This window comes from Pangasianodon hypophthalmus, chromosome 13 (assembly GCF_027358585.1).
Source record: "Pangasianodon hypophthalmus isolate fPanHyp1 chromosome 13, fPanHyp1.pri, whole genome shotgun sequence".
NCBI classification, from domain to species: domain Eukaryota; kingdom Metazoa; phylum Chordata; class Actinopteri; order Siluriformes; family Pangasiidae; genus Pangasianodon; species Pangasianodon hypophthalmus.
The window spans coordinates 13,713,906-13,774,853 of NC_069722.1; the positions used below are offsets into that span (position 1 = coordinate 13,713,906).

The 60,948-nt window shown below is 39.4% G+C and overlaps 5 protein-coding genes and 1 long non-coding RNA gene across 8 annotated transcripts in view; 2 read left to right on the plus strand and 4 right to left on the minus strand.

Annotated features, from left to right (window-relative positions):
* xpo6 (exportin 6) overlaps positions 1 to 7,432 on the minus strand; it is a 24,599-nt gene extending 17,167 nt beyond the window's left edge. Inside the window, exons 1-8 of the mRNA XM_026916672.3 lie at positions 6,948 to 7,432; positions 6,129 to 6,219; positions 4,636 to 4,748; positions 4,356 to 4,553; positions 1,066 to 1,225; positions 833 to 910; positions 185 to 653; positions 1 to 30 (exon numbers count right to left, since the gene is read on the minus strand). The exon at positions 1 to 30 is cut by the window's left edge and continues 97 nt beyond it. Of these exons, the coding sequence (XP_026772473.1) occupies positions 1 to 30; positions 185 to 653; positions 833 to 910; positions 1,066 to 1,225; positions 4,356 to 4,553; positions 4,636 to 4,748; positions 6,129 to 6,219; positions 6,948 to 6,950 (1,142 nt within the window). The 5' untranslated portion in view covers positions 6,951 to 7,432. The remainder of the gene's footprint in view (positions 31 to 184; positions 654 to 832; positions 911 to 1,065; positions 1,226 to 4,355; positions 4,554 to 4,635; positions 4,749 to 6,128; positions 6,220 to 6,947) is intronic.
* A 1,035-nt stretch (positions 7,433 to 8,467) lies between these two features.
* antkmt (adenine nucleotide translocase lysine methyltransferase) lies at positions 8,468 to 14,727 on the minus strand. 3 transcript variants are annotated; one of them, XM_034309975.2, is made up of 6 exons: positions 14,574 to 14,727; positions 11,664 to 11,827; positions 11,473 to 11,577; positions 9,819 to 9,959; positions 9,665 to 9,715; positions 8,468 to 9,563 (listed from the first exon to the last, which is right to left on the minus strand). In XM_034309975.2, exons 1-6 carry the CDS (start codon positions 14,593 to 14,595, stop codon positions 9,363 to 9,365), a joined length of 684 nt encoding a protein of 227 aa, XP_034165866.1. In that variant the 5' UTR covers positions 14,596 to 14,727; the 3' UTR covers positions 8,468 to 9,362. The 3 variants fall into 3 exon arrangements, with proteins under 3 accessions (XP_034165866.1, XP_026771914.1, XP_026771915.1); XM_026916113.3 differs by lacking the exon at positions 14,574 to 14,727 and adding an exon at positions 14,206 to 14,351; XM_026916114.3 differs by lacking the exon at positions 14,574 to 14,727 and adding an exon at positions 12,003 to 12,165.
* A 116-nt stretch (positions 14,728 to 14,843) lies between these two features.
* On the plus strand, positions 14,844 to 26,016 carry fbxw9 (F-box and WD repeat domain containing 9). Its single transcript, XM_026917215.3, has 9 exons — positions 14,844 to 15,003; positions 15,199 to 15,341; positions 16,763 to 16,898; positions 18,521 to 19,017; positions 19,489 to 19,916; positions 20,814 to 20,962; positions 22,509 to 22,712; positions 23,187 to 23,252; positions 23,879 to 26,016. Exons 2-9 carry the CDS (start codon positions 15,214 to 15,216, stop codon positions 23,951 to 23,953), a joined length of 1,683 nt encoding a protein of 560 aa, XP_026773016.2. The 5' UTR covers positions 14,844 to 15,003; positions 15,199 to 15,213; the 3' UTR covers positions 23,954 to 26,016.
* Positions 26,017 to 26,108: 92 nt separating this feature from the next.
* Positions 26,109 to 27,835, minus strand: gng14 (G protein subunit gamma 14). Its single transcript, XM_026917037.3, has 2 exons — positions 27,396 to 27,835; positions 26,109 to 26,740 (listed from the first exon to the last, which is right to left on the minus strand). The coding sequence occupies exons 1-2, from the start codon at positions 27,489 to 27,491 to the stop codon at positions 26,615 to 26,617; spliced, it is 222 nt and encodes a 73-aa protein (XP_026772838.1). The 5' UTR covers positions 27,492 to 27,835; the 3' UTR covers positions 26,109 to 26,614.
* Positions 27,836 to 33,294: 5,459 nt separating this feature from the next.
* On the plus strand, positions 33,295 to 46,000 carry dhps (deoxyhypusine synthase). Its single transcript, XM_026916945.3, has 10 exons — positions 33,295 to 33,437; positions 35,655 to 35,854; positions 36,908 to 37,060; positions 37,181 to 37,302; positions 38,673 to 38,769; positions 39,748 to 39,834; positions 40,113 to 40,218; positions 42,689 to 42,792; positions 42,894 to 43,019; positions 44,120 to 46,000. The coding sequence occupies exons 2-10, from the start codon at positions 35,660 to 35,662 to the stop codon at positions 44,213 to 44,215; spliced, it is 1,086 nt and encodes a 361-aa protein (XP_026772746.1). The 5' UTR covers positions 33,295 to 33,437; positions 35,655 to 35,659; the 3' UTR covers positions 44,216 to 46,000.
* Positions 46,001 to 51,848: 5,848 nt separating this feature from the next.
* Positions 51,849 to 59,856, minus strand: LOC113527951 (uncharacterized). The gene is made up of 2 exons (XR_003402896.3): positions 59,539 to 59,856; positions 51,849 to 52,246 (listed from the first exon to the last, which is right to left on the minus strand). It is a non-coding gene; the product is annotated as an uncharacterized LOC113527951 (long non-coding RNA).
* Positions 59,857 to 60,948: the final 1,092 nt, after the last annotated feature.

The window sequence follows — 60,948 nt, forward strand, 5'->3', positions numbered from 1 at the left end:
CGCAGAAAATCTGTGAACTTCTCCAAATAACTGAACCAGGGCAGTAGTTAAAGTGGAAGAGAAAGAAAAAGTAAGAAAATGGGGGAAGTCATCACCGGACTGTGTGTGGTCAGTTCTCGGCTCTGCAGCTTATTAGTTTGTATATGCAAGTGTGCATTTTCATTTTTTTTGCCTGTGCCCTTACCTTTCATCCAACTCCTGCAGTCTGTTTTTGACTGTGTGTATGTTGGTGTGTGAGTTTGTGAGTCTCTGTAGGAGGTAAAAAGTCTGCTGAAACATGCGGAGCAGAAACTCCTCAAAGTCCAGTGGCACGCAGTTTTTACACATCAGCTCGTTAATGCAGTTCATAGCCATGATGCCTAACTGGGCCCGCTTGGCGTGATCCACCATGTGTCCTGTCCTTCCCTGGCTCCCATTGGCTAAGAGGCTGCCGGGGGCAGAGTCTCCATTGGAAGTGGGTGGAGGCTTGGTTTTGATTGGCAGCTGGCAGCCGAAGCGAGCGAAGTGGAAGATGGAGGCCAGGAGGGCTGGTGTGATGGAGGAGGACAGAGGGATCCAGCTGAAGAGATGAGCCAAGCACTCCAGAGCCAGCAGACACAACGTGCTACTCTCTGACTCCAGCCCCAGCGGAGTGGCATCGCCCGTCAGTACACCTAATGAAGCGAGACGCGTCATAAATGACCCCCACAAAAAAACAAACTCAAATTCCCCAGATTTCGCTAGTGCATGCGTGCTGGGTAAGGGGATTTTGGTCAAATTCTTGCAAATGCTCCAGGGAATCAAATGCAGTAAAACCCAAAGCCAGAAGAAGAAAGCACAACACATGACTCACCCGTCTCTCTTGATGTAGGTGATGGCGGAGGCGTCGTTACCGATACACTGTGTTTATCCCAAACAGTTTCCAGAATACCTGAATACCAAAAATACAAAAGATCAACAATTTATCATCTCGCACACACTCAAACACACTCAAACCCAAAACCGTAAGTTCTGGCAATTTCTCTGAGCCATGTCAAAAACAAAGAGGAGTTAAACTGAACAGAGGAGTGTGTCTGTGGGTCTCACCAGTCAGTAGGTTTAATACAGTGGGTATCTGTTCCAGTAGGAGTTTTTTCAGCTCCTCTTTTCTAGCAACGCTCAAATCTTCCCTCGGACACACCAACTCTTCTGACGTCATCTTCAATAGAACCAAACCCAGGGGTGCCAGAGTAGGGGACTGCACCAACTAGCGCGCGCACGCGCACACACACACACACACACACACACACACACACACATTTAATTTACTTTAACTGATGGAAACACTGTGTTAGTGTAACCCAGCCACTGGAAGTGTACTCTCAGTGCCGGGCCCCAGGCCTGGATAAAATTGGGGAGGGTTGCATCAGGAAGGGCATTCTGCGTAAATCCTGTGCCAAAATTGAAACATGTTGAATTGAAACAATGATCTGCTGTGGCAAGCCCTAACAGAAGCAGCCGAAAGAACAACAACAAAAACCGTGTTAATGTCATGTATTTTAGCGTGTGATGCTGACTGGCATCAGTGGATGAAACTGTAATACAACACAAATCCAATCCCATCCAGTGTATTAGGACAATATCAGCCCTTGATACTGACACTCACTCTCCTCCACACGTAGTACTAGAAATGAATATAACAGCACAGGAAATACATAAGTGTAGAAAATATGTCACTTTGCTGGAAACAGTTTAAGAGAAATGACTCACAAAAGTTAAAGCTACACACAAACCATCCAGAAAAACTGTGTCTTAACAGCCAGTTCTTGAGTTGAGTCATCTGGGTCTGCAAACTTTAAGAGCAAAGCCTGTTTTGAACATTTCCATTTTGATACCGTATTTCTTTACCGGCTGATATCTACTGCCTGTAAACTTGGTTTGTTTCTCATGACTGTGAACAGACTGCTACTGTGGTGCTTATGAGCATGCACTGATCAGCTTTTTTCATGTTCTGATAAGAAATTGCAGTGGGACAAATGTATTTTAATATTGTTTAAAAAAAAAAAAACTAAAAAAAAAAAACAAGATAAGGTTTAAAAAAAAAAACAAAAAAAAAAAAACACAATATTATGTTTCTTCCCTTTTCGTGCACAATCAACACTGTTAAACTGGACCAGGGAGGAACTGAAGGTGTGTAAGCAGAAAATTGAGGGATATTCAACAACCTGCACTAAAGAAATGGTCTGAGGAAATCAGAGGAGACAATAATAATAAAAGTTACTTCTCCAGTTTGTCACTTCACCACATTTTAACTAATTCGCATACAATTTTAAATTCAATTCAGTTTTATTTGTATGATACTTTACAGAAAAACTTGATAGAAAAACAAGTCTAAACCTAGATTCCTAATTAGCAAAACAGAGGAAACAGTGACAAAGAAGAACACTATGAGAAGATATGAGGAAGAGAGCTCGAGATGAAACAGAATAAAAAAAAAAAAAAAAAAAAAAAAAAAAAAAAAAAAAGGGATCTTATCTTCTTGTGTGATTTAGATCAATACAGTCATACAATCTCTTGCTGCTGATCCCAGAATTTCCCTCTATATCATGAACATAGTAAATGAAACCTCTCTCTTCCTAGTGTGAATGCAGGGCAGGGGGGTAAACAAAAAAAAGTTAAGTGCTTTCCAACACTCTAAGGGAAGCAAACGAGTATATGAATTCCCAGGGAGTGGATGACTGTGTACTCATATTATATACCACATACCTGCATGTTCCTGATTCTGAAGACTGACTGTCATCTGTGCATGCTATTTGCTCAACCCAGTAAAAACCATTCTAAAGTTTTGATTTTACAAAAGTATTGCCACAATAGCCAGTGACATTTGCTCCGATTATACTATATCACCAGACCTGCCAACCTTTACACGTGTTGTATAGAAGCTCAGCAATTTGACATCGGGGTACAAGGTATCACTCAAAAATATGCCAAAAGAGCAGTCTTTTTCTCCCCAATAAAATGGGAGATGAGCCAACTGACATATGAATCTGGAATGATTTATGCAGGTGTTTTGAACTTGCCAATACTAACTGACACTACCAAGAAGTCAAAAGTGTTTTCGACTTATCCAATATTAGACAAGTATAGAGTAAACCTGTTATATATATATATATATATACACATATATATATATACATTATATATATATATATATATATATATATATATATATATATATATATATATATATATATACACATTATATATATATATATATATATATATATATATATATATATATATATATATATATATACATTATATATATATACACATTATATATATATATATATATATATATATATATACACACACACACACACATACCAGAAAATGGTCAAAAACAGCAATTTTGCCTTTCAGGCAAATGAGAAAAAAGGGTGAAATTTTTACCTGCAAGGATTAAAGGTCTACAGTAATTTGAAAGTGATTAAATGTGTTTTGTTTTCTCTCCTGCACCAGTCAGCACTCTGACACATTCAGACACTTTGAGCAACAGATTAACAGTGAAACATTGTTTTTTTTTTTTTTTTTGTTTAAAAAAAAAAAAAAAAAAAAAAAAAAAAATTTACTGCACATTACTGCAAAATCACCATTCAGCTGAATTTTCACAACTGCCACTGCTGGCAAGCAGTTCTTACATCTGCTAATATTATTGTGCCATCCCCTACTCTCATGAAAAGGTGGAAATACACTATACGGCCAAAAGTTTGTGGACACCTGACCATCACACCCATATGAGGGTTTTCCACTGTTGCTACAAAGTTGGAAGCACACAATTGTATAGAATGTCTTTATATGCCGTAGCATTACAACCTCCCTTCACAGGAACTAAGGGGCATAAACATGACGGCGTCTGCCAAATGCCATAAATGTAAATGTAACTCAAGTGTCCTGCACAGAGTCCTGACCTCAACCCCATTGAACACCCTTGGGATGAACTGGAACACTGAATACACCCCAGGCCTCCTCACTTGACATCAGTGCCTGACCTCACTAATGTTCTTGAGGCTGAATGAGCACAAATCCCCACAGCCACGCTCCAAAATCTAGTGGAAAACATTCCCAGAAGAGGGAACGTTACTATAACAGCAAAGGGGGACAAAATCTGGAATGAGATGTTCAAGAAGCACATGTGTGTGATGGTGAGGTGTTCACATACCTTTGGCCATATTGTGTAAAATTGTTTAACTACCTAAATATTCAGGTAGATATTTAAAAACGGAGAAAAAGGGAACTGCGATGAGACTAACTCAGAAGTAAGCTAAGAGAAATGTGATATTTCCTTCTAAATCTACAACTGCAGTTCTCCAAATACACATGCATATTTCAGGTACCTGTAAAGTATTGCTAAAGAAGTCATGGTAGAACATTGGCCAATCCTGGCGTCCGATGTCCACGATGACTTTACAGAGCTTATTTCTGATGAAGAAGGGCAACAGAGCATGCTGGGACAGCAACAACTTTGGCAAGCAGCTACGAAGCTCTGCTTTATCCTCACTGGCTACACCGACCCACATTTTGTTGACCAGGTTCTAAAAATGAATATCAGGGTTAGTATACGGTAGCTATACATCAAGTCTTACAATGTATGTCAATGTGTGTGTGTAAACTCACCTCAAATACTGTAAGACTATACATCATGACATATTCATTTCTGCTATTGGAGAGGAAGTAGAGGCAGTGTCTCCAGGAGCCCGGCTGGCCAGCAAAACTATTCAGCAGTTCCTCTACAAAGTACAGCACAAATGTTTACACCATTAAAAAACACCATTTTAATAATAGTGGCAAGTTCAATATCGAAATTATAATTTCATACGCAATCTAAGTTAAGCTGCATTTCAAGTAAGTGAAAATTTTGCACATCACAAATGCACCCCGTGACTTTTGAGAGTGCAAAAAACACATACGTATCAAAAGTTCTGACACAAAGGTTCCTCACAGGCGGTTAGTGACTTCTTGGTCAGTCATATTTGCATGAAGTGCTGTTAACAACCACATGTGGTTTTGTCAAATGCACTACACTCAAACACTGAAGAGAACTTTGTTTGAGTGGTAAATAATAAATGTCAATCACAAACAATGAAATCTAATGTATAAAGTGCACATTTACCAGTAGTATAAATGGTGTGATGTTTGGATGGTTCTCTTTTTCCTACAACTGACTTATGGCACCTGTATCACTGTCAGATACAATGCTAGGCCCTCGGATTCTGCCTTATCGGTAAGTTCCAAGTAGGAAACCTAACTATCCTATCTAAAATAGAATGCAGATCAGTAAAAGAAGCAGCTCACGATCGTCTCAATGACGAGTCCTGGTACACATCTATTTTGCCCACCACGCACAATAACACTGACAACACCTAACCATCCCTGGCCAGGAATCCGAAAGTCCTGCTCTCTGGGTGAGAGGGAGCCGACATATCCCCGGGGAAACAACTGAGGATGTTGTCTCAGGATAGACTGCCACCCAGGTGTTCCACTTCACATATGGAATAGGCTGATGTGCTCGATATATATTGTCCAAGCGGCTGGTTTTGCCACAGGGCATTAGGTATGAGGTTGGCGTTCCCCTCTCTCGTCACAGGGATCAGGAAGCTCCTCCAAGCTCTTTCAGCTGCACTCTGAGGTTGCACAAGCGGCTGCTCAAGTTGATACACTGGCTGGCTTTATTTGTCTCTGTTAGCCTTTACTAACTAGTGGATAAATTGGGTGTGAATTACCAAAGACTAAATTGAAAGACAAACTGAAACTAAATAGGGTGAAATAAATATAAACAGATAAATAAAGCGGGCTGCCCAGTGGTGCAGTCTCCTGTTTGATCCTGGAGCTTGTGTTACTATCTGGGTGGCGTTTCTCTGCACATTTTTCATGCATTCGGTGTCTTCCCTGTGTCTGCATGGGTTTCGATTGGGTACTCTGCTTTCCTCCCATCTCCCAAAAACATGCCAGCAGGCATGAACGAGCGTTTGAATGCACATGTGGATGGTGTGCCGTGATGTCCCATCCAGGATGTATTCCTTCCTTACACCCAGTGTTCCTGGGACACTACGCTGATCAGGATGACGTGATTGCTAAAGATAAAAAAAAAAAAATAAAGAAATACTCACCAATCTCTCTCTTGCGATCATTAGTAGTGCAGCTGTGGAAAAACTCAGTCATAAGACTTTCTAGTGCTTGCAACGAGGCCTCCTCTGACGCCTGTGAACACAGCAAAGATAGCCAGATATGTCAAAGGTGCAGGCAGACTGCTTTCCCTGCCTTTAGTCTACAGATTAAACACAAACTACACTTTCTGTCTTCATGTTTTTCCTCAGAAATGTGCCTCTTTTTATAGTTCACACGGTATTTGCCTGGGCCTGTTTGTAAAAGTACGAAGGAGGAAGAGAATTTGAGGAAGAGGTCGAGGAGCCATACTGAGGCTGAATTCTTTGTATGAGTCACGACACGTCGCGCGCTGCATCGTGTTCATACCGCGCACCGAGGCGGAGGCACGCGACGCTTCCAACGGACTCCAGTGGCCGTTAAGTCGCCGTTCAAATACTGACCGTTATTTAGCTGAACTAGCACAGACGCTGAATTGTAACTTTAACGGAGTATTCTGCTACACAATTAGCACACAGTTTCGAAAAACAACCCATAACTATAACCTTACCCATACCCATACCCAGAGGCAGGTAACTATCCGTCCCTCAGACTCTGTCATTTACACGGAAGCACTAAATCAGGATAGGAGACAATATTGAGGCGATACTGTAAAAACAAGGAAGCGCCATAAAAGAACGTTACTCCAAGCCTCAGATACAAACGGAAAGAGCTATATGACTTGTTTGTTTTGTGTCACCACAGTTAACACTAACTGTGAACTGTAAACTAGCTGAGGGGAGAAAAATCCCAAAGCATTTGGATGTGAAAGAATGTCGACTCACCATGTCCGGTCTCTGTTCTCTCCGGCTGCTGCGTTTCTGAGGCTACAGTCTGAATATGTGCTGGCTCATACTGCCCGACTTTCACCGGGCAAATCTCTCACCATCTATAATAAACCCCGAGACACGCCATCGCGATGATGTTTACCACAGACCCGGGGCCTGGCTCAGTCCCTGCGCTCGCTAAGGCGACACTTGTTATTGTTGATCCTGCTGCAATACGGGGGCTGTGAGGAGTGACAACCACCCGCCTCCCGGATGCAGGTCAACACGCGCGTGCAAAATCGCCAAACAGCCTTATCGTACCGCTAGATACAAAATCTGCGTTGTGATATTAAAATAGCACTCGGCCCCGTTTTTTCAGCGCGACAGAAAGTAACTGGGCCACTCCTGTAGTTTGTAGAATAGCTCTTTTTTTCGTGCAGGCCTCGTAGCTTCCTCTCTCCGCATGAGCGCCCCTCCCCACCGGAAGTGAAATCTTAATCTTGGGCCGGATGAAACCGGCCGCATCAAGACGTGTGACAAAATCAGACGCCCTGGAAGTGTACATAACATGAACACTAAAAGCACTTAGCCACTTAGAAGTTTAACCAGGGAGAGCTCGAATAAACAGCCCAAAGTTGCAGTTTATAAAGACAATGTGTACAGTAGGACTGTGACAAACTTTCCAACACTAAAATATAAATAAATAATATAAATTCTGTTTTATTAGCAATAAAACAGACTTCCCAGATAGCTAAATGACACTGGCCTCCTCATGAAGTGTGCCTTTCAGTGTTGGACCAGTGTTCACAAAGTAGATTTAAAAGTGGCTGAAAGTTTGGTGGCCCAACATGGCTGACGTTTGACGCATCAGTTACCTGGGTATTTTTCTTTTTAATCTAAGAATTTTGACCAACAATTCTACATTTACTTCAGTATCAGGAAGGCATTGTGTAAGTTTTCCCTGACCCTCTGTGTTGATCTTTACAAAAGCCTTCCCTGCTGAAAAATCCACCATAATCTGATAAAACACAGGCCGAGCAGGTCAAATTGGTAAACCATCATCGCCAGCTGGTATAAGCTAGCAGAAACTAAACAGTTACTGTTAAAACTAACTGCTACTAATGCTAGTATTTATCTATCCATTTAAACAAATAACTATCAAGCTGGCAGATGGAGTACAAGCTTGACTACGTTTATCAGCTGGTCAGACCAAGCTAGATTGGTCATTAATGTAACTGACACATTGCTGTATTACTCATTTTCTCATTCCTAAATGATTAGTAGACCTGTTGGATACAAGCCCCTACCACGGATATGTTGATCCAGTAGATTAATGGACTGATGAGGCATCTTTACACACAGGTAGTGGCACCCATATTTCATCATGCTCATGCATGCATGTCACAATGTAGATGTTCTCCTTTTACTCAGTTTCCTCTGAGATCACCATTTAACATCTAAACAACCACAAAAATGTACACATATGACGACAACTATAATGATGAAATCTATATTAAAAAAAGAACTATAAAGAGGAATCAAATACATTCATTTATTTTTTGTTAAGCATGTATGAAATGAATTAGGTCACACAGAGAAGCAGGAAGTAACCTGGGTGCTTCAAAAAGACCTCACTCACTCACCCACACACACACACACACACTCAGACACAAAGAGTCATTTGAAAAATGCAGATTTGGGGCTTCTACACATTACATAAAAGGAACACTTCCGGTAAACAAGTTTTATCACTTAATCTGCCTGAAATACCAGAGTACTTTATAATACTGTATCAGTATGAAGACACAAACATATTATATATTTATTGTCAAGTAAATACTGGAAACTACGCAAGTATACTATACACTCAGTGGCTACTTTATTAGATCTGCTTAGCTTATACATACATTCACTGTTCATTTTATCAGGCACATCGTTATATAGGTGCACATTGATTATAGCCTCTCTATAGTATCTCTCGTTAGCCCTCCTGTACACCAACTACCAGTGGTCACTGACCACCATAATACTATTGCTGGCCAGATGTAATTTGCATAAAGTAGACACTGACAGGAAGTGACATTTTAGTGTGTGGTGCTGCTAAAAGGGAAGTAGGCATTATCATAATTTAGGAGTACATAATAAACCGGCCATTGAGTGTGGCTACAGATACCACCAAGTCACATGACCAGAAGATCAACAAGTGTGTTTGGTATCCTGCATCATCCTAAACTCTAAATACAATAGTAGTACAAGCATGTGTGAACAGTATGCAATAGTGAAAGTGAAAGTTACATCAGTATACAACACATTCCTTCTGCAGCAATAAAACTGTCTAGTAAAACCATCATAAAATCACTAAAAGAGTAGGGCTGGAAAGTCCCATTTTGTTCTCTAAAATGTTTTTTTTTAAAAAGTCACATGACCCCTGGATCAGCTGGTTTGCTCGGTTGACTTGCTGTCCTTTGAAGACAGATGGTGTTTTCTGAGCGCTTGTACATGGTAGGCCCAGGCTCTGTCCACACCGTCTCCTTCTATCCTGCATGGCGTCCAATCAGGGAAGGGAAAGCGTCCAGCAACAATCATGGCATCTTCAGGGAGCTCAGCTAGTAACTTCTTCTGCAAAAGTGTGAGCTAAAGGAAGGTGATGCTTTCAGTAAAATACTTTATGCAAATATTTTTGTTTATGACCATGTGTGTATATCAGTGTCTATGAAAATCATTAAGACACTTACCACACTTGGAGCCAAGAACACTGTGATATTCTCATAGCCTGAAAGATTCACCTGTAAACACAACATGCCATAAAAAATATGATTTCTACAAATGTTCTCTAAAGCAGAAACAGAACTGAGATTCTTTTGTGCCCTGTACAATCAAACACCCCACCTTCCACAGGTCTTCCCTCTTGTAAGAGACTTTCCCATAATGGCCGGTTCTCCAAGCATGAAATCTTGCGAGTCGGAGGAGCCACGGGTTCAACTCATAGCCTACAGCAGGAGAGAAACCCAGTCGGCTTGCTTCTAAGACCTGCAGACACACACGCATAAAAATAATGCAGTAGTTAATGTGAATTTACATACATAACGCATGTGCACAGCAAATGTGGAAACACCATAAAGCATATGTTTAGTAGTAGTAAATGAAAGGCCTAAATTTGGCCTACTGATCAGAAGGTGGTGAGTTTGAATCCTAGCACTGCCAAGCTGCAACTGTTGGGCTCCAGAAATGTTAACATGCCGGTATATGTGAAGGAAAGAATTTCACTGTACTGAAATGTGTCTATAAATGCTGTCTCTCCTTTCCCTTGCTATATGAACACACGAACCCTACTGCGGCTAGTGGAATATGGACAACGTATTAAAGTTATCTGCTTTGAGGGCTGTATGGCAAATAATGTTATTGGTTGAACTTGGTTGAACTTCCGCCACATTACTTCCTGTTTCAAGTTTCAAGTAATTTTGTGGTCTGCAGTTGAGACAGAATGTCTTCTCAATACACAGAGTGAAGAAGGCATTCAAACGCAAGCAGAATCAACTGAAAGGAAACCTGTACCACTGAGCAAAAGGAAGGAGACGTATTGAAAAAACTATTACTTGATTGAATGAACATTCAGTAGAATAATAAAGAGCCATAAAGAACAATAAAACCTATTATCTCCTTGTGCTTTCTGCAAAACTGATGTGTAGAATTGTGCAGCTGTTTGGCGGTACATAAGGAATTTGTCTGTATGAAAGCAAACCTGCAATGATGAGAACCTGCTGTGATTTATAATATTGCCATGCAATGGATTTGGCAGCTTCATTCCAAGTCTCTGTTTATATTTTTCCAGCTTAGAAATGAGCCCTGTCCCTAGAACACACTTGCTTCCTTTTTCCTCATGGGCATACATATGCTGCGTTCGAAGGCGAAGTTGCAACTTATAATTCCCTGCCTACAACCGGTAAAAAACACCGAAAACGCCTCCTCAACGCGAAATTTCAATTCACCAACTAGGGGTAGTCTTCTCAACTGTGTGAACATTGTGAACAGTGTAAAGTCCCCCTTCTCTACTTTTAAACGAGTTAACAGCAGTATTGGCTTTAGATCAGGTAATATACAGACACAGTACATGGTTAAATCGATAATATTGACCATACTAATCACTGTTTTTATTAGCTTTATGTTCTCTGACAGAGCAAACAAAATCACGCTTTCGTGGAGGCGTCCAGGTTTTTTCCCCACTTTGCTCACTGAACATGCTGAAGAGGGAAATTACGTTAATACAAAATGCAAATTACAACTGATAATAGTTTCAACAGATTGAGTGTGGTCAGTCGGAGGAACAACAGAAGGATTTCATTTCACATCCTTTAACACTCAGCTGCTCATTGTACTGTATTATATTTCACTCGTAAGTCTCTTTGCATAGAAAATATAAATGCAAGTATATCCATCCTTCAGAATGTACACTAAAAGTCAAAAACATTAATACCAGGCACAGCTGCACTCGAGCAATCATTAATCAACAAGCATGATGACGAATTTAAAGATGATCACTTACAATCCTACCGTCTCCTGAGCCCAAGTCAGCAAGATTCCCAGAGCGGCCCTTCAGCAGAGTCATAACGTTACACACTTGTCGTTTACTGGCTGGTATATAAGGCACCTAAATGAACACAAATAGCCATCAAGAACATCAGTGACTTACTGTGCTGACTTTCATTGTTTGCGCTGCTGCTTTCCTAAACTAACCTGTAGTTTCAGAGGCACTCTGCGAAACCCAGGCATCAGAATCCCTGCCCACATGGCATAGACGGCCAGTCCTGTCCCCGCCGTCAGCTGTAACAGACCCCATCCCCCGAGCCGCTTTTCTTTAAATTGCCCGAGGATTTCTTCCTGTGTTTCATCCTCCATGCCTATTTAGAAACAAGAAAGAACTCTGTAAATACACATAATAAGAGTACAAGTGTCGAGTACTTTTAATAAAACAATATCACAGGAATGTTACTGGTGTAAAAGGAAAGTTTGAGACTCTGTGTCTGTCTAACTGGCTTTTTTCATGTAAATGCCTTTAGTGCAGAAATGGCCTACATTAAGCCTCCACCCAGATAGAATTACAGTCACAGGAATTGACCTCAGAAAATCTTTTTCAGTAAAGTTTGAAGATTCTGTGCCTAGAAAACTCCTAAAGTTGACTGTATACTGATATACAGCTCTATGCAATAAGACACATTCGTGCACAAGCTGCACTGAGATGATGACACTCTGGCAATGGCAAGAGACATCGCGGAGTTTCACGTTTCCTCTTCTCTTTACACACCCAATTCAGCTCGTGAAGTAATTGTCAAGCTCTCAATAAGTTAGGTTTTTGGGAAGCAGGAAAAACCTGAAACTCTTCAGGGCTGAGAATCCATGATGTAATTAAAGCAGCTAAAGAAAAAAATCCACTCACAATACTGTGCATATTAATGTTAATTATTAACATCTTCAATGGCATCCAAGTTTTATTTTGCTATGAAATTCTTACCTGATTTTTTTTAGTTTAAACCTCTACCAACAACAGGTCTATTTTCACTTTGGAAAATGAGTTCCTACATTTCCCACAATGCCACTGGACTATATATTGGTACTGGTGCCAGTGGAAAATAGCCCTTGCTTTATGTCTACCTAAAGGAAGCAATGCAGCAGCGCTTTAGTCCTTTAGTCAACCACCATCACCATCTCATACATCACTAACTTTCCAAGCCAAGTCTCTGTTGTAACTCAGCACAAGTCTGTCATATAGCCGCATTGCATTCTGGAGCTTTGAGTCCAATGTCTGTTCTCTCCACTACTTTTACATTAAAACTTCATTAAAGGTCAATGGAAGAGGGTGAGTGAGAAAAGAAGCACTAGCTCTTTTGTATCCAAGGTGCTAACAACAAAACCTGACCTGTATATTTGAGATCATATGTTTTTCTTCTATTAAATGCCATTTTAACTGCGCTAGCAATGTCACTGTGACATCAGGGAAGTAGACAACCTCTAACTTCTCAGGGAAATAAAGAAAGTACAGTGCCAACCAACACATTAGAACCAGAATTGCTAGGCACATCACAAATATTTCAATAGAAATATATTTAATGTGTGTCAGGGCAGACTTTTCCTTGAAGAACCCTAAGTGAGGGACTATCGAGAGCATCCTGAGCAGGTTTGGAAATTGTGCCGTGACCCTGCAGTGGATAGTGAGGACAGCTGAGAGGATCATGGGGGTCTCTCTCTCTTCCCTCTATCATAGACATTTACACCACACGCTGCATCTGCAAAATCACCAGCATTGTGGGTGACCCCACGCACCACTCAGAGACTGTTCTGACAACACACACACACACACAAATTCTGTATTGACCGCCTGCATTTCTGCTGCTAACTAGTATGTTCTGTTTACATTTACAGCATTTATTATTATATTGCATTATCTTTTTGCACTTTTTTCCACACTAGAACTGTGTACCATTCAGCTCTGCACTGTCCCTGACTGTGCCTATTCCTCTGTTTTAGTAATTGTTGTAATTATTGTTTAGTAACTCTTGCATTGTTTGCACAGGTGCACTTTATATATTCCTGTGTAGGTAGTTCTGTGTTGTTTTATGTAGCACCATGGTCCTGAAGGAACACTGTTTCATTTCACTGTGTACTGTACCAGCTGTATATGCTTGAAATGAAAATAAATTCACTTGACCACTTGAAATACTTAATGTGTGTGTCCCTAAGGACTGATATGGGAAACACTGACCAACACTGTTTCTGATTTTGTACAGATCTCTTCGGCTTTATTCTGTTTATATAGTGTTTGTATATTGTGGAGTTGTTATGCATGGCTTGTTTATCTGTGTGTGTTCTGAGGACTGATCAAAATCACCAAAATCTCCAAAAGCCAGCTGAGAAAATATGAGGATCATCAATCACTCTTCCAAAAATCTTATTTAAATAATACCATATGTGTTATACTGTCATGCAGTCTCACTGGGGGAAAACACAAACACACACACACACACAATCAACTTGTGTACAACATAATAAACTAATCTGTAGTTTAACAAGCTGAAGTTAACTTAATGAAGTAAGTGCTTTGTCCTTTTGGCCAAAACTGAGGACAAAGCTTATTGAGCTTAAACTATATATTAGGCTTAGGTTATTCTGTGTATATTGAACAATAGTATACATACATAAAAGACTATCAAAAAGCTCGCTGTGTACACTTTTAATTCACATAAATTTATTTAAAACGGAGGAATAGAAACATGTAACTAACCTGGAGGTCGCAACGCGAAACCAGCAACTGTGCCATATTTTCAAAATGGCCACTTAGGCTGCATTCCAAACGACTTGCTTATTCAACATAGAGTACACTAAATAAGGCGTAGAAACCATTAGTTTACACCCTACGTAGTGCACGAATATAGGAAGTAGAACGGTATTTGATATTCCGCCTTAAAATTTTTCAAAATAAAGGTACCATGTTTTGAGGAGGTAGTAAAAGATCTGTAGTAAAAGAACTGAGGGTACGAAAATCATTCGAATAATTGTAATAGGATTATAATTTTTATATATTATCTATGCATTTTATAGGATAAAATATTTAAAATTTTCATAGGTTAAAATATTTAAAGCAAGACTCACTCTTTTGGAAGATTTTTATCATAGCGAGGCATCATTTCCTGTTTTGAACACACCCATGTCGTAAATGTTGTGCGCCGGAACTAAAACAGAATTCAAACTGTTGTTAAGAAGTCAAAAGGCTGTTAAACCATGACTAAAGCCGTTAGCTAATGGAATCTATAATTTCGCTAAGCAGATCTTCATAAGTGCTAACAGATTTTACAGTCACGATAAGCTAAAAATTATTCATAAGCTAAAAAATGATGTCCGGGGCGTTATAAAGCTATAACCGAGATACACAGTGAAGGAGTAACTGACAGTTGTAATGATGCCAGGCAGTGACGTCAGCGGTCAGTTGCGAGCCAGAGAAGCTTGGTTATCGATTATATCAGACGTCATGAAGGTTTTATGGGAAAGGGAAATGAGTTAATTTTGGACTGGGAGTTGCTTGGTGAGTAACAGCTAGGCTAGCGAGCAATTATTCACTCGCACCTATTTAAAAACATACAAGAAAGGTCGCCGAGTGGTCGTTCAGAGGGCTACAGCTGTGCAGGAAGTGCAGTTACTACAGTAACACTAAGCTAGCTGATAAGAATATACACACTGGTTCTTCACATGCTCAGGAAATAAATGTGCTTGTTTTCAGCTAGTAGGGGAGTGCATGTCGATGCCGCAGGTGACAGGTAGAGAGGATGAGGAGGAGAAGGAGAGAGGAAGAGATGAAGTGTGTTTAAAAGAAGAGGAGTGTCACAACAACAGCACTGACACTCCTCACTCCACACAGCTAGGGTGAGTATCATTAACTTTACTTCAACCCTTTACTTACAGATTCTGTAATGTTGACTGAAGTTGATTATGTTCTAGCTTTTTTTTTTTTCTTTTACTGTGCCAGTGTTTACAGGTTGTTTGATGGTAGACAGTGGTAGATCCATTCACCACAGCGGATAATTGGTCCGCATATTTGATTTGGCACAGTTATAAGACTGGATGCCCTTCCTGATGCAACCCTCCTCAGCCTTATCAAGGCTTGGGACTGGCACTGGAAGTGCACTGTCTTATTGGGTTGGTTCACTGGCCACGAATCGAACCCAGGCCATGCCGGTGAAAGCGTCGTGGCTTAACCACTAGTCCTCCAGTTACGCAGTGGCATATCCATACTAAATTATCATATCACATGAAACTAGTTATCTTTCACCACTCACCATGATCCAGCTTTTATGTACACATTTTGTTTACCAGAAGATAGTTGTGCGATGCATATCAGCAATAGAGTGCATTAAAATAGTCAGTTAATTACGGAATAAAATACAATAAGGAAGTGCTGTTGTAGGAAAACAAACAGTGACGAAGCAGTTTGCCAATGATTATAATTTTATAACTGACTACAGAATGGCAAGTCACAACCACAAAACAGATGAGTTCCTGTTATCAATTGTAACAGTTATAAACAAACGTTCCCTCACCAGCCTCTCTTTTTTCTTAATAAGACAAAAAAAAATTTCACCACAAAATGCAAAGTCCTCCGTCCTGAAGACTCTCCTGCAGCAGAAAACTTAAAGAAATAGCTTTACTTTGAAACACTGACATGGACTTAATTTTTTCATAAATGTTAAATAATTGTCTCTTTACAGAAATCTTTACCTGACGGTTTGTATGTTTTTATTGGTAAATGACAACCCTTTTTATTTTTTAAAAAAGGAAAGAAAGAAATTTGCTTTATTGTTAAGCTTAAATTATGTATGTCTTTCATGCAAGTCCATGTGAATGAGTTATTAGTATTAAATTATAATATTTAATTTTATAATTAAAATATTATTATTATTATATTATAATTATATATATATATATATATATATATATATATATATATATATATATATATATATATATATATATATTATAATTTTAATTATATTATTCTTATAATATATAAGAATGAACGGATTAATTTGCCTACAGCTGACATTACTCCAGAGCCATGCAGTTTTAGAAAATTAATCAGTAAATTCTGACCAATCAGAATCAAGAATTCAACAGTGCCATGGTATAATGATGTTTATGATGCTTTATTTATAAATCTATATGTTCATGATTTGAAATCCAAGTAACTTTGGATACAGCATCCAGGCTTGGGACTGGCACTGGAAGTGCACTGTCCTGCTGTAGGTGTGTGTTCTTTTTGCTTTTATAGTTGTGAATCGTCTTCACAGGTTAAACTTGAGGCAATGTGGTAGCACCCCAGAGATGAGTCCTTCCCCTTCTGGCTTACTGTCTCTGCCATGGGAGATGGTTGCACGCATAGCCTCTCACCTGCCCGCTCAGTGTGTCATCAACGTCCTGCCTCAGGTGAGCCAGTAGTGTGAGGTTTAGTAGTAGGAATGTCATGTAAACTTTTCAGCCTGGACTTGTACCGTGTACCGTTTCTTCTTTGACTGCAATTCATGTTGGATTTAGATGATATGCCAATGCAATGCTGGACAGTGCTGCTCCTCATCACTCCTCATCACCCACTTCCTGAGAAATATCATTGGATCATTGGTCTAAATATTTGATTTGGCACAGTTTTACGCCAGATGCCCTTCCTGACGTAACCCTCCTCAATTTTATCCAGGCTTGGGACCGGGAGTTGCACCCGGGCCATGGCAGTGAGAGCACCATGGCCTAACCACTAATCCTTCAGAGACCCCGAGAAATATCATTCAGTAACTTCTGTAAATATATTAGGGCTGCACGATATTGAAGAAAAATGTGATATGTGATAACTTGTTAAACAATGTGATATGCCGTACTATAATGCTATAAGTGTGTGAAATCAATTCAAGTTTTATATTTATATATAAAAACTGGAAATGACATAACCAACATATATGTTTCATGTTCTTTTGAGGAAAAGAAAGCATTCCTGGCTATCTGCATCACCCTGAAACTTTGACGTTTCGTAACTTTTTGAAGTATTAAAATCATTCAGTTATCGCAAGACTTTGTGATATGCATATTGCGATATTTACATTTGCGATATTTCGATAGTTTCGATATATTGTGCAGCTCTAAAATGTATTTATCATATATTAAAACAATGGGAAAGATATTTATGTACAAGGAATTCTTATGAGTAGGAGAAGGTAACTGCCAGATTGAAATAAAAAAAAAAGAGTCAGATTGAAATAATAAAAAAAAAATTAAATAATAGATTCTTTATTTGCTTGGGTGGGGTTAACATGTGTACCGCAGTGGGCCACTAGAAGGCGGCAGGAACACTGGCTTTAATTTTTAACATTTCATGTTGTCCACCATACTGTACAATATAAAAACAAGTATGGTATCGTACACCTTTTGATTTTAAATCAAGTAAAATTCTCCTAAATGGCCAACACCCTGAGAGCTTCATACATGTTGTCATGCAAATGTAGTTTAGTGTAGGTGTAAATTTTTTATATTATATTGATCTTAAATTGTTAATTTCACATTTTCACTTCATTGCTCATACATTTTTTACAGTGCTATACTTTTCCGCATTTTCTCCCCAATTTGGTCATTTGCCAATTCCCCTATCATACGTCAGCTATCACCCGGGGAGAGTGAAGGGTAAAGTGCTTCTTTGAAGACGCGTAAAGCCAACCATCGCACTTCTCAAACTGCTGGTCATGCTGCGTAACACACTCGTAGGAAAGCCCTAACTGCCTTCTACATGAGCTCACAGATACCCATGATTGGCTAGTGTCACTTTGATTGACAGGGTGAGAGAGTAATGCCAACCCTCCCACCCAGAGAGCACTGCCAGTTTTGTTCTCTAGACTCCCGGCTACGAGCGGCTGTGGCATCGTCACGAATCAAATATGTGATTTCTTGGCAATACGCTGAATACTTTTCTGTTGCACCACTCGGGAGCATTCTTACTGTATGCTTTTAGAGCTCTGAGATCTCTGTCAGGTCAGTTATTGATCAGTTGATTTAAAATTACTTTTTAGGTGTGCAGGGCGTTGGGGCAGGTGGGTGAGGACATGTCAGCCTGGCAGCTCCGGGCTCAGCGACTTACAGGCCCCCAAAGTTCCTTCCCAGTTGGGCCGAGGAATCATTTCGATTGGCCCAAAGCGTGCCTTGAGATGGAACAGTTGATTGAATGCTGGGCAAGGCAAGAAGAAAAAGCTGAACCAGAGCAAGGGCTTGAGATACAAGAGGAAGTGGGTCAGGTTGAAGCTGTTGCAGGAGGAGGAGCAGGACAAGAAGGAGAAGCAGTAGCGAATGGAGAAGCAGATGAAGTGGATGCAGAGAGACAGCCAGGCCCTGCTGGGGAGGAAAACAGACCAGAAGATGAAGAGGGTCCTGAAAGACATGCAGAAGAAGAAGAAGAGCGGGAAAATAATGTAATACTCATCAGAGAAGAGGGAAGAGAGAATGCTGCCATTCAGGACGAACACAATCAAGAACGACTCCAAGATGGACACCTGGAGCAAGAAGACAGTGGGTATGTGCAATAACATTTTTTTTGTCACAGTTTCCTAAGTTAGTAGGGAAAAAACAACCTGTGGCGAACTGTGCATTTCAGGTCTTCATTCAGTGGCGCTAGGATGTGAAAGTCAACAGATCACAGTGTAAACATGAAACATTAAAGAGCTTTAACATGCAACCAAGTTCAATTAAAAAGAGACTTTTGGTTTTCAGCATTTAAATGAACATGTGCTAAAGGGCTAGTTTGCTCACATGAATCTCACGGTTTGCACTCAAGGCTTTTAAAATGCTTCAACTGCACTTATGCCACCTTCTGAATGTAACATAGAAGTATTCATAACCACAGTATCTTAACTATTACATCTTTGGTTTATTCCTGTGTAAATGAGTGAATGAATAATGAAGGAATGACTTTGGCAGAACTAGGATCTGAAGTCACAACCTTCTGATATATTTGCTGATATAAAAGAATCTCTCTCTCGTTCAGGATGAATGTAAAGACAGACCCCGCACCTGCCCTGGAGCACATCACGCTCTCCTTGGGCCACATTGCTGATGTTAACACAGTCCTGCTGGTTGGAGGTGAGGGCTCTGTGTGTGTCTCCGGCTCCAGAGACCGTAATGTGAACCTGTGGGATGTGAGAAGGGGCTCGAGCGGGGCGCTGCTGGGCACACTGGGAGCTCGCGGCCGCTACAACAGCACACACCAAGGCTGGGTGTGGTGCCTTGCAGCCAGCGGTGATCTCCTGGCTTCTGGCTCCTTCGACAGCACAGTGAAGCTCTGGGATCTGAATGCCGGAGGCGCAGAGCGGGGAAAGATCCAGAGCCGCGCGGCTGTGCTCTCTCTCTCATGCCAAGATCACATGCTGTTTGCTGGGTCACATGACCAGAAAGTGAGCATTTATGACACCAGAGGTCAGTGGTCTAAAGTTGGTTTATCTACTGGGGAAAAAATGGCCATAAAATATAAAGTGTTTATAAAGTGTTTATTTTTAATAGCGGGAAAGGCTAGAAAGTCGGTATTTAAGAGGTCGGTGGCGTGATTGGTTTTCTAAAGATGCCTATACAATGGGCCATGAGAAGTCTGCAACTGCGCATTTTTGTAACTGCAGCCCAAAAGTTCAAAGTTCAAAGTTCAAAGTGAAGTCCTCTCTTATAATTTAACAAATGGTTGATGTGAAACTCAGCCTGGATTGTCATGCAAAATGCATTTATATACTATATGGCCAAAATTATGCAGACACCTGACCATCACACCCATATGTGTTTGTTGAACATCCTATTCCATATTTAGTTCCCCTTTGCTGTTATAATAACCTCCACTCTTCAGGGAAGGCTTTCCACTAGATTTTGGAACATGGCTGTGTAAATTTGTGCTCATTCAGCTACAAGAGCATTAGTGAGATCAGGCAGTTCATCCTAAAGGTGTTCAGTGAGGTTGAGGTCAGGGCTTAGTTCCAGTGAAGGGAAATTGTAATGCTACAGCATACAAAGATATTCTATACAATTGTGTGCTTCCAGCTTTGTGGGAAGAACCACATATGGGTGTGATGGTCAGGTGTCCACATACTTTTGGCCATATAGTGTATATTTGATGATTAGATTATGGGTATGAAAATAGCTTTTGAGAATTTTAGTATATATACCCATTGTATTAGAACATGGTGTCAATCTCTTTGTACAGTAGTGCCTTTACTCTATGATTGCCATAATTAGCAGCCCTTTGTGTTTCTACATAACAGTTATTACTCATGTGGCATGCCTGTGATGGCCTGTGATGTCATGTGTAATGATGTCATTTCTCTGTCACAGCTGCAGAGCCACTGGTCAAAAGCCTTCGTCTCCACAGTGACATTGTCCTGTGTCTGGCCTCTGATGAGCAGTACATTCTGTCTGGCAGCAAAGACAACACAGTGGCTGTGTTTGACCGCAGAGCTGGAAAACCACTGAAGAAGATACATGTATATACACACAGCAACCTAGTCAATTGTTTAAAAAAACAGTGCAATAAATAATGAGTACCTAAAAATCTTGGTACTTAATATTTACTAGCAACATATGCAGTATGGCGAAAAGTACGGCCTGACCATGACCCCCACATGTGGGCCTTCCCTAATCTTTTTGACAAAGTTGGAGGTACATGATTTTCTATTATGTCTTTGTATGCTATAGAATTCTGTTGAATTATAGAACTTCCCTTCAGAGGAGCTAAGAGATCTAGCCCAAACCTGTTCCAGCATGACAATGCCCCTGTGCATTAAGCGAGCTCCATGAAGACATGGTTTGTCAAGGTTGGAGTGGAAGAACTCGAGTGTCCTGCACAGAACCCTGACCTCAACCCCACTAGGATGAACTGTAACGCCAGCTGCGCCTCAACAATATTAATGGCATGCCTTTGGAATAAGCCGCTCAAAAAGCACATTATTGTGCACATATGGGTGTCATGGTCATAGTGTATAATTAGCTAAAACTGTGCAATAAATACTTACAAATTAATAAATTAATACATAAAAGAGTGATCCACATTAAAACATACCAGCTAACACTATGTGCTATCTTAATGCTTACTAGCTAAACTATGCACTAAATACTTACTGGCTAAAACAGTGTGCTAAATTAATATTTACTAGCTAACACTGTGCTAAATTAATACCTATTAACTAAAAGAGTGATCTAAATTAATGCCAGCTAACTCTGTGTGCTATCTTAATACTTACTAGCCAACACTGTGTGCTAAATTAATACTTATCAGTTAAAACTATGTACTAAATCCTTATAGTTCATTAAATTAATATGCACTAGCTAAAAGAGTGATTAATAAAATAATGCTAGCTAGCGCTATGTGTTGTCTTAATACTTATTAGCTGAAACTATGCCCTAAATACTGATTGCTAATACAGTTCATTAAATTAATATTTACTAGTAAAGAGTGATTTAAATTAATATTTTCTAGTTAACACTAATAATAAATAATAAAACAGTACACTAAATTAATACTTATTATCTAAAACTAGACTAAATACTTACTAGCTAATATAGTTCATTAAATTAATATGTACTAGCTAAAACAGTGTGCTAAATTAATACATGCTAGCTAACACTATGTGCTAACTTAATCCTTACTAGCTACGTAAACAGTGTGCTTCATCAATGCTTACTAGCTAAAATGTAATACTTGTTTGTTTGTACTGCGCATTAATCAGTGATGAAGGGTTATATTATTTTCGTATAACAGCACATCCTGAAGTATTTTATTTGTCATATACCATAATGATTTTCTAAGTCAGTACATTAATTTCTTACCAAAACTTTATGCTAAATTAATATTTACTTGTTAAAACAACATGCTGAATGCTTACTACATAGCATAGTGCACTATGATTTCTCTGTATAAAACAATATAAGGAATAATATGACTATATTTATATAAAAACTTGTATATGTATGATATACTACTAAGAGACTAATACTATCTGTCTGTCTGTCTGTCTGTCTGACTTACTGTAGCTGAAGTCCTACTTGTTGTCCATGTCGTACTGCGGGCGAGAGGTGTGGGCCGGAGATTACCATGGACTCCTTCACACCTTCTCCATGCATGAAGGCTCCTTTAAGTCAATAGCCCAGTTTAATGTAGGCCACAGTTCACTGGTGACGGGTGTCCATCACTCGCCTGGGACTCTTTACACCTGCTCCTCTGATCGCACGATTAAGGTTAAATCTTTAATGAATTTAAATACAAACATGATTATTGATACTGCAGCATTTACATGTGTAAGTGTACTGTTAGTTATTGCACACAGAATGTTCTGTGTTTTTCCTTTTGAGGTGGTCATCAAGTCAAGTGGTTTTATTGTCATTTCAACCACATACAGCTAGTTAGTACACAGTGAAATGAAACATTCCTCCAGGACCATGCTACATAAAACAACACAGAACTACAAGAGACTACGCATTTTTACATAAAGTGCATGTGCAGACGTGTGTAAACTGCACAAGACAGTACAATAACTACTAAAACAGGACAATAGGCACAGTAAGAGACAGTGCAGCGCCGAATAGTACACAGTTCTAGTAAGAAAGTGAATCAGATATGACAGTAACAATATAATAAGTTGCTGTAAATGTAAACATAACATACTATGACATAGCATTCATGTAGTCATGTGGCTTTCTGGATTGTTTCAGGTTCACCTTCCATGTGCGCCCCCGAAGACTCTGTGCACGCTTCATAATAAAGCAGTAGTGAATGGGGTGAGTGAGAGCACATCCTTTCATTCATTAGCATTTATTGGGTCGATTCAGTGTTACTCATCTTTCCTTTCAGTACAGATTGAGCCTCATAAGCACAGGCAAAACATACTAAGTATTTTACATTTATATGTATTGAACACTGTGCTGTAAGTGCTGTAAGATTAACATTTCCAAAAGGCAAGAATCAAGTGTGAAATGATTGTAGAAAACCCCCCAGAAACACGTCGTTTCCACATAAGGCTGTTGGTTAATCAGTAATAATAAAACAAATAGAGAACTAGCAAAAGAGCAAATATAATTCACTTTCACCATTGTTACATTTCACAGTTTTTTTTTTTTTTTGTGTTGACATCAAATCACTGATTATGCCAAATTCATCTGTACCAAGATGGAAAATTAATGTTGAAAATTTCTTAGAATTATAAATGAGTCTTTTGAACATTTAATACCAGCTTTGTTATGCTATATTTTAAACTATCTACAATAGACCTACATTTAGTTTTCCACTTGGCTCGCTTGTTATTGAAGTCCAGTAGTCTTGTCTTGGATCAGGATTCTTTACACTCTCACACTATCTCTCTCTCTCTCTCTCTCTCTCTCTCTCTCTCTCTCTCTCTCTCCTGTAGCTGAGTGTGGAGGCAGGGGTGCTGGCTGTAGCCTCTGGTGATATGAATGTGGAATTGTGGAGGCCCAGACAGTGACGCTCGTAGCAGAGACAGTGTCTGGAGATAGCGTGCTCACATAATCATCCAAATGCGCTCTGCAGTTTACTTTTACATGTGCGTGCTAAGGAAACATCTGTGTTTATAGTTATCATGTGAGGAATAAAACTTGTGTGGCGTGATATTACAGGAAAATAATCAATGACAGGATAGTGTGATGCCACCATTAACACCCCAAAGTTGATTATTTTCTAGTAACAGCACATCCTGAAGTGTTTTATTAATCTTGTACCACAGCAGTTTGCCACTGCTAAGATTTTTTTATTTATTGAAGAATGACACATTGTACCTTTCATTCATTTATAGCTACATTTAATGTTGTAGAATGGCCAAGAAACAAGTTCCTGTTATCACTTATGATATAGCAGCTGTTAACAGTGGCCGAAAACATCAGCTTTACCTCTGACTGTTTCAAAGCACTGACACTGGAGATTCTTTTAATAACCAGATGCCAGATTTGCTGTTGAAGAAATTAACGCAACACTTTCTGGCGAATCAGATTTTAAAATTCAACAGCGCTGTGGTTATCAAGCTTTAGAAGTGTACATAAACTACAAGGCCAAAAGTTTGGATGCATCACTAAAGTGTCAGATTTTGGACTAAATGTCTGATTCTTAATTATATATATGCTATATGGCCAAAACCATCACACCCATATGTGCTTGTTAAACATCCCGTTCCAAATTTAGCCCCCTTTGCTGTTATAATAACCTCCACTCTTCTGGGAAGGCTTTCCACTAGATTTTGGAGCGTGGTTGTGGGGATTTGTGCTCATTCAGCTACAAGAGCATTATTGAGGTCAGGCACTGATGTCAGGTGAGGAGTGTTGCATTTCATCTCATCTCAGAGGTGTTCACAGTGGAGTTGAGGTCTGGGCTCTGTGCAGGCCACTTGAGTTCTTCCACTCCAACCTTGGCAAGCCATACCTTTACGGACTTCGCTTTGTGCACAGAGGCATTATCATTCTGGAACAGGTGTGGGCCTATTAGTTCCAGTGAAAGGAAATTGTAAAGCAACAGCATGCAAAGACATTCCAACTTTTTGCAACAGTTTGGGGAAGGCTCACATATGGATATGATGGTCTGATGTCCACAAACTTCATCATATGAAGCATCATTTAGGAGCTAATAGTCGAAAGTGCCTTGTGCAGTTTCATCAGGAACGCACTGGATATTTTACTCCATGCTTTCAAACATGGCTACGAAATGGAAACTCCCCCAAAAAGTGTACCAAGTGGTAAATAAAGCACAGTTTCTGCCAAAGCATTAGAGATTTATTAGAACCCTCATTATATACACGTCTGATTCTTACTGGTTCTTACTACTCCTGAAAGCTTGATTGACTGAATGTGTTAAATTAGAAGTCTATAAATAATTACATTCAGATCAATGTACAGGACTGTTATTGGCAAAGACAGAGCATATAGGCAAAACACATCACTGCAGATCTGATGGAATACTCTGGAAATATGTATTTGGTTAAACTAGATGTCAATAAATATGGCATGTTGTGTTCACTGCTAGCCTTGATTTAACTGTAAAATGTTTAAAGTATTGAAAATGACATCCAAGAAAATGAATCCTACACAATGCAGAGATGTTTGTTTAAAAGGGGCATTTAAAGCTGACATGTGTGAAGCTTTTCTAAAAAGTGCTCTTGGAGATTAACAGTGTGGGGGTGGGATGAAATTATATTCCTTCACAGGAATTCCAGCTTCATATCTGTATCTCTGTCATTTTCACTTTCTTCCAAAATAATTTCATTGTGGTGAAGCAGTTTACTTGGTTTAAATCTTGTAAAAACACTGCTATTCATCCTGCATTAAGGCTGAGTAGACATCTTTTCACATTCTCTGTCCAGTAATCATTACCCATTAATGATTAAAACACTAATCATTAAGATGAAATAGCTTTTTTTCTTTTACTGTAAATCTTAAATAAGTGGGTATTGCTTAGTCTCTTACTCTCTTACATGTTCCTGTGCACAGTAGTATTTTCCTCAGTTCCTGTTTGTCATCTTAAACCTTCCAATGTGTGTGTGTGTGTTTTTTTTTAATATTTAATAAAGGGACATGAGTTGAAATTTGTCAGCAGAATCAATTAACAATACATAATTGTTTGTAAAAGACAGCAAACAGTATGTTAGATGAAATAATTCAATTTGTTAGGAGTTGGTTACTCTCAGTTACTCTCAGTCTCTCAGTTATTCAGTCTCTATAGTATGCAACCTTTCATAATCTCTCTCTGTCAAAGTTTTTATTTTTAAATTACGGTCTAGGCTAGTGGTCTGAATTCGTTACACAGGACGTTTACAAGCATTAATAATTTGTAAGCGTCCGTGCAAAACACTTTTAAAATCAGAATGTAAGTGTTGATACATTTACATTTACCTTTAAATTTACAGCAACTTATCCAGAGCAACTTATAAAATTAAACTGAGGTCTCACATTTTCATGCTAGTTCAAATAGGCTATGGTCTAATAAAGCATGAGGATAAAACCCTGTTACATAGGATTCAGTGAGAGAGTTAGCACAGCAAAAAAAAAAACTGTAAAAAATTATTAGGTGACATGCAAAATACAAATATATTAATACATTGCCTTTATTCATATGTACATATAATAGACATGGTTCTGTACTCTCACAGTATTACACAAGTCTTCTTGTCCTTGAATGGGTTGGATGAGGCAGCGATGCCTGTGAGCAGTGGATCTCCACGCCGGTGCTCCTGACAGTACTGCACGAGCTGAGCAGCCGCAGCTGAGATCTGATACACACACCATCAACGCTGTTAATAAGACTAATATTCCAGAAAACAAGATATTATACACATTTTCACCAATGCATTTCTTGTCCAAAAGCAGGTGGCTGCTGAGGAAGTAAATGATTAGTATTTATACATTCATTCTTCATTTACCACTTCATTAACCTGGTTAGGGTCACCATGGATCCCAGGAACGCTGGGCGTTAGACAGGAATACACCCTGGATGGTATCCAGTCCATCACAGGGCACCGTTCATCCACACATTTATACATTCATTCACACCTAGCGGCAATGTAGAGTAGCCAATCCACCTACATGCATGTGAAACGCTTCACAGACAGTAAACTGAGCTCAGGATCAAATCAGGGACCCTGGAGCAACCCACTGTGCCACCATGCTTCCCTAAACTAGTTCTTAAATGTAATAAATGATTTTTTTTTTTTTTTAAGTTAATGAACGTATCCTTTCAAAATCTCTGTAAACATCTAATGAATTTACAATATGCATCACTTCAGACTTTACACTATAACATAGGGAAATTTGAATTTAACTACATGTTTATCAGTAAAAACTGTCACAACATTTTTAAAACAAGCCCCTTGTATAAAAAAAAAAGACTTATTTGTTTTCACCTTGTATCTCTTATTTGTATCTCACCTTGATCCTTTCCAGGTTGGCCTCCAGTCTCAGCTGCTCCACAGCTTTTCTAGCTTGAAGCACAGTGTTGCTGCTGTACACTTTTCCAGCTTCCATCTCATAGCCACAACCTGCAGCATGAGACTGATCACGTCTCTGTTCTGTACTGCTCTGGGCTGCTCAATTTATTCTGCAATGATTTCACTGCTTCTCTTGTGAGACTGCACCTTGTCTATTCACCTACATGCATTCAGAGATGCTGATGTAGTTCCGCTAAAGTTGTGTAGTGGTGTGATCTCCCGTCCCAGCTTTTTAACCCATGTTGGACTGTCATCTCCGCGTGTGCTCCTGCGGTCACTTCAAAGCGCCTTGTGATGTGGCTGAGTTGAAAGGTCACACATGCAGGTGTAGAAATGTCATACCAACATCACATCCCTCAAAAATCCCTCAGAAAATCCCTACAGGGGCAGAATGAAATATTCTGCTGACATGCTGCTTAATGGGTCAGACTTCTGGTTTCGAAGAAAGAAAAATCTTTTTTTTTAAAAAAATCTAATTTTTATTTTGCTCATTGAATCTATTATAAGTGGATTATAGTATAGTAGTAGTCCATACGTAAGGTTACAGAGGGGACATTAGGGTAACTTTTATTTATCATATTAAACTTAGCATTTAAAACACATGCCTGCTTATTCATTATTAATTTATTCATTTACATGCAATAGCCAAGGACCAACAGTGATGGGATTCGAGCCTGCAGTTTAGGTGCCCAACGTCTAAAACCACTGTTTCTCGGATGTTCAGAGGTGTTGGTGATGCTTTATATAACGAGAACTAAACAGTGACTGGCGGCATTGTAGATCGTGCTTGCTTAACCCAACATGTACTGGGCTACCGGGTTGAAAATTAAAATACGGAAAGCAAATCCTAGAGCATTCAAAATGGGTAAGTTACAGAAATAATATTTATATTAAATCATTTGTTCACTCATTCTTCAGTAACAGCTTTACACTTACAGGCAGTTTTTAATGGAGCCAATTCGTCTACTGGCATATTTTTCAAACAGACCCAGGAAGATCATGTGAAACATTGTGGAGACTGTAGCCCAAGCTCAGAATCAAGCAGAGGCAGATGTGGCCAGTTAAAAAGGCAGACCTATTGGTAAATATTGATTATTCACAATCATTTTCCTTATTCTTCAGGACAGGGGTGTCCAAACTTTTGTTGTTGGGGGCCAGATGGAGGGAGTGGGGAAAAAAAAGTGCAGTTACAGGCCATAGGCTATCTGTGATGATGACATTTATCATGATAAATTCTGCATTTTTGTTCAACTCAATAGGTGAGTTTTAAGCACTTTATGTTGAAAGAGAGACAGCTGTCTAAATAAAGATTTCACTTAATAGTTTATGATTCGAGCGGGAGCAGTGATGTGCATGAGACGTAAGATAGGTGACTGTCAGTTATCTTGGATCTCAGTCAGATCTTGTTCGATATCATTAGAAAAAAAAAAGTTTCTCCATGTATAAGTATATGTGGAGCCAAACAAATTAACAGCTGAGGATGTCTGTGGTATCATCACACGTGACTCAATAAAAATCGAATGCATGTGATTTACCTGACACCTTTTGGTTGACAAGTCTTTGATTCTTTGGGCCAATGTGTTTCTTGAAAGACTGATGTTGTCATATTCTTTTTTCCCTCTCTCTCTCTCTCTCTTTTCTTGGGCACATTATAGTGATAACTGAAAGCTCTTGCAAGGAATCTGATAAGCAAAAACATTATGATAGCAATTAGGATAGATAAATGTAAGGAACCCATTAAGCAGTGTCATGTATTCATATCATGTCATATCATTTCATGTTTATATCATATATCATAAAAAAAGGTCATGCATGTGTTTGCTTTTTTCTTCAAGAGCCTGGTGGTTAGTGTAAAACCCTCTATATACACACACACACACACACACACACATACACACAGTGTCTATCATGTTGGGCTTGACCACTGAATGCACTGAAATCATTTTTAATTATTATTTGCAGTATTAGATTTGACATTATATTGTAGTGGAATAATTATGGTTCCTATTGTACCAAAACATATAAAGCAAGTAGCCTACCTGCACGTGTAATTATCTAACGTGCAAGTAGCCTACCTGCACATCACCTCTCTGTAATACATATTCGCTTTGTTTGGCTTGGCGAGAAATTTTGACAATACTAATCAAGTGCTGCCACCCCTGAATAGGTGTGAGCATGATTTCCTGCAATGTACTGCCGTCCCATTGTGGGCATATTATCACCTCGTGCCCAGTATTCCCAGGGTAGGCTGTGGATCCTCCATGACCCTGACTAGGATAAATTAGTTACTGAAGATGAATGAATGAATTAACTACAAGATTTTAGTCAGAATGATTTCAATAATTTCAAATGTCTGAAGTCTTGGAGTGTGCAATGGTGATGCACTTGGACTACTGATACATATAAAAGACAATGATATCTCAGCATGTGCAGTGGAGTGCAGAGGTAGAGGACGAGGCTGTGATTTCAGACAATGATGTCTGCAATTTCTCAACTATATGTCCAACCACTGTTTACGTTTTTGCTTCTCATGCTTCTTCTCTGAAAAAAAGACACAAAAAAGTCCAGAAAGACGCACTGTGTCCAACTCCATCTTTGCTTGTGTCATGTGATAACAGAAGTGTGCACAGGCCCTGGACATTCAGGAGTCTGAGAATTTTTTTCATAACCTGTATGTTGAGACTCACTGTGTATAATGCCCTGTTTTTTACCTTAGTGGTATGCATGTCTTCAGAAAAAGAAAGCAGATAGTTAATTTTTGGTAAATTCGTGACATGAAAGTGATTAGATCCCAAACAAGAATTTTCTGACCTGTTTTCTGCTCCAACAGCCAGTACTCAGACTTGCAGTGGTTGCCAATTCTAACTTTACAGACCTCGTTTCAACAACTGCACAGTCCTGTAGGTTCATTCTGTACAGCATCAAGAAAATCAGACCCTATCTCACTGATCATGCCACACATCTACTAGTCCAGGCTGTTGTTATCTCAAAACTGGACTACTGCAACGCACTACTCCCGGGCTTCCCAGCCAGCTCCACCAAACCCCTTCAGATGAATCAGAATGCACAAAAGCACAAAAGGACCCATGTCACACTCCTCTTTGTCTCCCTCCACTGGCTTCCTGTAGCTGCCTGCATCAAATTTATGAGTCTACATTATGAGTATATACTTCTACTGGTGTACAGATGCCCTTGTTTTTGCAGAACATTTGGCTTGTCCAAAGGTAGAAAATGAATGGCCACATAATGACATCACTATAATAGTTTCATAGTTGGTCTGATACTCTTTGATACTCAATAGATTCAGTCAAAATACATACTATATAGCTATAATGATGACTGAAATCAGCATGAGCTAGATGCATCATTATGTCTACATGAATTGCACAGGAGTATTAGACCTATGAGTTAGAGGTGTGGTGATAAGCCATATTTCCAAGCTACCATAGTGTGCCACCCATGTGTTCACACAAACGAAGAAGAACATAGAAACGTTCAAATTAAAATTGCTCCTATAAAGGGAAGAATTTAGAACGCAGGAGAACAGTGAATGCAGAGAGTGTAAATTAGGGAACTCAGACTCGAGACATACGTTTGAATACTTTATTACAGAAAAATGAAATGTAGCATAGAAAGAGAGAGAGAATATTTTCCTTACCCGAAGAAGACATGGCTGTTGAATGGAAACAGTAAAAGACAGACCTTTGGAGACACTAGTTATATGATCATAACCAATGACATGACCCTTTCTGGAATTTCTAAGGAAGGAGGAGGGAGGTCTGCTCAGCATGAGCCTGTCATTTAATAATACTACGATTATCATTTAGTGATATTACATTATTATTCATTGTACATAAAATTTTTATTTTCCTCATGACTCAAATACAGAAGTAGGCTCTGAAATTATACAAAAAAAGAAACTTGTGTCTACTTGCTAATTAGACTTCTAGCTGCATTTGCCATAGATCTACAATACCATGCTAAAGCTAATGCCACTGTAACATAGCTAGGGTTGCTAGCTTAACTTCTCAGACTAGTTGCTGTAACTTGCTTTAGTGAACAATGACAGTCTATGTAGACGTGACTGAACCAAACCAGAGACGGAAAAAATGGCAAATTACTTTTTCTCATATGACAACAGCACAAGCTAGATAAATAATTGAAACTTTCCATAAGTAAGTCTTTCATAATTAATAAGAAATTGTAAGAAAGCAAACAAGCAAAGAAACACAAATAAATAAATAAATAAATAAATAAATAAACTTTATTAAACAATAAGCTTAGTATTTTAAATGAAGACAAAAAGTGCCACTCTGTGTAAGTAAGTAAGCAGATGCATACATATGAACATACATACAGTCCCCTCCTAAAGTATTGGAACGGCTAAGCCAATTCTTTGTTTTTGCTGTACGCTGAAGACATTTGGGTTTGAGATCAAAAGATGAATATGAGACGATATATTAGATTGCAGCTTTCATTTCCTGATAATTACATCTAGATGTGTTAAACAACTTAGAACAATGCGGCATACAAGTGTATTCATACTGAGATCATGTGACACTGGAATTGCAGATACACTATATGGCCAAAGGTATGTGAACACCTCACCATCACACACATGTGCTTTTTAAACTTCCCATCCCAGATTTAGTCCCCGTTTGCTGTTATAATAACCTCCACTCTTCTGGGAAGCTTTCCACTAGATTTTGGAGCATGGCTGTGGGGATTTGTGCTCATTCAACCACAAGAACATTAGTGAGGTCAGGCACTGATGTCAGGTGAGGAGGCCTGAGGTGCATTCGACGTTCAAGTTCATCCTAAAGGTGTTCAGTGGGGTTGAGGTCAGGGCTCTGTGCAGAACACTCGAGTTCTTCCACTCCAACTTTAGCAAACCATGTCTTAGGAGGCCAGTGCCTAATGGATAAGGCACTGGCCTCCTAAGCCAGGGATTGTGGGTTCAAGTCCCATCTGGGGTGAGCAATTAGCAGAGTGGCACAGTGGAAGTGTGCTGGGCCTGTAACCCAGAGGTCGATGGATCAAAACCATCATCTACTAGTTCTGGTTCACTTTTTGGGGGGCAGTCCATTAGTGGTCTAGAGTCTCAGACTTGTAACCCAAAGGTGAACCTGAAGGTCGTGGGTTCGAGTCTCAGGTCCAGCAGGGATTGTAGGTGGGGGGAGTGAATGACCAGTGCACTTGGATGGGTTAAATGCAGAGCACAACTTCAGAGTATGGGTCACCATACTTTGCTACACGTCACTTCACTTCATTTCATGAAGCTTGCTTTGTGCACAGAGGTATTGTCATTTGGGTCTCTTAGTTCCAGGGAAGGGAAACTGTAATGCTACAGCATACAAAGACATTCTACACAACTGTGTATTGAAAATTTCGGCAACAATTTGGGAAAGAACCACATATGGTGTGATGATCAGGTGTCCACATACTTTTGGCCATTAAACTATGGCCATGACTTCTGATGGGGGCTGTGTTTTTTTAAAAAAATTTTTTTTATGTTTTTCTTTTGTAAGCACACACACACACACACACACACACACACTTAAATATTATGGGTTATTTTGTTTCAATTTATGACATATAATCCCAGTTAAGTCCATTTTATTTCCATTTTGAAACACAACAAAATGTGAAAGAATTCAAAGACATACTAAACTCATCTTTTACTTGTTTATTTATTAGTTTGTTTGCTTACCACTTTATGCCTACTCACTATGCCACCTTTGAGCTTAGTTAAAAAACACTACGTGCTTACTTACTTACTTGCTTTCTTACTTGTTTATTTAAAAGCTATTTATTCTTTAACTAGCTCGCGCTCTTATCGTATGAGAAAATGCATTTCTCCATTTTGTCCCTCTCAGGTTGCCGTAGACAGCAGAAAAAAACGTGGAGGACCTGCTACAGCAAAACTAGAGTGATGTAGCTACTTCTGTCCCTGAAACTAATAATTCAGCTACAATAACAGAGGGTAAGTTCTTACAGAAATGATTAAAATATGTCATGTTTACGGAAACTGTCGTTGCTTACTAAAGTATTTTGAGAAGATTAGCTAGCAACCATTTGCAGTTTTTCAGGCATGCTACTCATTTGGATGTTTAAAGCTAGCTCGTTGTACTGAAATTATAACTAGCAGATCAATGTGAGTGAATGAAATGATGGCATAAATCAAGAAACCTAACACTAGCTAAATTTCATAATGATTTATTGACTGTATGACCTTAACGAGCACTAGAAATATGTTGGTAAAGTTAGCCAGTGACTCCTTTTTAAACTAACTGCACAAGTGGAGCATAAAAGAGCACTTAACTTACTGCAGATGGCAGAGCTAGATGGGGGGAAAAAAAAAAAAAAAAACCGGTTTGTGTTGAGTTTACACTGATCAGCCATAACATTAAAACCACTGATGACAGGTGAAGTGAATAACATTCTCTTCAGTAACAATAACAACTCATTACAATGGCACCTGTCAAGGGGTGGGATATTAGGTAGCAAGTGAACAGTCAGTTCTCAAAGTTGATGTGTTCGAAGCAGGAAGAATGGACAAGCCACATACTGGTCAGAGTGCCCATGCTGACCCCTGTCCACTGCTGAAAACACCCACCATGGGCATGTGAGCATCAGAACTGGACCATGGAGCAATGGGAGAAGGTGGCCTGGTCTGATGAATCACATTTTCTTTCAAAAACGTGCGAATGGCCGGGTGCGTGTGCATCACTTACCTGGGGAAGACGTCACACCAGGATGCATTAAGGGAAAAAGGCAAGCTAGCGGAGGCAGTGTGACGCTCTGGTCAATGTTCTGCTGGGAAACCTTGAGTCCTGGCATTTATGTGGATGTTACTTTGACTCATACCACCTACCTAAACATTGTTGCAGTCCTTGTACACACCTTCATGGCAACGATATTCCCTAATGGCAGTGGCCTCTAATGTTATGGCATTTTAATGTTATTGTGTGTGTGTGTGTGTGTGTGTGTGTGTGTGTGTATGTATGTCTGTATGGTACTCAGGACTCCCATCAGTGGACAGTGGATAGATTTTAACCAACCGGACTTCTTGCAAAAACTGTGATGAATTTACTGGTTGCACATTTGCAATATTTGTCCATATAGTGCACAATAATAGAAGGGATTTATTTATAATTGCACTGTCCGTTGCACCCAGATGAGGATGGGTTCCCTTTTGAGTCTGGTTCCTCTCAAGGTTTCTTCCTCATATCATCTTGGGGAGTTTTTCCTTGCCACCGTCGACACTGGCTTGCTCATTAGGGATAAATTCACATATTTACAATACATTTTTTGAATCCATTTATTTCTGTAAAGCTGCTTTGTGACAATGTCCATTGTTAAAAGCGCTATACAGATAAAATTGATTTGAATTGTGTGTGTGTGTGTGTGTGTCTATATATGAGAGAGAGAGAGAGAGAGAGAGAGAGAGAGAGAGAGATGAAGTGAATAGCATTCACAAGTCTAAAAAATATATAATTTGTGTGTGTATTTGAAAAAAATAAGTGATTTGAATTTGACAGCGTGAGCCGTTTATAAAAATGCAGATTATATGATTGAAAGCTGATCAGTCGAGGTTTACATTAGCTAGTCTTCTTCTGTGTGTAAATTTCCACACACTCAGGAGCAGGAGTAGATTACGAAAGTTTTTCTGAATTTACGGGATTATCATGAATACCAAAATGTTTGTGTAAACACTCAAACAAACGATTTACACATTAATTAGTTTGTGTCCAGCTGGATAAATGAGGCCCATTGTGTGTATTTTGACTAAGACCATTATATCGATATCAGTATCAATGCAACTATACATTTTTAGGTATTGCTATGACAGAGACATGCCCCTTAATGTGAGAAAAAGACTAAAGTCGCTCGTACACTCTTAATTTAAATGTGGGTGGCATGTTCGAATGTGCCTCCCAGTAACATTTCAAAATAGTAGCACACAAAATCTGGCTTCATAGTTATGTTAATATTATTACAATATTTGTAATAATATTAAAATAAATGAATAAATCTTTAGAGTAGATTTGTTGGTTTTTCTCACAATCCCATTTGTAAATCAAGTGACCCATGTGCAACCCCTTTTTGGAAGTTTTTGAAACCCCTGTGGTAAAGAGTTGCTCTTTGTTTAAACTGAGTGTTCCTTCACTACATGGTCAAGTTTCTTCTTTCCTCTCAGTAAATATGGCAGATCAGGTCCCCTCCGTGGCCCGAGACGCTGTTCTGAAAGAGAGTGGCGCTCTCCCAGAGGACATGCCACAGATCAGAGGTTATGATTTTAATCAGGGAGTAGACCACAGAGCTCTGCTGCACTCCTACCTCACCACGGGCTTCCAGGCTAGCAGTTTTGCCATGGCTGTACAGGAGATCAATAAGATGGTGAGATCAAACAGCTTCTTATTCTTCCATCTGCTTGTAACTGCTTCATTTATCTTCTCTTTTCAAAACCATCTTTGATACTCAAGTATCATATAACTATAAAATATGCATGTGCCTAGAGGTGGGTGAGCTTATCATGGTTATTTTTGATGTTAGTTTTTAAGACTGTTTTCCAAGTTACTGTACAGAACAACCAAACGAATTATCCTATTGATGAAACTATAGCTCTAAGGAAAGAAAACCTCAAAGAGGCTATTTCTAGACCTAATAATTACAAAGAACCCTCAGAAAAAAATGGATAGAATTAATGAATAGATAAAAATATATAAATGTTTCTTTGTTTCAGGCTTCTATTTACATTTCTTACACCCAAAAATGAGCTCTGCTCCCAGCTGGAACAGTTACTCAGCTTTGCCCCTTTTCTTTAAAAGCCAACTCACGAAGACTAGTTTTAACTAGGGCTGGGCAATATGGCCAAAATCTTATATCACAATATGAATAATTTCATATCTTGAAATGATGTATATCATGAATTTCTCTAAAAATTGCTGAAAAAAATTATCTATACAAAATAATTGCATGCATTCGTGACTGCTTTTTGATAATTCTGTGAACTAAACACCAGTGAAAGGCACTTTTTCTTTTCTCCTTTTATTTGGAAGTGACATTGAACCAGAACAATCACAAATGAGAACAAGAAAAATATAACACAGTCAAAATGGGAACAATATGAATACAAAATATAAAACGTAAATACCAAAACATTCTATGTGTTCTGTGTCGCAGGTGTGTGTTGCAGGGAGTTTCACTGTCACACTCCTCCATGCTTGTTTTTGTTGTAGCACACTGCTAGTAGCTCCTAGCGCTTACCTCCGACCCTAGTGATGTAAGCTGCTGAAAAGTTTGGCAATATAAAATGTCTATCATTAGATATTTTTCTATCCTCCTCCGATATGTATCGCCATATCACACAGCCTTAGTTTTAACAGAGGGTTGCTGTCGGCTGGGAAGGGCTGATCAATGTTTTCTTTCTCATACTTGTCTTATTTTTAGATTGACAGACGACTGGAGCCTGTAGAAGAGCAGGAAAACGCTTATGACTCTCAGCAGAGTCAGTCAGGATGTACCATCTTCTTAGGCTACACGTCCAACCTCATCAGCTCTGGCGTCCGTGAGACCATCCGCTACCTTGTCCAGCACAAAATGGTAGGAAACAGTTCTAAAAAGCCATGGCTCCTTTTGTAGCTGACTATCCCTTTTTTTTTTTTTTTTTTTTTTTTTTGTATGTTTGTGCTGATCACCTGGCTGTTCGCTGTGTTAATGCAGGTAGATGTGATAGTGACAACAGCAGGAGGTATAGAGGAAGATCTCATTAAATGTTTGGCTCCCACCTATCTGGGTGAGTTTAGCCTTCCAGGCAAAGAGCTACGACAGAGAGGCATCAACAGGTGAGCCACTAACTAAATACCAGATTTGTTTGCCAGTACCTACCTGGATACTCTTATCTACATAGATGTTCAGGATTTGCTCTGGTGGTGGTATACTCCTAAAATGTGGAACAGAGATTTATTAATATTCTCCAAGATGTATAGCAACGAAAACATGGTTTCTGCTTCATGAGAAATGCATCTGAGAAGAGTCCAGAACAAACTTCGGAAAGGTTAGAACGTTCATAGTCTTTCAGAACTGTTAGATCATCTTAGCTGTCCATCAAAGGAGGGAGCAAGCTGTAAACATCAATGCAAAATCTGTTTAAATAAAAACTGGGATGAGAATGTTGACAACTGTGCTGCGGCTTCGTCTAAGGATGATTGCACTGTCCACTGGAAAATGGACGGCTACATATGTAACTATGGTTCTATGCCTGATTGGAGGACCACCAGGTGATTTCCTTCATAACGAGTGGAGTTATTTGCTCATTTCCTTGCTGAGTGTGAATAGCAAAATCGTCACCCTCTTAACGTGACTGGATTTGTGCAGCCTATACAAACCCCCCCACCCCACTGGGCCTTCTCGTCAACCTGAGTGACCTAAGTGGCCCTGGCGTTTCTCCACTCAGTCGTAGAACCACTATCGCATATGCAAGGTTACATTCTACTTCCTTCTGAGTAAGACCACTTGCAAAGGGTTTGTAACATATCCTGATGTCATACCTTACCAGAGAGTAACACACAGCACTCAAATAGTGCCAGTCACTTAGTGTTGATACTGTACGTTAGGTAATTGAGGATGATCTTGATACTGTTCTTTATTGATGAGAAAAATCACTCAGCTTTCAGATGCTGCTCTTATAGTGCTGGTATTGTACTCTTTTGAGGATAAGAATTACTCAGATTGTTAATACTGTATTCTGTATGAGGGTGAGAATCACTTAAACACACCACTAAGCACATGGGTTGTGACAAAGGAAAGAATCAGTCTATAAAATCTGGTGAAGATGGACAGTGGATTCCGTAATCGCTGCTTCACATGTGTCTGCAAGTGATACTCCTTTACCCAGGAGGTAGTCAATGCCATAGTCTAATGTCATTTAAGGGAAGATGGCGTGTATCGACATGTATTCAAGTATGCTTGCGTCGTCACTTCTTTTTCCAAAAAAGTTAAGCTGACTTTAGACAGCAAAGCCTGTTTATGGTGCTCCCCAAAGCACAAACAGTTGATCCGTGACCTGCCAGCTGTCTATCTCTTCCACATAGTGCACATAGTAATTACAGTAGTTACAAACAGCTTGATTTTCCAATGTTTCCACCTTGCAACTGGAAGCTTTCCACTTCGTTAGTGACAGTAGCTTTGTTTTAGTAGGAATTTCTCGTTTTAGAATTGGCAACCTGCTGGTTCCTAATGACAACTACTGCAAGTTTGAGGACTGGGTAATGCCCATCCTGGACCAGATGGTGTTGGAGCAGAAAACAGAGGTTAGAAAAGTCTTGTTTATGATTTGATCATTTTCGCATCACGACTTGCAATTGTTTTTGGACTTTTTATCAATTATATTTTATCAATTTGCTTTTTGGTTGTCACGACATGCATACCACTGATATAAAACACTGGGCACAGTTCTATTATCACATGACACAAGAGTTGGACACATTGCATCTATGTATAGGCCAGAAAACTAAGTGTCAGAAGTAGAAACATTGGACATTTAGTGGATATCAAAGCAGATTTCATTCTCTGAAATCCACAGGCTCATTCTCCATTGCTGCGCTCCACTGCACATGCAGACATATCATTGGCTTTTACATGCATCAGTAGTCCAATTACATCACTGTCCATTGCATATGTTTGAAAATATTAGAAGGCCTTAGATCATTCTGGAGGCAGATCACAAGATTTAAGCCTGGCCCAATCAAGCTCCCAACCTGGAAACTCTGGAAAAGTTTTGAAAATTTTTTCTGTTTAATCAGGGATAAAACTGGTCTAAAATCCTGTAGCTCATTCATTTATCATTAATAACTGATTTATGCTGGTTATAGTGGGTTCAAAGTCTATCATGGGAATACTGGCCATGAGGCAGGTACATACCCTGGATTGGATGCCAATCATTCACACACATTTACACATTTACTCGTTTACACTTGGGGCAATTTAGTGTAGCCAGTCCACAAATGGCCATGATTTTTAGGTGAGAGGAAACTCACCCACCCATACACAGGGAGAACATGTGAAACTCCACAAAGGCAGTAACCTGAGCACAAAATTAAACCAGGCACCCTGGAACTGTGGGGCTACAGTGCTACTCAATGCATCACTGTGGCACCCAAATACTGTAGCGTATGCCAGTGAACCATGAACCATGTCAGTATTGGCTTGGTTTTTTTTTTTTTATTATTATTATAAGCTTGTAGTCTATGTTGTACTCTAATCTGTGTTGGATGCTGTTTCATACTTAGGGCATGTGTTGGACTCCCTCAAAAATGATCCACAGACTTGGCAAAGAAATCAACAACCCTGACTCTGTTTACTATTGGGCTTACAAGGTAGAATGTTGATTAAAACACACTTTCACTTACTTTGATTCATGTGCCTTGTTTGTAATTCTTTACTGTTCTATTGGAACACTTATAGACAATCAGTTACATCACAGGATACAATTTAGTACAATGGTACTGAATACAGTGAGCTTCATTGTAAGCTCACTGACTGACTTCAGTCAGTGAGCTCCAGTGAGCAGCTTTATTTAAAATATTTTGTTGCTTTTACGGACAGATGTGTCTTGAATGTCAGAGGTACTGACTTTCCTACCTTGTTTTTTCAGAATGACATCCCAGTGTTTAGTCCTGCACTCACTGATGGTTCATTGGGTGATATGATCTACTTCCATTCCTATAAGAACCCGGGACTGGTCTTGGACATTGTAGAGGGTGCGCCGTTCATAGATCATATGTTTATTTCTTAAAGCTTTGCAAAGTGACCAGATCTTTGCAAAGTGGGCAGGTCACTTTGCAAAGATCTGGTCACTTTGCAAACCTTTACTCATTTTGCCTTTGAGCTCTGCATTTGGAGTAAGCTGTTAGATGTGATCACTCAAAAATATGTTGACATACAAATCTGAAATCACTGAGGGTTCTGAACTGTCCAATATTAACTGTCCCTTGGAAGTCCCACCCCCTTCCGCCATCTCACTGGCCGGTGCTCTCGCTTTGTCAACATAAATGTAGAATGTTTTATATGTCTATCAGTGTATGTTTGACTTGGCTAACATTAGACAAGCATATAGTTAACAAGAGTTAGCTACATTTATTATGGAAACCACCAGAAATATTTGGCCAAAAGTAATCAAAAACAGCACTTTTTTCCCCTTAAGAGTCAATTTTGACCAAATATAAAGATTAAATAGGCCTACGATGAAGTGTCACTTCTAAGACTTTACATATATTTTTAATGGTAATGATAATTGATTAAAGGTAATGATAAGTGATTAAAAAGGCTGTTTGCTGTATGGTCAGTGCAGATGCATTCAAACAGTGTGGTCAAGCTCATCAAAGTAGAAACTAGAGTGTGTGTATATACTGGGTTTTATGGTAACCACCATGTGCTTGCAGAAAAAGTTTGCCACTCATCTGTGTTAGTTAAGATTTACACACATAGTGTAAATTAAACCTTTCTAGGCTTCTCAGAGAGTTAAGAGTACAAGACCAGGCTCATCGGCAAGCCATCAAAGCCCCCTTGGAAGCTCCTGAGAAGAGCAGCCAGTGGCTCTGGACAAAGAGGAAGGACCCCTCTTGGGCCCCATCAGAAGAAGTGAACCTGGCATACCGGGTCTCACAGCTGATTCCTCTGGAGATGTAGTGGGGTCCTCAGCAGAATGTTGAGGAAGGAAGGTGGCTACAACCATTAAGCTAATCATCTGGATTATCCCTGTAACTGTAAAAGACCTTGTAACAGCTTGGAAAAACAGCTGAAAAGAACAGGCCACAAGGTGCTAAAAGCTGTTGCCTAGGCAAGCTAGGGGCAATGGATGAGATCAGAGGGAGTATAGAGAAGAAAGATCTCATGGAAAGACCTTTGGGCCATGGAAGCATTCAGATCAAGCTTCTTCATTAGAGCTCAATATGATGTCCTGCCATCTCCAAAAAAACCTCAGCCAGTGGTATTGCAAAGATCAGTCATGCTCCCTATGCCCATCCCCAGCAACACTGAAATGCATTCTAGTCTGCTGCAAGACAAGCCTGACACCTGGTGGCACAACAAGATGCTCACATGCCTAGCAGCAGTGTACTCTCAAGCCTTGTAGCATGCCTAGAGGGCACCTCATTAAACATTTGCCAGGCAAGGCCAGAATCATCCGAGCTCCTCACACCTTCACCAGAGACTGGGCAGCTGGGTGCAACAAAGGGATAGAAGATGCCGGCTGGTCTGGGTTAGAAGTTCTGTTTCCCAGCTGCAATCGCCTCAACAAACCTCGGGCCAGATCTTGTACTGTGGTCCTCCTCTCTTTTTCATGTACATTTTGGCACTTACAGTGCTCTATGGCCTATGAGCACAGGGCGTGGCTGGATCCTAATGGATCTGTCCAGTAGAGGTATGCTGTAGAGTATTTGTAGCCACATCAACAACTAGGCTTCTAAAAGACTTGGGAGTATGAGAATGGACTCATCAACAAGCCATCAAAGCCTTCTCAGAAGCTGCTGAAAAGAGCAGGTCGATGGCTCTGGACGAAAAAGGAAGGACCCCAGGCATCAAAGGGTGTGAACCTGGAATGCCTGGTGTCACTGTTGAGCCATTTGGAGGTGTAGTGGGTTCATCATTGATACATTGAGGATAACTATGAAGATGCTACCACCATTCCATCAGAAGCTGTGAGGCAGCAATTCTGAGTTCCAGTTAACCTAATTGCTTTATGTGACATTTTTTCATAGAATAGAAAGTATGTAACAGACAAGCTCCTGATGGTTAGTGTAAAGCCCTGTACATCTGCACACTCCAGTTTCTTCATTAGACAAGTGATTTGTGGATTGACTATTTAGAAATTGTACTACGACAGTTTTTCTCCTGTCAATCACAGGGATGGATGGGGAAGAGAGTATATAGCACTTTCTGAATGTGTTACGCTGCCATGTGCTGAATAATGTAAAAAGGACCACATTTTATCAAATTTTATTTGACTGATTCACAGAAGTCCCTCCAGAAATCTGTTATTAATTGAGCTTGAAAACCCATACCAAAAAGTCGGGTTTCATATGTTTTTGCCATTCAGACTGCAGAAACTGTTTTCTGTTCAGATATAAAATGCCAGGTGTGCCAAAGATATTGCCTGTCTGAACATATTGCCCAATTTTCAAACTTTGAACCTATTCAGACTATTTGTTTCTTGCTGATTTTGTAATGTAGATATCCGGAGGTTGAACTGTAAAGCTGTGTTTGCCAAAAGCACAGGCATGATCATCCTGGGAGGAGGTCTTGTGAAGCACCACATTGCTAATGCCAATCTTATGGTGCGTAATGAACGACTAGCACATGCCATGCTTTAGCTCTAAGACAAACTAGAACTGAAAGTACTATTATAGTCTAAAATCTCTTTCAATCTTGCTCTTAGAGAAATGGTGCAGACTTTGCTGTGTACGTGAACACTGGGCAGGAGTTTGATGGCTCAGACTCAGGGGCCAGACCAGATGAGGCTGTGTCTTGGGGAAAAATCCGCATGGATGCCAAACCTGTCAAAGTAACGTTTGACTTTACCTCTAACTAGGAGTGGAATGATACACAATATGGCCAAAAGTATGTGAAAACCTGACCATCACACCCATATGCGGGCCTTTCCTGTTGACACAATGTGTCTAGGATGTCTGCTTTAGAATTAAGATTTTCCTTCAGTGGAACTAAAGGGCTCAAACCTGCTCCAGCATGACAATGCCCCTGAGCATCAAGAGACGTCCATGAAGACATGGTTTGTGATGGTTGGTGTAGAACAATCCGAGTGGCCTGCAAAGAGCCTTGACCTCAACCCCACTGAGCACCTTTGTGTTGGATAAATTGGAATGCAGGCTGTGCCCCAGGCCTTCTTGTCCAACATCAGTGTCCAACCTCACTTATGCTCTTGTGTCTGACTGGGCAGAAATCCCCACAGCCACATTCCAAAATCTGGTGGGAAGGCTGTTATAGCAGCAAAGAGGGAACTGACTCACTTTAATGCTTATTGTTTTGAAATGGGAAGTTCAACAAGCAAATGTGGGTGTGACGATCAGGTGTCCAAAAATCTTTGCCCATATAGTGTATGCAGAATTTACTCTGCGTTAATGATGCAAGCCAATATTTTACCCTAATAAAGTTTTGCCCAATATAATTTATAAACATGTGCAGAATTATTTACATTTCTAATGTATAAAATAAAAAAAATTGTCTTTATTGTTAGTAATCTATAAACTATATAAATACATATTTATATATAAATAATAGAATATCCTTGTTATCTTACCTTGTGGTGACAAGCAAAGTTGAAATATTACTTATTGCATAAATTATTTATATATCCATTTTTCCTCACTAAGGGTGCCAATAATTCTGGAGTTGACTGTATTATACAGTGATACAATTGTTTCAGATTTCATTATTATGCTATTCAGTCATGATTGCGTATCACACACAAGCATTTGAGTTCCTGGGGTATAGCTACATTGGCTGTTAACAAGTTTACTCTATGATACCTGGTTCTGTTTGTGTGCTCCTTAAGTGCAGTAATAAGAGTATGTGATAAATAATGGTGCAATATAAATGATAACTATTGGTTATGATTGTGTAGTAACTGTGTGTTTGTTGTCTCAGGTCTATGCAGATGCCTCTATAGTCTTCCCCCTGCTGGTGGCTGAGACATTTGCACATCAAGCCAGCAAACTGACAGCAGATAGAAAGAGTGATTAACACTGCCTGCTCATTTCTCCTGTGGTTTCTCTTTCTTTTTCACGTCTTTCCTTCACCTCCTATTTTGTATTTACTTTTTTTGTTTGTTATGTCTGTGTCTGTTTGTCCTGATTCCACCTACTTGTTCACAGCTGCCCAATTATTTTATGCCTATTTAATTTGCCTTCTTATTGAGGTTTTATTTATACTTTTGGGTAACTATCGTTTGTTCCCCTTTTTACTTGTTACTTCATGTTTTCTTCTTTGTTTAGGCTAAGAGAAATTTAGTTTGTACACCGAAAGACACGTTATATATAAAATAAATGCTTTTATTAAAGACTTTGAAAGAAGCTGTAAAAAGATAAAAAGTTATGGATTTTTTTTTTTTTTTGCTGCAACAGCATGCAAGTGTTTATTAGTCTGGCTTATGATAGACTGTCGCACTATAATAATAGAAAAAATGATCAAAGAAAACTAAAGACATTTTGAATGGGTCAGACTGATGCTATATTGTTTCAGCTATTGACCTGTTTTATGTGAATTTTAAATTTTTGTTGAAGATTGTGAATATGAAGTATTGTTTTACATTTGCATGACATCATATATCATCATGTGATTATGGCCTCATTTATGATATAATCATCTGGGTTCATAGAAAGAAAAAAAAACCAGCTGAAATCTTTCAAGCCCCTGGAATGCGAGAGCTTTATCATGGAGGAGACATTACAGATTTCATTTTATTACAAACATTGGAGTGAGAAATGAATATATCCAAATAGGGATTAAGATTTGCATTTTCCTTTAAACATGTGTGAAACATCTGCCGTCAGGTGTGTGGTTCCAACCAAGTTGTGCTGTCATGCTAATTATGGTATTATTTAGTGATATTACATGGAAGGGCTAAAATCTGTCAGTAGCTCAACAATTAAACTGTTAGGAATGCGCAGTTCATTTTATTACCAGGTCTCATCAGTGGTGTAATAAGAAGGATGTGGGGCAAACTATTACACACACACACACAAGGTTAAGTGTTTCAAGACCATAATGCTCTACTAGGTTCATGTGATGTTTCCTCTGAATACCAAAAGTTGTGTACTATGAGTGGACAAATCAAAACCAGGATGCCCGGGAAGAGGCTACGTGTCTGGGCTGTTGGTTTTATTATTTGTAGTTGCCTGATGGAGAAATAGTTTCTGATGGAGAAATAGTTTCAGAATAGTTTAGAATGCTGATATAGCAGTCACCATTGTTCTTTTTTCCTCACCAACAACCAAAGAGAGGTTCATTTGTTGGTGGCTTGTCATACCTAGATATCTCATTTCCAAATCCTGCAAACTGCTGCACTACACACATTAACTAACATAAAATCCTGCCTTCAGTAGGTGCTTTTTTACTTTTCAGTTTAAATAACTTGCACATACAACAATGTTTTCAAAATCAGGAAAGCAGGGGCAAAACTGTCATTTATCTTTAATGTCAGCACATACTATATGCTCGCATCACTGATTTCTGGGCGAAAAAAATATGGGACTGAGCTCAGTTTGGAGTGCCTTAGCCAAGGGTATGAGTACTTGGCTAAATGAAAGATTTCAAGATGTCTTTGATTTTTAATAAGTTTAAAAAATGTCTAAAAATATGTTCTTGCTTTGTCATTATGGGTATTGAAAAGTAAATGTAATCCTTTTTAAATTAAATCTAGTACACAATTAAATGTGTAAAAACTGAATACCTTCCAAACCCACTGTATGTATATCATCTGTATTTCATGTAAATGATTTAAAACATGAATAAAATCTATCTACAGCATTTTTGTCTGTCCCAGCCCTATAATTACACTTTACTTTCAAATAAAATCAATACTATTTCAAATCAAATTAACTTATGCTTGAATCATCCTTTTTCATGATGAAAATGTACTGTGTGTGTGTGTGTGTGTGTGTGTGTGTGTGTGTGTGATGTGCTTGCCATGTTTCCTGTTAAAATCCATTGCAACCTTGCCACAGCTTCCTGATCCAGCCATGAGAATGACTTCAATACGTTCTTTTGACAAAGGCATTCTTAAAGGCTATCTGAAAAAAAAATATAATATAAACCAGGTATGAAATTTTTTGGAAGACATTTTGCTAAAGTGTTCATTTTCCCTATGTATGGAGCCTTTTGGGACAGCCTGTATTTGACAGGTATAAGCCCATGTTCCATTAATTTGCTTGCCTTTCTAGATGTTGTGCAATCGTTGGGCAGCATGCTCTTTCCCCACGTAGCTCCACAGAGTTATTATGGTACCTAATGGTCAAAAAGGAACCCCAACAAGTGCTAATAGATGCCCATTGGGGGAGGAGCAGCAGACAGGACAGTTAATGAGAGTAGCCAGGGTCATGGTTTTATGCTAAGATCTTGTTTAATACCAAATAAACTGAATGCGATCTAATAAATGTCAGCAATCAAAAGCTAATCTATGATGTACAGAACCACTTCTACTGTAAGATATATTGAAAGACTGGAAGAAGGAAAGAGGGATTATGCAGTGTGTAGCGTCCGTACATTATAAATGTGTGTGCAAATGTGTCTCCCTTGTCGCTGGAAATTTTACTAAACTTGACAATTAATTACATTAGCACTTTAATGTGCAGCTCACACACTGTGACAATGACAGATGGAACACAGTTAAGGAATGGTTTGTCTAAAACCACTCAAAACCAGCTGCTAAAAATTCATTGTATAGTAGCCTATAGAAGAAGTCAAGTATAATACCCTCTCAGCTTAATTTTGTTTGAGGCTATGTCATTATTAATGTCATCCTACCCCACCAAAATCCATGCTCATGTGCCGCTGCTGGTGTATATGTAATGGTTTGCCCAACATAATCTTATTATACCATCAATGAGACCTCGTGTTATAATGCATTGCTCAGCTGTAATAGTTTCATTGCTGAGCTATTGATAGATATTATATTTATACAGTATATATTATATATTTATATATTATATTTTAAGCCATCTTAGAATCTCATCTAATATCATGACCAGCTGTCACTGCCTACAGACACATGTAAACATGTTGGTCAGTGTGACATGACATGACCAGGCTGGCTCCGTCATGTTCATAGTTAGCCTGGTTTAACTTTGGTTTGTTTGTTTGTTGAGTATCGTCTTAGTTTAGCTCCTTTGCTGACTACCTGGCTTTCCGCCTGAGACTCGTTAATGATTATGGCCCTGGCATGTTGATTTGCCTGTTTCTGGTTCTGTCAGTAAAACCCTATTTGCATAATCAGAGTACAGTAACAGTAATAAAGAATAAAAGAATGAATAACAATAAATAATCTTTGTGAATAGTTCTTTAAACTAATTCATGGAGTTTGCTCTCTGACATTTTTATATGCATTTTCAACTTTGATCACTGTGTTGTTGCAGTTGTACTCTACTTATCCACCCTCTCCTGCCTGCTGTGTCGGTGTTTTGCCACCAGATGACTGTCTTGCACCACAGACGCTCCTTACTCTGCACGATCAGCCCCTAAAGCTCAAGCACTTCTGCTGAAGTGCTCCCCTAGTGCGACTGACTTGGCTTTAAAGGCATACCCTGTGCATTTCTGAGCAGGCATGTGGCCTCCACGTTACTACCTGTCTCTAATATTTGACATACAGATGTCAAACATAGAACATAGACGTCAGCAGGTTCTTAAGACAACCTGTTTGGCCTGAGCAGTGTCCAAAGTTTGTGCTGTCTCAAATGTCAGCATTCATCATCCCTTTGTGTTCTGAGCCATGGGAAGCCCTCGAGGGCACAGACTCCAGTGGCATCAGGTGTTATTCTAGAGCACAACACACGACACACCTCTCCTGAAGAGGCACTTCAGTGGTTTCCTGAAGTATGAAACATCATGATGGAAATGATTTATTGTTCATAGTTTTGTGAGTTTCGGTATAACAAATGATTATACAGTATGAGCACATGAGCAGCCACTAGTAGCTATACTGATATTATCAGGTAAGCCTACCATATACAGTAGATGCAGGTTGTAGATAAGTAAAACTGACTGCGCAATGTCATCCTCCCTTTTCCCCATTTTATCCCTTCAACTCAGCAGTGAGGCTGACCAGAGTTTATATATGTACATTATATATGTGTGATGGTCTGGGAAAACCGTCAGATGTTGCTGCGGCTAAATTTTTGAAAACAGCCAAAAATTACAACAAAAAAAAAGACCAAATGCCAATAATAGACTTTGACATTTCTACTGTAAGACAATTATATTTTACCAAATGATATAGAAATGTTTTTAATTTTTGATAATTACATTGCATAGCAAAATGAATAGAAGGATGATAAATTCAGTTTGTAATCAGATAGCAGTTGTCAAATACTGTTTTTCCATAAGTAAATTAGGTTGTTATTGTAGAAGCAGGCGGGCGTCTTTCAGCGGAATTCGAATGGAATCTTTAAATGCCATTTTCCCCCTTCAGTGAGGATTGAGATACATCGAAAAGGGAAACATATTTCAGTGACACACATACATTTATACAGTATATACATATACTTTGTGTGTGTGTGTGTGTGTGTGTGTGTGTGTATATATATGTTAGAGATAGGTAGTTATGATACTGCAATTAAAGAGTCTTATACTCTTCTGGCTTATCAGTATGTGATCCTGTGTGCATTTTTGTCTAGTGATGCATAGAAAATAGAAAGCCAGTGTTTGTGTGCCAGTCTTGGTAGATAGGTAGATAAGATGACAAAGACGGTGTTGACAGGAGAAAGTGTGTGTGTGTGTGTGTGTTCTGTCTGGAATGTGTGGAGTGTGGAGTTCTTCCAATCTTCCTGGAGACCGGATCAAGTGGCTGTTGTGTGAGTCTCAGCTTTGGATCTTCTTACTTACCTGAGTTAACCGTGGTTTAACCTGCTTCAGATGTAGACACACTTTTTCCTGATCGAGTACGGTAGTTGTACATTCAAAGTGTACCTTTTAAGAGCACACAATTGCTAATATGTCCCATGCTAGCTTTATGTAACTTGTACTTCTCATTTACAAGTAATGTATAATTATAAGACAATTTGTAATAGTGGGTTCATTGTCCATTATTGACAGTGGCATGAAAATGGCATGCCCCTTAAAACCAAACATCTCAGGAGAAAATTCTGATAATATATCTTTAAAAAAAATTCTAGAATATTCTAGAAAAAGATTTCTAACCAAATAATTTAAGGCTTACGATGATGCTTTTTATTTAATACATGCTTCCAGTGCTGCTGGATTCATACCTTTGTCATCTCTTTCCATTTTACAGGATGTGTCACTGACTAGCAGCCTTTTCCCTTGAAACCAAGTTCTTTCTGCATATGGAGGACTCGGCTCATTTTTTCCCAGCTCTCCTGTTTCCAGTAAGCCGCCGCCCTCCTCCCCCTCTCTGTGGCTTTGCATCGAGTTTACCACTAATGGGCCGCTTCTCCTAGTGCCACTGTTTGCATTACAGTAACGTGTGTTTGCTCAGGGCCTGGCCTTAGCTTGCCGACCCGGGCTGATGGCTCTATGGATTTTTCCTAACCTTCATATGATAGAGCCAGTGTTTGTGGAAAACTTTATTAGAAGTAGTGGAGGAGACTGTGTCTTAGTACAGTGTGAAGGGGAACTACAATCACTTTCGACTTGCTTAGAAGAGAGTCAAAGAACTGAGGTTATACACAGTGTGTGTGTGTGTTTAACTGTAAGAGATATGTGTACTTGTTGTGTTTGGAGGCTGAATGCCGGAGGCAATGAGTTGCTGTCACGCTATCATAATGTCGTGCAGTACAACGTCTGCCACTGCATCAGTAATGGCAATTATATCTCATAATGGCGGAAAGAGAGAGCCAAAGGTGGAAAGTAGAGTATTATCCAGCTGTGGGGTGTGGTGCGTCTGTTGGTGTGTGTGTGTGTGTGTGCATGTGTGTGTGTGTTGCTCAGAGAACAACGTCCTCACACCCTTATCGCAGCTTGTATTTACCTGTTGTGTTCCTATGGTGATTCCCGCCTTTTCTGCAGACCTGAAAAGGTGTCAGCATGTGTGTAGGAGCAAGAAAGATTAGGTTAGAAGTCCACTGGTGTTTGTGCCAAGGTTTAAACCTGTTTATACGCAGATTCGTCAAATATGATACTTCATTCACCGATTTGACAATTCTGTGTTTTATTTGTTCCTTACTGGAACAAATTCGTGCAAGATTTAAAATGGAAAAGTGTTTGGTATTTACCTAATACTATTACAGTATCTAGTAAGATGAAAGAGGTAGCATTTAAAATATTATACTACCCAATAAACCATTATTTAATGAAATGATGTAAACTCCAAATCTTTACCTCATCTATTTTGGTCTTTAGACCTAATAATTTATCATATTGATTTAATTGAGTTAATAAAGTCTGTAATGATAAAGCAGAGCAGTATTGTGTTATTTATCCTATTGTATTATTTATACGATTTAATCTTAGTCATATTTTCATATTTAGAAATGTAGCAGGAAATTTGTAATGTATGCTAAATCTATTTATCATGTTGTGAATAGCAAACCTGCAAAAACTATGGACATTTTTACATTGTACCTCTCAGTTATCTTGGTTGCTTTTGTGGAGTTAAAAGTGATAATAAAGCAGTAAAAAGAGAAGGCAGATAGTAAGTGTGTGCCTATGATTGAAAATGAAAGAAAGAGGGTGAACGTTTGTGAATGACAGTGAGCAAGCGCCTGATGACTTTCTTCGAAACAGGAAGTGCGGTGATGTCACTCTCCACATTGACGCAGCCATCTGCTCCTGCTGACGGCCAGTTTTTTTCTCTGTCACTATGGCGACGGCTGCGGTGCAAGCAAACATCCGGACCTGAAGCCCCCCCTCCACATACACACACAGTTTACCGTTTATATTATCACAGCACCACACCTGCACGTTAATGGCTTTCCTCTGAACGTTTCCCTGTCCCGACTAAAAACAGACTCCTTCATACAAAAAATGCTGACTAAATGAAATCCTGCCAACCGATCATGTTATTTACTGAGCAGGGTGTGTAGTCTGGTGTGTTTTATTAGAAACTGCAATAATGCGTCTGATCATTGTAAGATCATGGGTGTCCCTTTTCAACATTGATATGAAAGCAGAATCTAAACTTAACATTTAGTTTTTATTTCAAATGGCCCTTCTACTGTGCATCGTTTATTTATGGAGTTCAAGGTGCCAGTGTGCTTTTGTTCAACTGTGTGTTGCATAACCTCATGTAATCCCTTCTGAATTATTTTATTCTGTATGAATGGCTATGTAGGACCATGAATAGCCTACGTTACTACTCTACATGAATACATGGCCATTTTTTGATCTTTGAATAACCAGGCCAAGGCATTATTGAATGTGGATTGATTTTCAAACACAGCCGTCACTTCCTCTTTGTTTGGCAAGCCGGCACAAATGAGTGTATATGTATTTCAGTTTCCATGGTCACACAAGGGGACCGGTGTTTCTTGATGTTTTTTTTTTTTTTCAACCTTCAGTTTTCAACTGCTTTCATGGTGGAAACTGAGCTCTACAAACGACAAGAGGACACACTGTAACAGCCAAAGAGACAGTGAACGCCTTGAAGCTTTGGACTCATTTCAGATAATCTCAGATCACAAGGAAACAGACGCAACAGACTCAATTTGACTTGGAGCCTTTTAGCTTTTATTGATGTCTCCGTTTTATTGATGTCACAGGACAAGTCACTGGCGCCAGCCCATAATTGGTAGGCTACATTCATATTGTCACATATTATTACATTCATAACTTAAATAAACTGCATATAGCCATGTCGCTCTGGATCCCAGCTGTGGAAGGTAGTGTACGTCTGGTGGCGTGCATCTGTGTGCGTGTGTGTGTGTGTGTGAGTGTGTGTGTGTGTGTGTGTGGCTGTGCACCTCTAAGGTATTATGTTGGCAAGACCAGGCCCCTGTTCCTGCTGAACTGAGCCAGCTGAAGAGAGACACTGATTATCAGCACAGCAGGCACAGGAGACTGGCCCACTGATACAGACCAGAGAGAGAGAAACACCAGCACACACTGTAACAGAGAGAGAGAGAGAGAGAGAGATAGAAAATCTGTGAGCTTCCACATTCACTGCACTAGAGAGAAACAGCTCCTGTCACTGTGTGTAGTTTTATTTAGTGATTAACAGAATTACAATGCAAAGCAGCCACATACAATTTACATTTAGAGTAAATTTTATTAGTACTTTATATTTCTTCACTTTTATGTATGTATATATATATATATATATATATATATATATATATATATATATATATATATACACACACACACACACGTATATATATGTATATACGTTTATTAATACGTTATATTTCTTCACTTTTATATTTGTGTGTGTAATTTTATAATTATATAACATTAATAACATTTCTGTTTATTATTATTATTATTATTATTTAATTATTTAATTTTTAGATTTTTATGCATTTGTTTTATTTTCCTTTTTATTGTCACAATAAAAGATTATGTTGTGATGGACACACACACACACACACACACACAATAAAATACATGTATAACAAATAAAATATCAATATAAAAAATATCAAAATAAAAAATCAAATCCAAATTAGTCCAAAAAAAAAAGACAATACACAATTAAATGCTGTGTGTACTGTTTTTTCATCATCCTGTCCTTTACTGTATATTGTGCTTGTGGTGTATTTTATTTCATTTTCTTCTTTTTGGTCTGCACTTGATTCATTGTGCCTCCCTGTATAGCACTATGAACAACTCCTCTTGTTTTTTTCTTTTATATGTGCTTTATAAACAGACATGACTAGATAACTGTTCACTCAGTTATAGGGAGAATTAAGAAGAATTGCAAGCCTTGCATCATATGGACGAATAGAGAACACCAGATACATTGGGATATATTTTACTCAGCACTGCAGAGAAGGAGACATCATATCAGAGATTGTAAACTAAGCACGCTCAGATCTTCGACCCATATGCATGCAAAAAAGCTGCACTCATTCTGTGAGACTTCGGCTCCGCACACTCATATATGAACTTGAATGTTGTATTATAGCTGTCTTCAGAAACCACACAAGAATAAAACAAGAACAAAACAAAAAAGTCTCAGTCTCCTAAAACCACACCTGATAGACACACACACACACACACACTGTCAGCCACTGAGACATACCATACACACCTACAGGAGTCTGGTCCAATAATAACACTTGAGTGTGAGAAAACATAGACGTGTGTACTTCAGGTGTGGTAGTCTGAAAGTACTAGTTAAGAAATATCCTGAGCATCTGACAGATTTTTGAGCAATGATAGCAGATCTACTCGGGCATTTGGTGAGGAGAGGCAAGAGGTCTGATATAAAATGAAGGATTACCAATAAGACCTGTTGTAATCGAGAAGTATTTATTTATTTGTTCACTTACTTGTATTACTTAATGACTTGCTTGCTTACTTATCATGGGCAAAATTATTTGTGTAAATATAAGTATACAAAATTTGTTTCATAGTACTATATCTTTGCTTTTTGTTGCACAACCAAAATATACAAAAAATATTTGCTTTGATTTTATTTCTGTACTTTTCAATAGACTGTGTTTCCATTCCGAAACCATTAAGCAAAAAAATGTGGCAGTGAATAGAAAAAACATCTTGAAGGTCATTTTTATATTTTTTAACACAGTTAAGGTCTATTTTTTATACATTTGTTGTTGGTTTATATATTTATACTCCGTTTTCCATTTCAAGGCAGTTTGGCAGCTCGGTGAATATTTCCTCAGGACTCTTTCCACTCCGGCTCTGGGTGTTTGGGCAGACAAACAGCTTTTGTGATCGACTGACTGATTTGACTGGGTTCTACAGTGCTTTGAAAGGAAAACTGAAGCATGACAGACTCTTACTAAAGACACTAGCTGAAACTGGTACACATGCACGAAATGAGACAGCAGACTGCTGATGTGCGAATTGACAGACACCACAGACACAATCCAACTTTGGAGTGAGATTTTTGGGTGAAACATCAGTCAGCAGTGTGACACTGAGTGTGCAAAAAAATGCACATGCAAGTAAATGTGATAATGTGTCAAAAGTAGAATTTTTAAGTCTTAAAGAAACTAACTCATATTATGGCTGAATAAAAAAAAAGCCATTTATAAAGTTACATTTTAGGTAGAAGAACTTTTTTTTTTTTTTTTTAATTTAACAGTCCTAGGAATTTTTGGTTCAAAGAACATTCCATCTGTAAAGCTTTTCTGGGAACGTTTTATATAAAATTTGTAAACGTCCCTACAACGGTGCTGCAACATAGGAATGTTAATGTTTCCATAATGTTTTTATCTTGGAGTGTTATGTGAACAATGTTCTAATAACATTGTGACGCAAACCCTTACTGTAGGAGATTTATTAAGAACACTGCAAAAACATTATTTTTGGAACATTACATCCTAAACTTCCTAGAACCTTTTGAATACTTGCTATCCGTTCTAATAATATATGCTATTAGCTGGGATGATGGGAGAGATAGGATATTATATTCAGAAATATGTTTAATAAAGTAGAAATCGAGATCAAGGTGATGGTTTGGGAGATGCTCATGGTCAGGCATGAATTACCCAGGATTACCTTCTTCCTGTCTGGACTCTTGTGCTGACCCTGGGGGGGCAGAACTTAACCACTGTGAACATGGAGGTTTAGTACACTGTTCACATGTGGTTAAGTCCTGCTACCACGGATCAAAGAGGCAATACTACATATTTTTCTGATATGCGTATATGCATTAATGTGTGTGTTTGTGCATAAAAGTGGCTTTTTGCATGCACATACTGGCTCGAGAGGGTGTGTCGGCGCCTTCCAGTATTCACGTGGGCACACACACATTCCAGCAGGATTAAGAGCCTGCATGTTTATGTGTAGTTGTGCGTGTGTGCGTCTGTCTGGGTCTGCGAGGGGAAGCGTGCACCGTCTGGGTCGCTTTCTTCATACCAGCCATTGGAAATCCCTGGCAATGTGATTCAGTCATTAAGGTTAAAAATCACTCTGCCAGGAATTCCCCTGGCCAGCAGCAGGTACAGTGGGGGAAAGAGGGGGAGGAGGGGTGCATGTGTACATGTGTGAGGTCATCCTAGCTGAAGCGCTGGTCTCCATTCGGCTCCTTATACCGCATTAAGATCATGTGAGTCTTGTCTTTGTCATGCAGTTGCAGATCATTGTGGTCGCTTCTTGTCCTCTTAGCGCTTTGCAGTGCCCAGGCTTCCTGTGACGTTATAAAAATAGCTTCTCAATGACAGGCCTACATGAGGTCAGACAGGAAGTACGAGTTGAGCTCTGTCTCAGGATCAGCTTGACTTTTCATTCAGGAGGGATCAACTTCTACTTTGAGATAACGAATCTCTCTGATGCCTGGTTACAAAAGGGACAGCAACGTCACATGCGTTTAGTTACTTCTACCAGCACAGCCTCGTGAGTACAAATGAATAAGAATTCACACAGGTTATGAACTGTCAAGGTTAAGGAGAGAGGCAGAGCTTCTCTTATACTTTATTCATAAACAAAATTATTAGCTGATTAGAATTGCTGCATATTTTGCATGTGAGATCACTCTTGCTTTGCTGGAGGGATACTGAGAGTATTGGACAAATTATATTTATTCAACTATTGCAAATAATAATAATAATAATAATAATAATTATTATTATTATTTCATCAACAATTATAGTTTATTCATAATTTATTTAATTCTTTCATTTATTTATATTATCCATTTTCAGTAACTGCTTTACTCTGGGGACTACTGGCAACACTGGGTACAAGGTGAAAGAATTGACCCTGAATGGGATGCCAGTCTATCACAGTGCACCAAGCACACACACATACACACACCCATTCACACCTGGGGGCAATTTAGCGTAACCAATCCACCTACCTGATTTTGGACAGTGGGAGGAAACCTGAAAATCCAGAGGAAACTCACATGAACATGGGGAGAACATGAGAAACTCCACATAGACAGTACCCTGAGTTCAGGATGGAACACAGGACACTACGCACTGCATCACCGTGCCAACCAATTATAGTTTACTGATGTGTAAAATCGAGTGAAATCACTTGAATTTCATTTAAGTACACATGAATTTTGCATGTGATCTCATGATTCGCTTATACGGATTTACATGCAATGAGACATTGCAGTTATCGTACAAAATATGTTCTCCAAATCATAATCATTTCCTGAAATAATAATAACTATTAAAAGTGTAATTAAAGCTAATCTATAATTGTAGTTTATTGATGTGTACATCATTTTTTCTTTGTACTGGGTTCTCATAATTAGCTGTTTGGTGCTTTATAAAAGAGATTATCTCTGAAGTAATCTTCTGATCTCAAACTCGATCTCGATCCCACACAGTCAGTTACACGAACATTCCAAGAGCAGGATCGCCCACATGGGGAACTCTCATCCCAAACAAACTGCTTCTCTTATGTGTGTGTGGGTGTGGGTGTGGGTGAGTGTGTGTATCCAACTATAACAGGCAAACTAGGAGTAAAATATGTCTGCCAAACTTCTTTCCCCCACTCACACTTACTGCTGCTACTGTCTAATGCTAAAAGTTGAATGACCCTAACCACTTAAATTTACAGCACTCAATCCACAGCTGAATATGGCAAGTGCAGTATGTGTGTGTGTGTGTATGTGTTTGTGTGATGTATGTGCCTCACTTTCTATGTCTATGCGAGAGAAGATTTTTGAGGGGAAGTGTGACTGGCTGTGAAGGGATAACTCGTTATCGCTCGCACACACTTTCACACACAAACACGCAACACAAGGCTGTTTAGCGAAAACCAGCACAATGTCAACCGTAAAAGAAAATTGGAACAACAAATAAAAACTGAAAAAATTGAATTTTTTTTTATAAACTTGTTTTTTTTTTAATATACCCTAAAATCTTAAAACCTTTTTCAGGAATTGCAGGAATTTTCACACTAAATGGCCTAGAGTGATGTAAAACCCAATATTGGAGGAGAACCGAGTAAAAAGATCATCTGAGGCAGTGACGCTATTTGAAAAAGAAGAGTAAATGCATTTTCCCAATTGCCTCAACCACTCTGAGCCATTTACCAAGCTTCCTCCACTCTTGATGGAGCAGAGATGAGTGAAGGGAGGATCCTGACACTTTATTCTCTCTCCCACTCACTCCATCATTAATATTTTCCATCAGATCTTTTCCCTCCTTTCCGCTTTCCTCTATTTGGTCGAAGTGGTTTTTAACACCAATGAGCTCAGTCTTTCCCTCTTGTGAATGACAGCTCATAGGGTGGTGTGGCAAAAGTGGTTCCACCTCTGAAGATGCCAGAGGAGAGAGAACATAGCAAGGGCTGAGGCAAAGGGACTTTTCCTCAGAACGGTGAGAGATTCACTTTCCGCACATGGTTCTATGGGCTCTTAGTCCTACGCCTTGCTGCTTGGGCTGATAGACACACCTTAATTCATGTATATATATCTTTAAGTAAAGCCTTGCAATGCACCATTTTAGAATTTAGCAACGGCAAAAGAAATTGTACAAAAATTGAGAATTGATCAGTCTACTTTTATAAAAATATCACCGCTATCGTCTATGTCTACAGTGTGTCATTGTGGGTGCCTGAGTGTGTGGGCCTACAGAAATATATATATATATGTGTGTGAGAGAGAAAGAGAGACAGAAACAGAGAGAAAGAGAGCACAAGAGAGTGAGAGAGAGACAGAGAATAATGGCTGTTTCCCCAGTGGAGAGTTGAAACAGCTGGGTCCTCTTCTCCACACACTTTAGATATGCTTCTCCCCTTTGTGTATGTGTGTGTTGCACAGAAGCTGATTAACAGTACACACCCTGTCCAAACCATCTCTTTTTTTCAATTTATGTTCCTCTTTTTGTGTACACACATGGCTGGTTAAAGTTGACATGTTTGATTTTGTTGCAAGATTTTGTGTGGACGCTTATTTTTATGGGTTAATAACTTGAAAATTTACTGAAAACGATTTGGAGGCTGATTACAACATAGTGAAACTCCTGCTGAGGAATTTATGGGTAAAGGCTATTTAAAAAGTTTGTTATTTCCCAGCTGTAAATATCCAGGAGGTTATACTTATGACTCAACAAAACTAGCCAAAGGGTGCAACTACCGGCATTCTTGCCGCTGTACGTGACAGTGAGTGAAGTTGATCCTTTTTGCCTAAACACTTTATTCTCTCAGATACAAATAAAGTCAAATAAAGTCAAATCCAATTCCATTTAATAAGCTGCTTTTTAAAGCACATTTTTTACATGCTTTGAGGTGGTAAAAAGTTTGGTCTGAAAGAAACGTGAAAAATGAGGTTTAGATCAAGGATGTTGCCTTTACTCCGTGTGTGTGTGTGTGTGTATAAGCATGTGTAAGTGTGTGTAAACCAAACTCCCAGCTGTAACCCGTTGCTTCAACAGATCATAAAGCCATGGATGTGTCAGGGGTCGAGCTGTCCCCACTCACACACGCACACACACACACACACACACACACACATACACACTCTGCACTTGTTCCGCTAGCACACTCTTTCCTGGTTCTTGTCCTTGTCCTCAGCTAGCGTAAAGCGACAAGAGTGACAGGTTTAAGGCCAGAACTCTTGCCTTTTTTCGTCCCTCACACTCCTTCTCTTCATGCAGTAACACCCTGGTCTTTAATAAGCACAACATAAGAAAAATAATCTCCCTAATGGATTTTTCTCCTCTATCCTATCCCTCCAGAGTGGGACCTTGGGCATATTTTTCTCACTCCTACTTCATGTCCCTTTCTTCCGAGTTGTTTAGGCTGTGCGGCATCTGGCTCGGCCTTACGAGCCCCAAGAACAATGAGTGGAATGTTTCAGCGCTCTGTGTGGCTTTGCAGCCCACTCTTCCAGAACTTTTTACGACCTCCGCTTCGCCCGGCCAAAAACGCACGTCTGGCTGACAGACGTCAGTGCTCGCACAAAGACAGACCCACGCTATCAGACAGACAGAAATCCCATTCAGAGGACCTATTTACAGATGACCTTTCTGTCAGACGGGACTTCATGGGCACCGCGGACTCTGGTGATTCCTTCGCACCTAATCTCAGTGCTCATGCATGCATGACCAACTAAGGACAAACCATCCTGAAAAGGCCGGCCTCCCTTCTAACAAACATCCCCATCACACACCCAGCGAGTCTACTTCGAGAGCATAAGCGCCACACAGACATTTTAATGTAAACAAGAACTCCAGCGAAACGCCAGAAGTCGTCTCCAGACCCGAACTTAACTTTAAAGTTTTAAAAGAGGAGGCTCAAATGCTTACCTGTTACTTTTTTGCACTTTTTCCCACTCTCCCTTCCTAAAACTCAGAGACTGAGAGAATCCTGAAGATTGCAGTTAGTCTTCAGAGGGAGCGCCCGGCAGCCTCGCAGACACCATGTGTGTGAGTGTGTGAAAGAGAGAGAGAGAGTGTCTGAGAGCCAGACGGGGTTAGAGTGAGGGTGTGAGTGAGTGAACGAGTGCGCACGGGGAAGGGAATTCCGATTTGTATAACGTCAGAAGCCCAGTCACCCCTCCTCCCTCCCTCCACTCCCCGGCAGTGTGGAGTACAGGAAGAGGCAGGGTGCAATTACACCGCAGTGCTGCTAATAAAAGAGCAAGCCTGTTTCCCCTCTTTCAGGCAGCAGACGGCAGGCAATAACACACTCACACGACGTATCCAGCCTTTTATTTTCCCTGTTTGATGAGCTGTTCCAGCTACTCATTTGCTTCTCAGTCTAGCCAGTCTGTATATATATATATGTGTGTGTGTGTGTCTGTCTGTGTGTGTGTGTGTGTGTGTGTGTGCGTGTGTTTGATCTTCCAAAACTGCATTTGGTCCTATTTGTCAAACCAAATCTTTAATGATGCACATGGATATAAAATCAATTTGCTCCTAGGAGGTGAATTACAGGGCTTGGAGTTTGAGGGAATCTGAGCTCTCTTATTAATACTTTAACCGCCTTGAAACAAAGTAAAAACAACACATTTGGAAAGGGAGGCATGGTTCTTAAAACTTCAACACTCTAAATATATTATAGTAAAATAGTAAAAATATATTTGTCTTGTAAATTATACTTCCAAACGTCCCTAATATCAGGCCATTCGTTCATTAAGAGTGAACAGAAAAGCTAGCAAACCTTTTGCATATTAGCTAGCTAGTTTAGTCTTGTAATTTAAAATTAAAAATGTATTAACTGCCCAACAATTTTATTTGCTCCACCAATGGAGTTGTGTAAAAGTTGTATAAAGTTGAATAAACACTGGCTAGTTGCTAATGTTAATTAGCTAACATTAGCTAGTTATCTTATCTAGCATGCTAATGGTCTAATATCAGATCCTTGTACACTGAAGCACACATCTGTGTTATTGTATGTAGCTAGGAACCCAGGACACATGAACGATACAAAATGTGACTTTATCCAGCAGCAGGTTTCCTCACACACACACACACACACACACACACTTCACTTCAGCTGTTGTTATGAAGCGAGCTCGCCTTCAGCGGCTCTCTAAAGCGATTTGTGCAGATCAGGTTTTGAGAGTCTTGCTAGGCCTTATGAGAAGACTACTTAAACCCTGCACCTGTCTACTGTTGACAAGACACACAAACACACACACACAAACATCCAGTGCTGAAGGCCCCAAGGGGAAGCTGCTCTTTACCGACAGAGCTATTAGACGCTTTACGACT

Coding starts and splice junctions, on each gene's coding strand:
- gng14 (XM_026917037.3), bottom strand. CDS start 27,491: ATGGAAGCTGGAAAAGTGTACAGCAGCAACACTGTGCTTCAAGCTAGA. Junction 26,741..27,395: donor CCAACCTGGAAAGGATCAAG/GTGAGATACAAA, acceptor TGTGTGTATCAG/ATCTCAGCTGCGGCTGCTCA.
- antkmt (XM_034309975.2), bottom strand. CDS start 14,595: ATGATAAAAATCTTCCAAAAGA. Junction 11,578..11,663: donor GAGTGCCTCTGAAACTACAG/GTTAGTTTAGGA, acceptor GTGTTCATTTAG/GTGCCTTATATACCAGCCAG. Junction 9,960..11,472: donor GCTCAGGAGACGGTAGGATT/GTAAGTGATCAT, acceptor GTGTGTCTGCAG/GTCTTAGAAGCAAGCCGACT.
- dhps (XM_026916945.3), top strand. CDS start 35,660: ATGGCAGATCAGGTCCCCTCCGTGGCCCGAGACGCTGTTCTGAAAGAG. Junction 35,855..36,907: donor TACAGGAGATCAATAAGATG/GTGAGATCAAAC, acceptor TCTTATTTTTAG/ATTGACAGACGACTGGAGCC. Junction 43,020..44,119: donor TGGATGCCAAACCTGTCAAA/GTAACGTTTGAC, acceptor TTGTTGTCTCAG/GTCTATGCAGATGCCTCTAT.
- fbxw9 (XM_026917215.3), top strand. CDS start 15,214: ATGTCGATGCCGCAGGTGACAGGTAGAGAGGATGAGGAGGAGAAGGAG. Junction 19,018..19,488: donor CTGGAGCAAGAAGACAGTGG/GTATGTGCAATA, acceptor TCTCTCGTTCAG/GATGAATGTAAAGACAGACC. Junction 22,713..23,186: donor CCTCTGATCGCACGATTAAG/GTTAAATCTTTA, acceptor GGATTGTTTCAG/GTTCACCTTCCATGTGCGCC.